The sequence below is a fragment of the Theobroma cacao genome, chromosome 9 (genome assembly GCF_053813885.1).
Source record: "Theobroma cacao isolate CCN51 chromosome 9, ASM5381388v1, whole genome shotgun sequence".
NCBI classification, from domain to species: Eukaryota; Viridiplantae; Streptophyta; class Magnoliopsida; order Malvales; family Malvaceae; genus Theobroma; species Theobroma cacao.
Window position 1 is genome coordinate 34814969 of NC_142647.1, and position 72089 is coordinate 34887057.

The window sequence follows — 72089 nt, forward strand, 5'->3', positions numbered from 1 at the left end:
AAGAACCCTAGCTGAAAATTTTGAGAAAAATCAAGAGAAATCAAGAAATCAAGCATTAAAAAGGTAAATTTCATTGATTTTCCTTGTGATTTTCACTACCCATGCATTTTTTTCTCATTTCCATGCAAAATTAGAAAGTGGGTATGGACACCCATGCTGGCCAAACCTCCATGGATGAGTTTTGAGCTTGAGTTTTGGTTGATTTTAATTGAATTAAGTGATTTTAGTTAGGTTATATTGAAATATAGCAAAAATAAGCTAGAGAAATAATTTTCTCCCATTGAAACCCATTATGCCGAATTTTTTAGGGGAATATTGGCTACTGATCTTGATGTTTATTTGAGGAATTATGATGAATAATGATGAATTATGAGCCTAGAAAAATAATGGGAATTTTCGGAGCAAAAATATGAATTTTTACCCACTAGGGGTATTTTCGTAATTTGCTATCAGGATTGGTAATTTGCACCACACTGAGGGACATTAAGTCAATTTGGGTGCAATTGAGGTATAGAAACTGAAAAAAATTAATTTGGAGTTTAAACGGACACGTATATCGATTTATCGAGTAAAATACCAAAATAGGCTAACATCGCGTTTAGGCAAAATTTAGACATTTTGCACTTCATATCATGCATTAGTAGTATAAATTAGTTTATTTTGGTTTAGTACTAAAGTAGTAAACCTCTTAATTTTGCAATTTGTCAAGGTGGCGAATCCTTTGGCAAGGGCAAAGAAATCGCACCCGAGGAGTAATAGTTGGAGTACCCGAATTTAGTTTTCGAAAACTGTGAGTAAACTTATTATCGTCTTAATTATCTAGAGTAGTTTTATACAATTGTGTGATATATGGAAAATGGGTTTAAATGGTAAATTGCTATGTTTTAAGAGAAATTGTGATTTTATAAAATGATTTTATAAATTTTCTAGAAAATCGAATACTGATTTTGAAAATAGAGTAATTGGAGACTGCCTGCTTGTGTTGTAAATTTATGGTTTTAAATTGAATGGCTTATGACAATAAATGAGCATGAATGGCTAAACCGATTTTGGTGTTAGAATTATTTGTACTGTGTATTTAGCCTTGAGAGGCTAGGTTGCGATAAATTGCCATGTCATGCAGAAAAAGATTTTATAAATCAGGTGATAGATAAAAGATTAGCTACTGCAGTGGTGGGGGGGTTCCGTGGGCCAGCTTATTAGAGGGGCATGGTAAACTCCTTTATATTCTCACCTCGGTCGTAGAGGAGCATAGGGTATCTCCTGAGATGGGCTTTTTGAGTGCACTTCACGCGGACCATCGCGTGAGAGTGAGACTCAGCCAACGCCAAGGAACGACTATGTTTCAAAATAAAAATATGATTTATGCGAAATATGAATTTTTAACAGTCTTGGCGGACTCGGTTGGATACCCCTGATCCAAGTGTCCTCGAGTACAGAATTTGGAATGAGCCAAGTTTTGAGTAATTCACGAGCCATATTGATTATTTGGTTGAAATGAATATTCGTGATGTGAAAAATTTGCTGAAGTTAATTATTTTTAATTGTCTCTATTTACTCGCCTTTAGATAGTTTAGATGGTGTCTATTTACTCACTGAGATTTTATAATCTCACCACCCTCAATTCTCCACATTTCAGGTTCGGGATAGCCGATAGATGGCTGATTGCATCAAGGACTTCAGTTAGCCTTGCATTGTCAAAATTATAGGTTCACAAACTTGCATCTTATCGGTTAGTTGAGAGCCCACGTGTCATTGTAAAAGTAATTTTATACTTTCGTTATCTGATTTAAAATATGTATGAACATATTTAGCTTTTACACCATGTTTTTGGTGAGTTTCGGTATTATCGAAGAAAAATGACGAAAATGCCCCTGTGAGCCAGAAAATAATATTTTATTGTTTTGATTTGGAAACGACTTATGATTTTTTGAAATGCAAGATTTAATAACTGTCGCTCATCGAGGAGATGCGGAAGCTGATGCTAAGCCTTGCGGGATTCCGATCGGTATTCGGGGTAATGAGTGCCTATCGAAACGTCGCGGTGGTTGTCACGGACCCGATGGGAGTTTCGGGTCGTGACAGAAATAGTCTTTTTTTTTAGTGAATATTATTTTTTTGACGAATAAGAGTGACAAAGGATTGAATCTCAATGGATCTTGGCAGCAAGGCCACTTAACCACTTACAATACCCCGAATTTAACATATTTTAATTATATCAATATCATATTTAACATGTCATTTATTTTTATGATTATCCTATAACAGCAAGAAAGGAAGGCATAAGTATAGTAGGAAAGAAAGGAGCAGATCCATTACATATATATATTCATATCTCAGCAAACTCAACCGTTTTCTTACCGTCATGCGCCTTACGGAAGAAATGTCTGACATAATCCGAGTACAAAACTTGCTTGTAAATCGGCTTCTCACCATTTTCTAGCACTTGAGGCAACGGTCCAATGATATCACCGGGTCTTGGATTGACAAAAATGGGAACTGAAATTCTGTTTTTACTCCCACTGGCAATCACACGGTTCTCGACACTCCTGTACCGGCCATTGCTCGGTATCTGCAGTGCGTCTCCAACATTGATCACAAGGGATCCCTTAATGGGTGGAACATGGATCCAGTTGTCACCTTGGTTTCCTTTCACATAGAGACCACCAATTTCATCTTGGAGGAGGATTGAAAGGGAAGAGATGTCGGAATGACGTCCTACTCCCACGGTGAGTTCAGGATTAGGACAAATAGGATAGTAATTTAAATTAGTTCTTACTGAACCCATCAAGAGAGACTTTGTTGTTTCATCAATTTCTTTCACATTTAGTCCATTCATTAGAATTTGGAATAATTGTTAATGACAACTTCAGAGCTCTTCATGTATTCAAGCACTTGTTCCCTGAAAAAAGAATATAATATAGTATTTTCTTAACTAAAAGTAAATATATTTTTAAGCACGCACCTTTTTGCTATATTTACATGCAGAATAATATATAATTATTAAAACTAGTGTTTGAAGAGTTGAGAGTTGTTACCTGCAAACAGGTGGCCAAAACGCACAAGATTCCTCCTCGGATACAAGAAAGAGGCTAAGGAAATCTTTCCACTCGAGAGCCTTTTCTGCTTTAGGGCTAAAACTTGTGCCAAACCGGACGTTGCTGGAAGCCGAGTGTTCCTTGGAATACTTATTCTTTTCCTCGGCGGGTAGCCCAAAGAAGCGATGAGTTGTATCTTGGACATTCTCCAGCACCTGAATGGGCACAGCATGGTTCACGATCTGGAAGAATCCCCACTTCTCTGATGCATCACAAACAGGTTTTGCCACTTTGGGGTCTTCCCAGTTTGAAATATCGATGATGGGAATGGATTCCTCAAGAATGACTTGGGTGGCACTGGCCCACATCCTTTCCTCCAAAGGTTGGATGTAAGCCTTGGGGAGGGCTTTGAGACCCATTTCTGACAAACCCTTCACTCTGTTTCCTTGATTTATGACAAAATCAGTTAGAGCTGGGAATCAGTGTTGAATTGTTGATCAGCAATTGTTGGAGCCATTGGTAACAGTATCAGTACTTTCTGATAGCCAAGAGAGAGTTGGCTTTCAAAGAAAGTTTAATGAGGTTGAGGTTGAACTTGGTGGTGAAGTACTCTTCATGCCGTTAATGGGTATTTATAAGAGTGCATTGCTGGAGGATTGGCACACCCAAAGGACTTTTCAAATGGGATGTTTATTGTGCGTATCTCAATTCTCACCAACCAACTTAGCAAATGTCATGCCTTTTAGGCCGTGCTACCTCGGAGCCAGGCCTAATTAGGAAAGGAAATTAATGACGTACTACATCAGGCACTAGTACTATGGAGGACGATCAACATTGAATACATGCTAAAGAAAAGATTGTTGTTGCATCATTTAAAGAAAAGTTTGGGTTGAATAAGGTAGATGTTTTACCCCTCCATTGATCATGCAATGAGAATGGTTTGACTTAATTTCAAGTAATGAGGTAATATTTTTGATGATATTTATTATAGAGGAAATTGTGAGAAATAACCTTTCTCATAAGCTCAATTCAAAAATATCATTTTTTATAATTTTAATTATTTTTAGTCAATTTTTGACATGACTTGACAATAATACCCTTTAACAATTTCAAACAAATTAAAATGGTTTCAGTTTTCTCTCTCCCGCTATTCAGATAAAAATTTCAAAATTAAATCTTGATTTCTCTCTCTGTTTAAATATGTCTATCTCGCCATTCAATTCATAGAGATGACATCAAGCTCTTTCTTATTTTGTATTTTTTTTTTTTGGATGGTGGATCTTGGGGTTTTTATGGGCAATGAACAGCGATTTTGCTCTTTGCAGGCAACGATTTTGCTCAGGGAGAAAGAACAGCTAAAGCATGTTTGATGGGCTTTATGGTGGTTCACAGTTTTGTTGTGGTTGGGATTGGGATGATTGTTAAGCGTGTTTGCTAGGGATTCTGATTTTTTTTAAGAGATTTTGAGTTGAAATTGTTCAAGGAATATTTTGTAAAGAAGGTATATTTTGTTTTTGTATAAGGGCAATGAGCAAGGCCTCCTGATAGGGATATATTTTCTCTTACTTTTGAGGGTTATGGAGTTTTGTAACCTATCTTTTATGAAATGCACAATTTCATGGCTTAGGAAAAAAGAAAAGTATGTGTTTTAGGTTCTTGAGTTTATTGGTTTATTCATTGAACCCCAAAATAGAGTTTACTAGTTTTTAGGTATTGTGTGACTTAATCACTGTGTGACTAGTTTTTAGGCATTACGTGATTGGTTTCTGATAAGGCATTGCGTGACTAGTTTTTAGACATTGTGTGATTGATTTTTAAGCAATGCCTAAGTCAGCAATGCCTTATTAACAAGTCACGCAATGCCTATCAACTAGTCACGCAATGCCTTATCAGAAACTAGTCACGTAATACCTTATCAAAAACTAGTCACGTAATTTTCAAAAATCACCAAAACTACTGAATTCCATTTAACAAGATCAACAACTTCAAACAATACACCATATTCCATTTAACAGCATAATTAATGAATATGAATGCTCAAAATGTTCAAAAGTTTTTCTTCATATATCAAAAATCACTATAAAATGCTTAAAAATGCTCAAAACGCTCCCAGATTTTCTTCGTATATCAAAAACTACTCCAAAATGCTCAAAATGCTTAAACATTTTTCTTTCTAGTAAGGAACACTGTCACGACCCGAAACCTCCCTCGAGCCCATGACAACTGCTGTGACGTCTCGATTGACACTCATTATCCAGAATGCCAATCGAAACCCCGCAAGGCTAACGAATTAGTTTCTTGCCTTTCCTGTGAGCAATCGTTGTTAAATATCGAGTTTTAAGAAAATATAAACTATTTTAGATCGAAAACAATAAAAATAAAATTTTCTCCACATAGGGGTATTTTGGTCATTTTTACCAAAAAATTTTGAAACCTGATAAAGATACAACGTATGGTAGAAAAATATCCACGATCGATTAAAAAAAATTTTTTGTAATCTAAATCATTCATTTAGAGTGAAAAGTTGGCTAATTAAACTAAATAAAAATATTTGATAATATATTTCATTTTCTTATAAAACAATTTTTATAGAACTATACATAAATAATTTTTGTAGCGTGAGAATAAAATAAATTCATACATACAATAATTTACAAAGTTATAATATACAATAATAATTACACTGACAAGTGGCCCATAAATACACCCAGTATTGGTGATAGTAACCTACTGTCTATGGGATAGAGGGGTCAACTGGAATCCTCGACAAAATCGGATATCTACAAGCTACCATAGGCCTGAAATGTTTGAAAAGGAGGTGGGTGAGATTTTGCAATCCCAATGAGTAAACAGACATTATCATAAATATCTAAAGGCGAGTAAAATTGAGGCAAGTTTAAACAACAAATCACAAACCATTTCATAAGGTTTTCAATTTCTTTCTTAAACCATAAAACATTTGTAATTTACCAAAACAGTTGTCAAGGCTTATAACCTTTATTAAAAACATGGCTCAAGCCAAAATCTAGTCCTCGGGGATACCTTGGCCGAGGCATCTAACCGAGTCCGCCAAGGTTGTTAAGATATTTATATGTTAGACACATTCTAGTTTGAAAACAAGCCGTTCCTTGGCGTTGGCCAAGTTACACATTCACGTGGGGGTTCGACGTGAAGTGAACTCTAACACTACCTAGGGAGTTACCCTCCTCGCCTCTACAACCGGAGTAACTATGAAACCGGGTTTACCGTACCCCTCTAATAGGTAGTCCACGGAAACCCGTCACTGCAGTGACTAAACCCACCAATTTTAATAAAATTTTGATAGTATAACGTGGCTTTTATTTATTTATCCAGCCTGCATAGTAAAAGACAGCTTACATTCTATTCCCAATGCAATTATAAACTATAGCCACATATACTCATATATCATAAGCCATTCATAAGAAAATATATTTTTCAAGACCATTGGTAGCCTCCAATTACTCAATTGCATAATCAACACAATATATTTTTATTTGTCACATCTATTTCTAAAACATCAAAAATCCCGTTTTAATCTCATTTTCATTTCATAAAATACATAAAGAGTATTTAAAAATAAACTCTAGATAATTTACAATAATAATAGGTTTATTCACTGTTTGTACAGATGAAATGCTTCCTAAGTGCCCCGATCACTGTTGGTCAGGTACGACTTCCTTGCCTTTACCGGAAGGCTCTCCTCCTAGAAACATTGCAAAATTTACCCAATTCACCACATTGATGCTAAATCACTATATAATTGACTTAAATCTTATACTAATGCATGGTATGAAATGCAATAGCCTAAAACGGCTTAAACGCGGTATTAACCTATTTTTGGCATTTTACCCGATAAATTGCTAACGCGCTCCATTTTAGCTCTAAATCGTCCCATTCTCACTCCAACATTTCTAACCATTAAATATCAGCCAATAACCTTTTAAAATCACCAAAATCAGTTCACTTTCCTCCTTGAAAAATTCGGCCAAAAATGGGACATTAACTCGGTAAATTTTCTACTTTTTTTTTCTATCACATTTAACCATTTTTCATCATTTTCTCTTCATTTCTCTTAGAATAAAAATCAGATCATCATCATTGTACCTCTTTGCAGATTCGGCCAAGGGTGGGTATTGTGAAAATTTAATGCTTTCTTGCCCAATTTAATTTCTAAACACATTTAACTAACTAAAACTATCAATTTAACTAAAAATTAAAACCTAAAAATTTCAATTTCTCCCCCCTTGAAATTCGTCCAGCCCTTGATGTCACTTTTAGATCTCTCTCCTCAAGCATGCTAAATGGAAACAAAGGCATAGGAAAGGTAGAAATCAAGCTAAAGTCGAAAAATCTTACCGTTAGACTCGTAAACGGGCAAAAAACGCGAATTCCCCTTTGAATTTTCTTGTTTCTCTTTGGTTTTTCTCTTTTCTTCCTTTCCTCTCTATTTTCTCTCTTGTTCTTTCCTTATGGCCGGCCAGCACTTAGTATGGGGTTTAAATGGGCTGATTTTCCATTAAAATAATATTAAACAATTAAAAAGTGCCATGTGTCACTTTCCCATTGGTCCATTTTTAAAATTTTGTCTTTTAAACTTCAATTTTTCACCACTTAACATACCATAGTTGTTCATACCAAAAATAAATAAATCCTATGATTTTGACAAGTTTTGGGTGGTGAAAATTACGGTTTTTACCTAGAGATTACAAAATTACCGTTTTACCTCTATGTTTCGAAAATTACCGGAATTGAAATTTTTCACTTCCTATCATTAAATTATACTCCAAATAGTTAATCTTGGTCAAAAATTTCACTCCATGATCAAATTATTATCTTAGGTGGCAAAATGACAATTTTTGCCCCAGAACATCAAAATTTTCAATTTTACCCCTAATGAACCCTCAAACTCCGAACAATCATTTTTAGTCATTCCTGGACTATAAAATATTAAATTTCATCCTATAATTCCTATTTGAACTAGTTCGAGGTTAAATCAACTCAAGTGTACCGTTAGGTACGATACCAAGTTTCGTCTATTCTTAGGTGCTTTCCTAGCATAATAACATGCTACTCAGTGCATGTATGTCATGACATGTGTTTATAGGGTCGGGTTTTACAAATACTCTATGTGAAGGAAGTCAGAGAGTTTGATTTGATTCATTCCTCATTCCCAAAGGCACTAGAGTGTTTGATTTTGTTCTTTCCAAGCTCGACGACACCACAGCAACAATGTCAGTTATCAGTGAAAAGGTCAGTCAATCTAAAAATAAAACTTTCTTCTCATTAATTTTTTGGTGGGTTTGTGGGATATGTTCGTGTTTTTTTAATCTTTTTCAATTGTTATGTTTAAACTGTTTTCTTCCCGATTTTATAGTTGTACCAAAGTTTTGAACTACAACAGATATGGCATGTAATCGGTTAACTGCTTTTTAGGGTTTTTAACGTGTCACGACATTGGTTATTTTAGCGCAGTTCATGTAACGAGTCAGTAATTACACTGATTGACATGTCACATGCCATGGGTATTTTAGGCTAGCTCGTGTAAGGAGACAGTAATTATAGTGATTGACGTGTTTATGTTGGCGTGTAACAAAATTTGACTTGATATGCATGGCGTGTAACAACATTTTACTTGATATGCATGGAGTGTAACAACATTTAACTTGATACGTATGGCGTGTTACAACATTTTACGTTATATATATGGCATGTAACAATATTTTACGTTATATGCATGGCGTGTAACAACATTTTACTTGATATGCATGGCGTGTAACAACATTGTACTTGATATGCATGGCGTGTAACAATTTTTGACTTGATACAAATAGCGTGTAACAACATTTTACATTATATGCATGGCGTGTAACAAAATTTTATGTTATGTGCATGGCGTGTAACAACATTTTACTTGATATGCACAGTGTGTAACAACATTTTACTTGATATGCACAACGTGTAACAACATTTATTTCTTTTTTTAGTATACCTTGTTGCACATTATGGGTTAACTAACTCATGCATGTGTGCCATGTTTTGCAGATGCAGTCCAAACAGTATGAGGATCATGACAATTTGCTTATTGTGCCATGAGAGAAATGGGGGTTCAATGTCTCTATTAATACCCACTGTAAATGGTCGCAACTGCATTACATCAACAAGACTCTTCAAAAGAAAGGGGAGTATGATGCAGTGAAGCGTACATGCTTCGGAATGTTGCTGGACGTATATCCACAAGGCTACTTTGCATTGGTCCCCTATATAACATCATGATTCATCAAATCACTATGATAGATTCAATAGAGCATGAGCTATGGTTTGCCATTGGCAAAAGCAAGGCGCGCATATCAAAGCAGGAGTTTTGCCTTATCATTGGACTGAAGTTTGGTTGAATGCTTGATGTGTTCACACGACCGTATGAGGTTGTTACTGATTGAATTCATGCGAGATAATGGAACGGGCAGCAGAGTGTTAAGCTGCAGGCATTGCTTGATATGTTCCGCGGAGGCAACTTTCAGCGACCAGAAGACGCGACCAAGATGGCACTCGTCTTGATTGCGAATAACATTTTATTTGGTTAAGGCTACCGTAGACAGGTAGCACCTTGGCTCTTGTCATTGGTGGAGGACATCGACACTTGGAATGTGTTCCCATGGGGTCATTACGTTTGGAGGCTAACCTTGGACTACCTTTTGAAGGGATTCGAAGTGCTTGCCTCAAACTTGCAGAAGGATAGTTTACGGTACAACATTTATGGATTCGCTGGGTGATACAAGTGCTGTCACATAACATTTTTCATCTTCCTTTTGACATAATAATTTATGGTTACACTCATTTATCATTTACGGTTTGATAATGGTTACATTTGATTTGCAGTTCTGGGCAATGGAGGCAATTCTGGCCTTGCGAAAGATAGTTGCCCCTCTACTCCGAAGGACAACGTCTGCCCACTTATGTGCAAATGGCAATGCAATCAGAAGCCAAAAGATTTTACAAGGCAGTTAAGATGTTGAAGTTATCTCAACATGTGAGTGAACAACTATTAATTTTTACTGTGAATTTGTATAATAATTTTCCCTAAAATTTAATCACAATCCCTGTTTTATAGTTATGGGCAATTGAGACCTTGGAGCTCACCCCGGATGAGGCCAAGCGGGAGTATTTTGTGGACATCAATGTCCTGTTATCTGAGGGCCACCAATACATGCCAATAGGACACATGGAGGATCGAGTACATTGGGGCTTAGGTGCGAAGGAGAAGAGGAGAAACTTGAAGCAGAAAAGAGCCACTGGTGCCATGAAACAAAGGTGTACCACCGCTGCTAGAGTCAATGAGCTGTCAAGCCCCGAGTTAATAGAAGAAGGGGACGATCATGGTAATGGAAGTGAAGAGCCGGTAAGGACAGTTCTAACGATTTGTGTTCAACAATTCCATATGTGATTATCGAATAATATATTTGTGTTTGCAGTTGGACCATGCGACAGCTCCACAACCACCGAGAGGTCTTTCACAGACTCACAGTGCTAACAAACCATTGGTAAGATTGGTTCTAACAGTTTGTGTTCAACAATTCCATATGTGATTATCAAATAACATATCTGTGTTTGTAGTTGGACCACGTAATGACAACTTTTCAACCACCGAAAGGTCATCCTCAAACGTACAATGCTAACGAGCCCATGATAAGATCGATTCTAACGGTTTATGTTCAATAATTCCATATGTGATTATCGAATCTGTGTTTTTAGTTGGACCATGCGACGATAGCTCCTCAACCACCGAGAGGTTCTCCTCAGATGCATAATGCTAACAACCCGTCAGTAAGATCGATTCTAATGATTTGTGTTTAACATTTTCACATATATTTATAGAATAACACAGTAATTTCTATTGTTACAGTTGAGGGAGGCGATGATAGCTCCTCAACCAATGATCGGTCCTACTCAACCCCACAATGGTAACAAGCTGTTGATAAGGATATTAAAGTTCTAACGATTAATGTTCAACAATTCCATATATGATTATTGAATAACACAGTAATATATGTTATTGTAGTTGACCTATTCGAGAAGATTCAATGATGGGGTAGTCACGAAGCGTCAACTGTGATGGATCATGTGTCACGACCCGGAACCTCCCTCAGGCCCATGATAATCGCCGCAACGTCCTTGATTGACACTCATTATCCGGAATGCCAACCGGAACCCCGCAAGGCTTACATATCAGTTTCTTTCCTTTCCTGTGAGCAATCATTGTTAAGTATTGAGTTTTTAGAGAATATACACTATTTTAGATAAAAAACAATCAAAATAAAATTTTCGCCACACAGGGGTATTTTTGTCATTTTTTTCTCAAAAATTTTGAAACTGGCTAAAACGTAATATACAAGTACAAAACACATAATTCATATTCAAAATGAGTTTAAAAGTCTAAAATCTTCATTTAAAACGAAATTACGGTTATTTGAATATAATAAAAAAATAAAAGAAATATTAAGGAAAATATTCTATTTTCTTATAAAACAATATTTATAGAGTTATACGTGAATAATTTTTATAGCGTAAAAGCTAAATAAATTTATACATACTGAAATACAGTAAGCCAAAATATTTATTTTATTTACAATAACAAGAGGGCCCCCGAATAAACAAAAGTAAAGAGGACTGTGAACCTACGATTTGGAAAATGCAGATCCAATGGTAGTCCTCGATGAGATCAGCTATCTACAGTCTATACTGAACCTGAAATGGGTGGAAAGGAGTTGGGTGAGATTTTGCAATCCCAATGAGTAAACAGACATTATCATAAATATCTAAAGGCGAGTAAAATGGAGGCAAGTTTAAACAACAAATTTCAACCCATTTCATAATGTTTTCAATTTATTTCTTAAACCATAAAATATTTGTAATTTACTAAAACAATTGTTAAGGCTTATGTCTTTTATTAAAATAAGGCTCAAGTCAAAACTAATCCTCGGGGATACCTTGGCCGAGGCATCTAACCGAGTCCGCCAAGGGTGTTAAAATATTCACACGTGAAACACATTTTTATTTTTAAAAACCAGCCGTTCCTTGGCGTTGGCCGAGTTACACATTCACGTGGGAGTTCGACGTGAAGTGAGCTCTAATACTACCCCAGGAGTTACCCTCCTCGCCTCTACAACCGGAGTAACTATATAACTGGGTTTACCGTGCCCCTCTAACAGGCAGTCCACGGAAACCCGTCACTGCAGTGACTAACCCACCAATTTTAATAAAATTTCGACAGTATAACGTGGCTTTTATTTATTTATCCAGCCTGCATAGTAAAACAACTTACATAAATTTCCCAATGCATTCACAAAATATAGCCACATATACTCATTTCTCATAAGCCATTCCTAGGAAAATATATATTTTTCAAGTCAATTTGTAGCCTCCAATTACTCAATTTCATAATCAATACAATATATTTTTATTTGTCACATTTATTCCTAAAACATCAAAAATCTCGTTTTAATCTCGTTCTCATTTCATAAAATACATAAAGGGCATTTAAAATAAACTATAGATAATTTACAATAATAATAAGTTTACTCACCGTTTGTACAAACTAAAAGCTTTCTAAGCGCCCCGATCACTACTCGTCGGGTACGACTTCTTTGCCTTTTCCGGAAGGCACTCCTCCTAGACACATTACAAAAATTTACACAATTCATCACATTGATGCTAAATCACTATATAATTAACTTAAATCCTATTCTAATGCATGGTATGAAATGTAATAGCCTAAAACGGCTTAAACGCGGTATTAACCTATTTTTGGCACTTTGCTCGATAAATTGCTAACGCGCTCCATTTTAGCTCTAAATCATCCCATTCTCTCTCCAACAGTTCTAACCATTAAATATCAGCCAATAACCTTCTAAAAACAACAAAATCAGCTCACTCCCTTCCTTGGAAAATTCGGCCAAAAATGGGACATTAAGTCGGTTAATTTTCTACTTTGTTTTTCTATCACGCTTAATCGTTTTTCATCATTTTCTCTTCATTTTCCTTAGAATAAAATCAATTCATCATCATTGTACAGCATTGAGCATCCAGCCAAGAGTGGGTATTGTGAAAATTTATTGATTTCTTGCCCAATTTAATTTCTAAACACATTTAACTAACTAAAACTATCAATTTAACTAAAAATCAAAACCTAAAAATTTCAATTTCTCTCCCCTAGAATTTCGTCCAGCCCTTGATATCACTTTTTGATCTCTCTCCTCAAGCATGCTAAATGGAAATAAAGGCATAGGAAAGGTAGAAATCAAGCTAAAATCAAAAAATCTTACCATTAGACGCGTAAACGGTCGAAAACCGTGAATTTCCCTTTGAATTTTCTTGTTTCTCTTTGATTTTTCTTTTTTTCTTCCTTTCTTCTCTATTTCCTCTCTTGTTCTTCTTTATGGCCAGCCAGCACTTAAAATTTGGGTTTAAATGGGCTGACTTTTCATTAAAATAATATTATATCATTAAAAAATGCCACATGTCACTTTCCCATTGGCCCATTTTTAAAATTTCATCCATTTGTTTCTAAAATTTCACCATACACTTGTCTCATATATTCATAGCTTAGATAAAATTCTCAGACTCATCCAAAGTCTCGGTGGAGTAATTTTTGAAATTTACACTTTTGCCCCCGTAAAAGTCAAAAATACATTTTTGCCCCAAAAATTGAAAAATTGCCCATAGACATATTTTTCATCCCTTATACTCATAGCATTCTCCAATTTGTCAAATTTGATCTAAATTCTCTCAAAATCTCAAATTTTGTCCGTGGGTGGCAACATTACGATTTTACCCCTACACTCCAAAAATCACCAGAATTAAACTTTTTCGCTTCCTATTATTAAATTATACTCCAAATAGTTAATCTTGGTCAAAAATTTTACTCCATGATCAAATTATTATCTTAGGTGGCAAAACGACGATTTTGCCCTAGAATATCAAAATTTCTAATTTTACCTCAAATGAACCCTCGAACTCCGAACAATCATTTTTAGTCATTCCTGGACTATAAAATATTAAATTTCATCCTATAATTCCTATTTGAACTAGTTCGAGGTTAAATCAATTTAAGTGTACCGTTAGGTACAATATCGGGTTTCGTCTATTCTTAGGTGTTTTTCTAGCGTAATAACATGCTACTCAATGCATGTATGTCATGACATGTATTTATAGGGTCGGGTTGTACAATTCTACCCCCCTTAAAATAAAATTTTGACCTCAAAATTTCACTTACCAGATTCGACGAATAGATGCTGGTATTGGTTCCTCATCTGATGCTCTACTTCCCATGTCATTTCCTCCATTCGAGCACTTTTCCACAACACTTTGACCATTGAAATATTCTTGTTTCTCAGTACTCGATCCTTTCGATCCAAGATACTCACAGGTTGTACCTCGAACTTCAAATCGTCATGCAACTCGATCGGAGGTGCTTCGAGGACGTGAGAGGGATCTGGTACATATTTCTTAAGCATGGAGACATGGCAAACGTTGTGGATCCGATCTAACTCCGGAGGTAATTATAATCGATAAGCCACTGGTCCAATCCTTTCAATGATTCGGAATGGTCCAATATATCTCGGGTTGAGCTTTCCCCTCTTCGCAAATCGAATCACACCTTTCATTATCCAATAAAACACCATAATTTATCATGATAGTATAATCAATAAGATTTAATACTTCAAAGTATTCAAATTATTACCTTTTCAAGGAGAAACCTTAAGAAAAACTTTATCATCGATCTTAAACTCCAAGTCTTTTCTCCGTTTATCTGCATAGCTCTTCTGCCTATCCTGGGCTACCTTTAGCCTCTCTCGTATAACCTTGATCTTGTCATTAGTTAGCTCGATCAATTCCACACTCACTAACTTTCTTTCACCCACTTCATCCCAACAAAGTAAAGTACGACATTTCCTTCCATATAAAGCTTCGTATGGTGCCATACTAATGCTAGACTGAAAGCTATTGTTGTAAGCAAATTCCACCAATGGCAAATGTCTGTCCCAACTCCCAATAAAGTCAATGACACAAGCCCGTAACATATCCTCCAAGGTCTGGATAGTCCTCTCTGACTGACCATCCGTTTGTGGGTGAAAAGCAGTGCTAAATTTCAATTTGGTTCCGAGAGCTTCTTGAAATTTTGGCCAGAATCGAGAAGTGAATCGAGGATCTCGGTCTGACACTATGGAAACGGGAACTCCATGTAGCCTCACAATCTCATCTATATAGAGCTGAGCTAGCTTCTCAATAGAGTATGTACTATGGACAGCTAAAAAGTGAGCGGACTTAGTCAACCGATCTACGATCACCCAGATCGCATCCTTTCCCCTCTGTGTCCGCGGCAATCCCAAAACAAAATCCATAGTTACATGCTCCCATTTCCACTCAGGAACAGGTAAAGACTGAAGTGTACCTGCTGGCCTCTGATGCTCCGCCTTAACTTGCCGACATACGAGACACTTTGCTACGAATTCTGCTACGTCTCGCTTCATACCCGGCCACCAATAATTCTCCCTGATAGTCCTATACATCTTGGTGCTTCCGGGATGTAATGCATAGGCAGATGAATGGGCTTCTTCCATGATCGCTTGTCTCAACTGGTTTCCCTCAGGAACACAAACTCGATCTCTAAACATCAAGACGTTATCCTCTCCAAATCTGAACTCACTGACTCCCCCATCGGTCAGTTTTTGAATTTCTTTTCTTAACTCATCATCAGACCTCTGAATGTCCTTGATCTGATTAAGTAACGAAGGTCGCACAATGAAGTTTGCCAATAAGGATCCATCCTCACAATTTCTCAACTGGACCCCAAGAGATTTCATCTCTATTAATGCTGGAAAATAACAACTCTGAAGTGCTGCTAAAGACGATGAAGACTTACGACTTAAGGCATCAGCTACAACGTTCGCCTTTCCCGGATGATAGTCTATCACCAAGTCATAATCTTTTATCAAATCCAACCATCGCCTTTGCCTCAAATTAAGCTCCTTTTGGGTGAGCAAATATTTTAAACTCTTGTGATCCGTAAATATCCGACAATGCTCACCATACAAGTAATGCCTCCAGATTTTTAAAGCAAACACCACTGCTGCTAACTCTAAATCATGGGTAGGGTAATTTGCTTCATGCCTCTTTAGCTGTCTAGAAGCATAAGCCACAACTTTTTCATCCTGCATCAATACGCACCCCAACCCCAACTTTGAGGCATCACTATATACTAAAAATCCCTTACCATTAACAGGAAGTGTTAAAACGGGAGTGGAGGTTAACCGGTTCTTTAGCTCCTGAAATCGATTCTCACAAACATCATCCCACACAAACTTAACTCCCTTACGAGTTAGACGGGTCAAAGGAGCTGCTATTAAGGAAAACCCCTGAACAAACCTCCGATAATAACCAGCTAATCCGAGGAAACTACGAATCTCCGTCACTGTCTTAGGTTGCTCCCATTGTAAAATTGCCTCTACTTTCTTAGGATCAACATATATTCCAGTTCTCGATACTACGTGTCCCAAGAATACCACTTCCTGTAACCAAAACTCACACTTCGAAAACTTTGCATACAACTGTCTTTCCCTCAAAGTTTGTAATACTATACGCAAGTGGGCAACGTGCTCATCATTATCTCTCGAGTAAACCAGTATGTCATCAATGAACACAATAACAAACTTGTCCAAGTAAGGGTGGAACACCCTATTCATGAGATACATAAAAGCTGCCGGTGTGTTAGTTAACCCGAAAGGCATGACCAAGAACTCATAATGACCGTACCGAGTCCTGAACGTTGTCTTGGGTACATCCTGTTCTTTAATCCTCAACTGATGATACCTAGACCTTAGATCAACCTTGGAAAACACTGTAGCTCCCTATAATTGATCGAAAAGATCATCAATCCTCAGTAACGGATACTTTTTCTTAATGGTCATTCTGTTAAGCTGTCGGTAATCGATACATAACCAAAGTGTACCGTCTTTCTTTTTCACAAATAAAATCGGTGCTCCCCACGGAGATATACTAGGGCGTATAAAACCCTTGTCCACCAACTCTTGCAATTGTACTTTCAACTCCTTTAACTCTGCCAGAGCCATTCTATACGGAGGGACAGAAATAGGTGCGGTACCCGAAAGCAAATCAATAGGGAACTCAAGCTCTCGATCAGGAGGCAGTCCAGGTAAATCATCAGGAAACTCACTTACTATCGGGACATCCTCTAACTTAGGTTCCCCTTTTGAAGTATCAATCACGTATGCCAAATAAGTCGAATACCCTTTCTGCACTAATTTTGAAGCTTTGATGGCCGAGATTACACAGGACGGTAATACTCGGCGTTTCCCTACAAACACAATCTTTGCTCCCTCCGAATTTCGAAGAACAACTTCCTTTCGAAAACAATCCACGTTCGCTCGATGTGCAGTTAACCAGTCCATACCCAATATTAGATCAAAATCCAGGATCCCTAGAGGAATTAAGTCACCCCTAAATTCTTCCTCGCCTACCCTTACCCCACAGTCTCTATAACAACTGTTTCTAACTAGCTTTTCTCCTAAAGGGGTGTGAATTACAATTTCTTCCTCTAATGGTGACAAGTTTCTATCAGTAATTGATGCACATGTGGTGCTCACATAAGACCTATCTGAGCCAGAATCTATCAAAACATAAGCATCTTTATCAAATAAAGACATAGTACCTATCACTGCTCCAGGTTGGACCTGTGCCTCATCTTCCGTCACAGCGAAAACTCTTGTTGAGGTACGAGTCTGTGGTCTCGAAGGTGGATGTGCCGGGGTATTACTTTCCACACCGGACCGTATGGCCACTCCCTGTCTCGGTGGCAACCCAGAAGAATCTCTCCTCTGTATATCAGTGCGAGCTAGTGAAGATGATGCAACTACCGTGGCTCGTCCTAACCGTGGGCAATTACTCCTAATATGACCCGTCTGTCCACATTGGAAACATCTTGTTGGCTCTCTACATAGCCCACTATGATAATTCCCACAATTTCTGCATTTGTCAAAACCTCCGAAACTCTTCCCAGAACCAGTCATAGTAGATCTGCTAAACCTCAAAGGTCTCTGTTGTGATGGTGGAAATGGAGGTCGAGGAGATGTCACGGAAATAGAAGTAGTACTCCCTGAAATCGCTAAGTCCTTGCCTCTTTTTACTGGCTGACTAGAAGACATACTAGGATTCCTCCTTTTTGCAAACTCAGTCCGAATCCTCCTATTCTCAATCGCGAGCTTCTCAGCTCGTAAAGCCATCTGTACCACCTCCTTATGCGGCTCCCTACCAGTCACTGTCATCCGCTCTCTAATCTCATTACGGAGCCCTTCCTCGAAATAACTGGCCTAATCTTGCTCAGATTTCACCAGATCCGGCACATATAACATTAACTCGTTAAAACGAGTCTCGTACTCCTTTACAGTTAGATTCCCCTGTTTCAAACTCAAAAATTCTCTCTTCTTTTCTCTTTGATGAAAATAAGTGAAATACTGACCATCAAATTCCTTGAGAAAATCGAGCCACGTCTGAGGAGTAGTGGAACGGGACTTCACTGAATTCCACCAAGTACGAGCCCTCTTATCTAATAATCTCGTAGCCACCATCAGCTTCATGTCGTCGTCTAATCTCATATCAGAGAGAGTCTCTAAAACCTGATTAATCTAGTCCTTTGCCACAATGGCATCCAACTCACCCGTGAAAGACACACAACCGAGCTGTCTAGCCTCCTTTAGCTTCTTAGAAATGGATACATCTTGTACCGGTGGTGGAACTAAAGGAGTAACTGGTGGTACTATAGGTGGAACTTGACCAGTCGGAGCTCCACCAGCCATTGCGGTAAAGAAAGCTGCCAATGCCTGTGCTACCTCAGTAGGCATGGTGGGAATACCCGTAGGTGGCGGAGGAGGTGGAGGATGTGGAGGACTATCGGCCTGCTCAGTAGTAGGTGCTGCCCGAATGGTAGACGTAGCCGATTCTTCCCCTACTGCATCTAGCTGACGACGTTGGGAACGACCTTTTCCCCTCCCAACCGATCTAGTGAGAGGTGGGCGTCCGAGTCGAGGAGGCATAATAATCTATAAGAGAAAACGAGTAAGCTTAGGGAACCTTAGGCTCTATATGAAAATGCATGCATTCTATTCAACCTAACTTAACTTAATCCGGGGCCACACTGATATTGTAATTTTTTTAAAACCACTTTAAAACTAAAAACTCTTATCTTTAAAACCAAAAGCTCCTATCTTTAAAACCAAAAGGTCTGATACCAATAGAATTGTCACGACCCGGAACCACCCTCAGGCCCATGACAATCGCCGCAACGTCCCTGATTGACACTCATTATCTGGAATGCCAACCGGAACCCCGCAAGGCTTACATATCAGTTTCTTTCCTTTCCTGTGAGCAATCGTTGTTAAATATCGAGTTTTTAGAGAATATACACTATTTTAGATCAAAAACAATGAAAATAAAATTTTCGCCATATAGGGGTATTTTGGTCATTTTTTTCTCAAAAATTTCGAAACTGGCTGAAACGTAATATACAAGTACAAAACACATAATTCATATTCAAAATGAGTTTAAAAGTCTAAAATCTTCATTTAAAACGAAATTACGGTTATTTGAATATAATAAGAAAATAAAAGAAATATTAAGGAAAATATTCTATTTTCTTATAAAACAATATTTATAGAGTTACACGTGAATAATTTTTATAGCGTAAAAGCTAAATAAATTTATACATACCGAAATACAGTAAGTCAAAATATTTAATTTAATTTACAATAACAAGAGGGCCCCCGAATAAACAAAAGTAAAGAGGACTGTGAACCTACGGTTTGGAAAATGCAGATCCAATGGTAGTCATCGATGAGATCAGCTATCTACAGTCTATACTGAACCTGAAATGGGTGGAAAGGAGTTGGGTGAGATTTTGCAATCCCAATGAGTAAACAGACATTATCATAAATATCTAAAGGCGAGTAAAATGGAGGCAAGTTTAAACAACAAATTTCAACCCATTTCATAATGTTTTCAATTTATTTCTTAAACCATAAAATATTTGTAATTTACTAAAACAATTGTTAAGGCTTATGTCTTTTATTAAAACAAGGCTCAAGCCAAAACTAATCCTCGGGGATACCTTGGCCGAGGCATCTAACCGAGTCCGCCAAGGGTGTTAAAATATTCACACGTGAAACACATTTTTATTTTTAAAAACCAACCGTTCCTTGGCGTTGGCCGAGTTACACATTCACGTGGGGGTTCGACGTGAAGTGAGCTCTAATACTACCCCAGGAGTTACCCTCCTCACCTCTACAACCGGAGTAACTATATAACTGGGTTTACCGTGCCCCTCTAATAGGCAGTCCATGGAAAACCATCACTGCAGTGACTAACCCACCAATTTTAATAAAATTTCGACAGTATAACGTGGCTTTTATTTATTTATCCAGCCTGCATAGTAAAACAACTTACATAAATTTCCCAATGCATTCACAAAATATAGCCACATATACTTATTTCTCATAAGCCATTCCTAGGAAAATATATATTTTTCAAGTCAATTTGTAGCCTCCAATTACTCAATTTCATAATCAATACAATATATTTTTATTTGTCACATTTATTCCTAAAACATCAAAAATCCCGTTTTAATCTCGTTCTCATTTCATAAAATACATAAAGGGCATTTAAAATAAACTCTAGATAATTTACAATAATAATAAGTTTACTCACCGTTTGTACAAACTAAAAGCTTTCTAAGCGCCCCGATCACTACTCGTCGGGTACGACTTCTTTGCCTTTTCCGGAAGGCTCTTCTCCTAGACACATTACAAAAATTTACACAATTCATCACATTGATGCTAAATCACTATATAATTAACTTAAATCCTATACTAATGCATGGTATGAAATGCAATAGCCTAAAACGGCTTAAACGCGGTATTAACCTATTTTTGGCACTTTGCTCGATAAATTACTAACGCGCTCCATTTTAGCTCTAAATCATCCCATTCTCTCTCTAACATTTCTAACCATTAAATATCAGCCAATAACCTTCTAAAAACAACAAAATCAGCTCACTCCCTTCCTTGGAAAATTTGGCCAAAAATGGGACATTAAGTCGGTTAATTTTCTACTTTGTTTTTCTATCACGTTTAATCGTTTTTCATCATTTTCTCTTCATTTTCCTTAGAATAAAATCAATTCATCATCATTGTACAGCATTGAGCATCCAGTCAAGAGTGGGTATTGTGAAAATTTAATGATTTCTTGCCCAATTTAATTTCTAAACACATTTAACTAACTAAAACTATCAATTTAACTAAAAATCAAAACCTAAAAATTTCAATTTCTCTCCCCTAGAATTTCGTCCAGCCCTTGATATCACTTTTTGATCTCTCTCCTCAAGCATGCTAAATGGAAATAAAGGCATAGGAAAGGTAGAAATCAAGCTAAAATCAAAAAACTTATCGTTAGACGCGTAAACAGTCGAAAATCGTAAATTTCCCTTTGAATTTTCTTGTTTCTCTTTGATTTTTCTTTTTTTCTTCCTTTCCTCTCTATTTCCTCTCTTGTTCTTCCTTATGGCCGGCCAGCACTTAAAATTTGGGTTTAAATGGGTTGACTTTTCATTAAAATAATATTATATCATTAAAAAATACCACATGTCACTTTCCCATTGGCCCATTTTTAAAATTTCATCCATTTGTTTCTAAATTTTCACCATACACTTGTCTCATATATTCATAGCTTAGATAAAATTCTCAGACTCATCCAAAGTCTCGGTGGAGTAATTTTTGAAATTTACACTTTTGCCCCCGTAAAAGTCAAAAATTTGTCATAGACATATTTTTCATCCCTTATACTCATAGAATTCTCCAATTTGTCAAATTTGATCTAAATTCTCCCAAAATCTCAAATTTTGTCCGTGGGTGGTAACATTACGATTTTGCCCCTACACTCCAAAAATCACCAGAATTAAACTTTTTCACTTCCTATCATTAAATTATACTCCAAATAGTTAATCTTGGTCAAAAATTTTACTCCATGATCAAATTATTATCTTAGGTGGCAAAATGACGATTTTGCCCTTGAATATCAAAATTTCTAATTTTACCCCAAATGAACCCTCGAACTCCGAACAATCATTTTTAGTCATTCCTGGACTATAAAATATTAAATTTCATCCTACAATTCCTATTTGAACTAGTTCAAGGTTAAATCAATTTAAGTGTACCGTTAGGTACAATAGCGGGTTTCGTCTATTCTTAGGTGCTTTTCTAGCATAATAACATGTTACTCAATGCATGTATGTCATGACATGTATTTATAGGGTCGGGTTTTACATCATGCGTCAGCATAAAAAAGACATGATGGAGTTGAAGGCTTCAATTTATCATTGACTCTGGCAATGCAAACGTTTGAGGACCGTATCATTGCTCAGATTCTAGACGGCCTAAAATCACAAGCATGTTATTCTATCTTCGCTCATATATTGGTCGTTTACGTTTAGTAGGTGTAGTTCTATTTTTTGTTCTAGGTTTATGGTTTGTGGCATTATATGAGCTAATGAATTTTCCCATTTGTCTCATTTTGTAGGGTGGTCCTTCATCTCACGATGCTAGTGAGTACCACGATGATGTTGATAATGGGCAGCATGATGAACCTGGTGTTCATATTCACAATGACGTTGTTGGTGCTGACGGAGACCTTGTTCTTGAGGCTGATTTGAATGATGCTGTGGCATGGGATATGACCATTCAATTAGATGATGCTGAAGGAGACCTTGTTCCTTAGGCTAATTTGGTTATCGATGCATCTGCGGAAAGAGAGAGGGACCTTCATTTAGTTGTGGCTGAAGGAGAGCATCTTCCTCAAGCCGATGCATTAGTCGAGGTAATAGCAGGAGGGGATGGGAACCTTGCATCACTTAAGGCTGAAGGGAACCATCTTCCTCATAGCACTCTTGAAGCTAGCGGGTCAAGATTGTCATAACCAAAGTTGTCTGATGTCCATCATCTTGTAGTAGAAATTTCAGACCCAACTGAGCAGGCACGGTTAAAATGGCAAGCAAATACATGGCAAGCCTGTACGTCGACCCCTCATTGAGCCGTTAAGATCTAAAGAACTCAATGGTGGAAGCGTACGAAGCTTTCAAGAACGACGAGTGTGCGAGGTAAGCTCATAAATAACATTACAAATATTGTTTTTTAATGAAACATTAATCCACCAACACTTTTGAAATTCATTATGTTACATATGCGGCGTAACATTGGGATCTTAGGGAATCAAGGGGCTGACTTCTTCACAACATTAGAGGATCCCAAAGAGGAAATGACAAGTGAACAAATAGACGCATGCCTCAGCGTACTGTGTAAGCGGATGACAGGGCCAAAGTCCAAGCTATACAATACCCATGCATGCGTGGTTGACACGATATTCTTCGTAAGTTTATTTGAAAATTTTTCAATTTTGTAAATACTAAGTTTTTTATTGCACTAAATGTAAGCTAATGTATACATGTTTCACAAGACACCATCCATATGCTACACACTGCATTTTCAACTGAAGATGGCCGATCCATTATGGAAATTTCATATGTATTACGGGCGTACGTGGAGGGTGAGAGGCCAACATATGACAAAAAATGGGAAGATGTTGATTTCATCCTCACGCTTTGCAATGTGGGTGGGCAATGGGTGGTTGTGAAGATTGACTTAGTGATTGGACGATCAAGGTGGTGGACTTTGCAAGAACTTCAGATGCTAAGGATAACGGAGTGCGTGCAGCTCAGATGACACCCCTTACGACAATGATGCCAATCATCTACCACCAAGCTGGTTATTTCAACAAAACACATTGAAAGACATGAGATTTAACACCGATGTCAATGGAAATTCATTTGCCAAAAGCTAAAGTGCATCGGTAAAATGATAATGTCAACTGCGGCATGTTCATGATAGGGTACATTGACGATATTTTGCAATCAAAACAGATTAGAGTTAAGCAGAACATGATTGCAAATATACGTCGCCAATACGCTCTAGAAATTTTTTCCAACAGTTGTGAGAGCGAAACTTGAATATATCAGCCTTTGTTTGTACATTTTTTTGTGTATACAATTAATTTTATTAATTTTAATATTCATACATTTTATACATTAATTTCTTAATTCAAACATAGTGCCTATAAATCTCAACAGCTAATGTAAATTTAAATTAATATTGCAACCATGTGACATGTCACCCCATTGGGGCATGGCGTGTCACCCTTGAATACTACAACAAGTCAGCGTGTCACACCCTGTATCTACTTCCACTCAGCGTGTCACCCCACAATACTGCAACAAGTCAGTGTGTCGCGCCATAAATCTGCTTCCACTTAGCGTGTCACCACAATTGGGGTGTGGCGTGTCACCCCACAATACTGCAACAAGTCAGTGTGTCATGCCATAAATCTGCTTCCACTCAACGTGCCAACACAATTGGAGAGTGACGTGTCACCCCACAATATTGCAACAAGTCAGCGTGTTATGCCATAAATCTGTTTCCACTTAGTGTGTCACCAGAAGATGTCATTGACATCTACCAATTATAGCCTAATCTTAACCCCCACACCTTCTAATCAAAATTGCCACATTGCATTTCTTTTATTAGCTTAGCATTAATATATTTTTTTGTTCATTTCATCCTTATATTTCAATTTTTTTAAAATAAAACACTAAATAAACAAATTCCTTTTGCTTATTTGACTTTAGCTTAAGTAAAAAACTAAGTTAAATAACCAATTTCAAATTTGTTTACTATTATAAATATAAGAAGAAAGAAATTATTTAGTCATTTTATATTATTTTTGCAAAAATGATAAATTAATTTTTGTAAAAATGATAAATTAATTTATTAATTAATTTACATATTCTACATTCAAATAATCAAGTAAAAAATATTTATATATATTTTCAACACCCTAAATCTTTTACACTTAAATATATGGCTTATTAATACGTATATCCCATAAGTTATCAATAATAATAATAATCTATTCAAATAGTATAGGGACTTCGCAAGTCTATTCAGTATTCAAAACTACGGACAAAATGAAATGAATAATCAAATAATATATCTACAAAATTAATAAAAAAAATAAAGACTCAGCTATAGGAGGAAACTAACAAACACAAAATCCAAATATGGATTAATGTAAGATACTGCAAGAGCAAATTGTGACAAAAGTATTGCACATGGGTTACACATTTAGTTAGGCCAACAAGCTATCTTCATCCACAAAACACCCTACATTTTCAGACATTGTCCTTCGTATTGGATAGTTGTTGCGTGTACGACCAGTTTGTTTGCAACTTGAACATGTTTCAGTCAGTGCACTAGTGGAGGGGTCGATTGACTTGGAGATGGTGTCGAATTTGTGGATGGAACTACAAATAGGGATGGGCAATTCTGTTTGTTATGCCCGTACCTCTTGCATTGCGAACATCTCCATGCTCGACTATCTCCATCAGCCAATGGAATCCTTCTCCTCTTAAGTCTTCCTGCTTAGCCTCGCCAAGGTGTTGGCAAGATGATAATTTGTTTCACATGATGGGGGATATCCCACTCACTAGGATGCCTTATCGAGTGAATGGCTTCACGTTTGCATTTACTAAAAAATACAATGAACTTAATGTTCAAGCACAATGTAAATACTATGTCAATTAGGGTTCAAATAAGAAATAAAGATATTTTGACCTTATTGCTGCAATGACATGGCTGCATGGTAGTAACTCTGTTTGGAACTCACAACATGAACACGTCTTCCTGGATAGGTTTACAAGTTCATCCATCTTCCCGTCTTTAACTTCGAACTCCACTCGATTGATAGGTTTAACCATAAAGCGATGTGCATCATTGAACCATTTGCTCAACTACCTGGCAACCCAAAGGTTGAGGGGCATGGTCACCTTGACGGCCTTCTTGTACCGGTCATGGAACCAATGCTGAAACATGTCTCTGATGAACTCAATCAAAACAATGATTGGCAGTTTTCTTGCATGCTTCAAGTATGAGTTAACACATTTTGCAATGTTGGATGTCATCATTTGGTATCGCCTTGTCAGTGAACATGCACGTGCTCATCTCTTAGGGCCTATTCTCATAAGGTCAACGTGGGCTCCCGCGTGAATCTGCTTGAGCTAGTTCATATATCTATTGAAATCGAAAACCTTATAGCAATCTTGAGCAAGGGTGAAAATCATAGAAACGTCGTCACGATTGAACTTGTTTTTAAAGTTTTTCTTCAAGAGGTAACCGCATAAACCGTTGTGCACTTCTGGGTATGCATTTTAGATTGCTTTCTTAATGCCGAGATGCTGATCAAAAATGAACATAGTGTTTTTAGGACAACCAACCGCATCACGCAGCTTTATAAGAAACCACATCCACGAGTCTTTGTCCTCAACATGGCCGATGCCAAATGTAATTAGATATACGCACTCGTTCGCATCTTTGTATACAGTGACAAACAGAACACCCTTGAACCTGCCTTTTCGATGTGTTGCATCAATTGCAACCGTAGCACGCATTACATCCCTAAACCCCCGAATACAAGTCCTGTATGACCAGAAATAATATTTGAATCTTTTTGCCTCATCAGTAGCCACTACAGTGACTGTGTCGAGATTTTCTTGTTCCAACATATAAAAATATGAGGCTAATAGTTAAAATGACTCCTCCGGGGGACCGAAAATAAGCCTCTCCGTATACTCCTTCACTTGCCAAGCCTTACCATACAAGCATTCCAATCCCCACTGAACCCTCATCTCACCAATTATGTCCTTAGGTCTCAATGCTACTCCATTAGCCTGAAGCTTGTGTGACATAAGTTCACCAATTATCTTCGCACTTGCAGTTGCAAATCACCCTTGCAAACCATCAACAATACATTTGTGTATTTTATGGAACATCTGAACTTGCCAATATTCTCCTCCTTCAAGTAACTTTGTTGCATGCACACTGAACTTGCATGCCTTGTCCTTGCAACCAACCTCAAAACGACCTTCACATGACCTTTTTACTCTTATCCTAAACTGCTCTTTTAAAGCCAACATGTTCAAAGCTCGTTTCAACTTGGCTTTCGAGAAAAATATTCTTCCTTTGTATAAGCGATCATCGGCACATGTTGACTCCTCAATTGTAATTGTTTGGAAGGAAAACCTTTCTACACCTGGAATTATCCACGTACGAGATATCCTTGCATTTTCCTTTTCTTGATAATTGTCATGGAGCAATGTATCAGGAGAACAAATCCCATTCTCATCAGCGATGGGGTTATTGTGTATGGGTTCATCACACTGAACATCTCCTACATCAACACCTCCAACAGGTTCCGTTTCACCTTTAACATTATTGCAAATTGGAATGTCACTGTCATAAAGCCTGTCATCGTCTGAACTCTCATCATGCCATTCATCAGGCTCATCACCTAAATTGTAATCAAATCTATCTTCACCAGCAGGGAACAAATCCTCATTTTCCTCATCAAATGCAGTATTATCCTCGAGCGTTGCAGTGTCACCCTCCAACGTCGCAGTGGTGTCTTTAAGTGTCGCATTCTCATTTGAAAATGCCATTACACCCTGTACATTTTCACCCGATTATTGCATTTGTTGGACAGAAGTAACTAATTGGTTCGATGCACATCCTGATTAGAATTGTGCAACCAACTGTTCTGTGAATGTCGTGTGTCTACCTAGCTACACAAACTCTTGTGCATACGTCAATTGCCATTATTATGGGTTACAGACCGAATGTTGTGGTATATGTGAAGCATTGTAAATCTCATTTTGATTAAGCTGATTACCACGTTGTTCAACTTCTTCACGTGACATAACATTTGTTTGGTGTCCCTTAATGCTAACATACATAGTTGGAACATTCCTTTGTTCTAGCAGAATTAATGCAACATCCTCATTGTCCTTGATAATTAGCCGTGATAGCTCTCCGGGTGCACTAATCAATGCATGTAACTCAATCTTGTCAATTTTTGAGTTTACACCAACAACATCTTCAACCAGCTTCATCAAGCCAACAAACGATAAATCACTCCTAACCTCCTGCATTCGTGACTCACCACCCTTGTAATTGCCATCCACCCACTAACCACCGTGTCTTATCACAAGTCGCACAATTGGAACCCCACTGAAATTTTGAAAACAAAATAAATTTGTCAATCATTTTACACATTACATGACATGCCATGTTCTAGACTTTATAAGTCATGTTGTTACATGCCATGCATATAACGTAAGATGTTGTTACACGCCATGCGTATCAAGTCAAATGTTGTTACACGCCATGTATATCAAGTAAAATGTTGTTACATGCCATGCATATCAAGTCAAATCTTGTTACACGCCAACACTTACACACCAATCACTATAATTACTGTCTCCTTACAAGAAATGGCCTAAAATACCCATGGCATGTGACACCCCAATCAACGTAATTACTGACTCATTGCCCGAACTGCCCTAAAATAACCAATGTCATGACACGCTAAATAACGCTAACACATGTTATAGATGCATGGCGTGTAACAACTTTGGGCAATGTTTCTAATCCATGTTCTAATTTATACAAAAAGTTTCAGAAATTTATGTGTTGCAGCAATAAACCCAATAACATACCTTAATGCCATCTTTGCTATAGGGTCTGTTTATCGATGACAATATGGCAAATGTCAAGAGATAGACTATAGCCCGATGATGATGGTGCTCAACAGAGAGTTGACAAAGCTCATATAGTTCAGAGAGTTGAGAGAGCTGATAACGATAGTGCTCAACAGAGAGTTGATAGAGTTGATACAGTTCAGAGAGCTGAGAGAGAAAGATGAGCGAGCTCAAACAGTTGAGCATTTATTTCTATTTTCTCTCTAGCGGGAGGGAGATATCAGGAGTTTAATTTGCCACGATGTTTTTAAAGGCATTTTGGTCTACTCATGCTGTTTTTGGCTAGAAACAAATAACTTTATATGGGTGGTTATTTCTGAAATCACCTTATGAGGAGGCATATTTCTCATAATTTCCTCATACATAATAATTCTTTACATGCAATATTTAATGAATCAGTTAACTTTACATTGGAATTTTGTATTCATTGATGTCGATTTATTCATTTATTTCATTTAAAGCATTAAATTAAAATTTATTTTATTTTTGAAAGAAACAACTTTATTTCTTTCCTAACTAATTCAATGTTTTTATTAATTTATATATATATATATATATATGTCACAAAAGACAAGAGATATTTTGCTTTGAACATAAAAGCCAAGAGTCAATAGATTCAATTGCAAGTCTTGAGATCTCTACCCACTTTCTCCTTGGGAGGTATTTAGTCTCACACTGGAAAGGAGAAATTTCGATTCTCACGAGACAATAAACTATTTTTGTACAATTCTACTTCTACCCACCGAAATCTGCCTAAATTATATGCTTGGATAATTCCACGGCTTTGTTTATAGCAATGGCATAAATTATTTTAAACCATATATATTGACTTGAACAACATAGTAAAAAATATAAAGGTGAATGTAAATAATAAATATTTTAATAAAAAATAGGTAAACAGTAGTAGTACTTTTGATTTTTCTCATAAACGTAACATCTCACATGCTAATATATCATATTTAAAAGTTAAAAACAAACATATTAAATATTGTTATTTATGTTATTTTTATTTAATCTAAGAAATTAATATTTGAGTGTTGCATAAGTTGAATTGTTTTTCAAATGCTATTAAATTTTTTTGTTTATATATAAATTTAATTTATCAATAATAATATCATATCCCCTTATTAGACACAACTGACATGGATATAAAATTTGTATATAATTATGGCATTTTTTACTTAATTTATGCCACATATCTCATATTTTTAAAATTTATATTTGTTAGCCTTGAGTTATATCGTGTTTTGATTTGACAAAAATCATATGTTTTGTTGAACTTAATGTCAAGTATTTAAAACTATCTCAAATACATTTCTAATCCCCTAAAGTTTCAAAATTGTTTGAAAAGCCATGCATCCTTAGAAAACATCTTACAAGCTTTCAAACAATGCATTTCAGCTAAGAAATCAAGTGCAAACATGCCTTGAAATGTTTATTTGAATATAGGTATAAGGTAATCAGAAAGTAGGTAGAGAGAAGCATTAGAAGCTAAAGGAACTTCAAAACACAAGTTAAGAGTTCATCATGGCGAAGCTCAAGTTGATTTGAAGGTTGAAAGAGTGCAAAACTTGAAGATCATAAAACCCTAGTTGACTAGAGAGGAAGCAAAGTTGACCTTGTTCCAAAAAGATCAAGAAAATCAAGATGAAGAACAATCATAGTCGACTACAGAGGAAGTATAGTCGACTACAGAGGAAGTATACTCGACCTTGTTCTAGAAAGATCAAGAAAATCAAGCTAAAGAATAACCATATTTGACTACATAAAAGATATAGTCAACCTTGATAAGTCAAAAGCCATAAATAGTTAACTTTAAGAAGCCATAGTCAACTATAAGAAAGGCATAGTCGACCATAGAAGGGTAGATTTGAAGAATACACGCTCTCTGGATGTGGATCGACTAGAGAACATGCATGCTTGACTATGGAAACCCTAATTAAGAAATTTGAAGAACATAGTTGACCTTAACAGCATTGTAGTCGACCCTCAAGCTTCAGTAACAACCAAATTTGATTCAAACTTGTGTATAACGGCTCCAAATCATGATCTACCTATAAATAGATGTATTTGAGCCATTTTGAAGCAAGAAACGACTTGAGATAAAGTTTCAAACCTTAGAGAGACTACCCACAATCTCATATTCACTCTTTAGTATCCTTTAGTCTTCCGTCAAGCTTTCAAAGTTGAAATTTATTTCAATCAAGCTGAAATTTCTTCTTTTACTACAAACAAGCTTAAAATCTCAACATCCAACCTTTGTAAAGGCATTTTCTTCTTGAAATTTGTACATCAATGTGAAGGTTCTAGCTTAAAAACATGTCTCATTCAAATTGTTCATCATATGAGGTATTTGAGATTAACAATTTTCAACATTTGAATTTTGCCAATTTCAAATTTTCGGGTAACCATTTAATTCTATATAGATGGAAACTTGTTTCATATATGGTAAGTATTACTAATCAAAATTAGTAATTTATCCATTCCTAATCTTCTTAGGATTAAAATTAAATTTTTATTACAAATTACAAATTAAAACATTTTTAATTTGTGCGCCTAAACATTTTACTTACAAATTACAAATTAAAACATTTTTAATTTGTGCTCCTAAACATTTTACACAACCTATTATTAATCTAAATTAATTAAAGATTGAATGTCTATTATTACCTAATCTTATTAGGAAATAACTTAGACAATTTAATCTTTAAATTTAATGTCAAATTAGAATTATCTTCTTGTAAGAAGTCAATTCAAAACAAAATTTGTTTATAAATATTTAGACTCTCATTACTCCTAGGAATCTAATTCCTAAATTAATGTAGTCTTAAATTATTTAAATTTTGACACCCTTAAATTAAGGAATCACATTCCATAATTTATGAAATAAACTATCAATCTTTACAGAACATATTCCATAAATATTTAATTGGCTAATGAAGAAATTTTAACTTCCATAATTTTAGAAATCACATTTCTTTATTTGTCGAGGTTAATGCATCATCTTTGACATCCTTAATTTTAGGAATCATATTCCTTAAATTAAATATTTCAAAAAATCAGCATAATTGTGGAACCAATTTCATAACTTATCCTCCGCCAATTAAATAATTTAATTGATCATTTATTGGTGTAAAATTTGGACAAATTCTATGTCTTAACCAAGACAGTGTCCTGCTGCAGACAGTAGCAGACATGTCCTAATTACGTGGCATTAGGGTGGTGTATCTTTAGGAATTTAATTCCAATAAAATTTATCATGATAGATAACTCATGGAACTGTTCCAGAATAAATTTTCAGGATTTTATGATGTGATTTAGCCATTCAAAAAATTCAAAAACCGTGACCTTTATCTGTAGGAGGCGGAATTGGTTTTTGAGAACTTTTGAAATTCTTTGTGACTAAAACTTAGGAATTTAATTCCTAATAAAATTTATCTTCATATATACTCATGGAACTATTCCAGAATAAATTTTCAGGATTTTAGGAGGTGATTGGCCCATTCAAAAAATTCAAAAACCGAGACCTTTATCTGCAGGAGGCAGAATTGGTTTTTGAGAACTTTTGAAATTCTTTGGGACAAAAACTTAGGAATTTAATTCCAAATAAAATTTATCCTGATAGATAATTTATGGAACAATTCCATAGTAATTTTCCAGGATTTTAGGAAATGATTTTGGCTGTTAAAAAAAAAATCAAAACCATGGCTTGCTGCAGCTGAGGCAGCAACAGTTTTGACTCCACCAACTCAGTTTTATGAAGGCTTAATTCTAGGGATTTAAATCCTTAAAATTCTTGGAAACAATTAGATAATTTATGGAACCTTTCCATAAAAAAATCCTCAGCCAATTGGTGCAACTAATTGCAAAAATTTAGGCCTTTATTGGTTGCCAAGTCAAACAAAACCATGACTGTCACTGTTGCAAACAGCAGCTGTTTTAGCCATGTTTTGGTAACTTTACCTCCACCATTAGCCACACATAATCACCCAACTTAGAACATTTCCAATGTGTATTGATCTCTTAATTTTTCTGCATTTTATGAAGCACTTAAGCCTCACTTTTATGGCTGAAAATGGACCAATACCATGGCTGGACAGAATTGAATTCTACCATTTAAATCACACCATAGTGTCATGAGATCGAATTTTTATTTGCTAAATTAATTTGTGCATCTCATGCACATGTTAATTTGCAATATTTTGACATTAAAATGAGATTAATATTATGACAAATAAATTTTCAAATTTACAATTAAAATCTATCTAGAAATCGAAATAACTAGAACCAATTGTAAAATTTTAAAACTTACTAATTTGTGTAGAACAAAACCCGAACATCTCATATTCCTTTTCAACAAGGCATTAACAACAATAGACATTAAAATGTGTTAAAATTAAACTAAGGAAGGCTTTGATACCACTGATGGGTTTGGCTATAGATGGCATGCTCAAAATACGCAGCGGAAAGAAAATTAAAACTTTATAACTAAACAACAAAAACATGCCTCCACCCATGGATCACCTTGGTGATATTTAACACATAAAAGCACAAAATAAATTATTATTTAAAAAGTTACCTTGCCAAGTAATTTCGTAATCACAATGGTACTTTCCAAAGCAATCCCACGAACACCACAAGGAGCAAAAACCCTAGCCAATCAAGTGTTTGGCCTCTAATGGTAGTACACACGATTGCACTTGAACCTTCAACAAAGGAGGAAGTTTTTAACTATACTTTGTGCTAGCAAAGAGGACAACAATTGTCATTTTCTTCTTGTTCACAATCTTAGTCGAACCTCTCTTGAAAATCTCTTTCACACAAAAGGAGTGGTGGCAATGAAAGAAAACGTTTTTCTTTTTCTGACAAAAACTACGTTTTCTTCAATTGTGAAAAACTCTTATATGAAAAATAGTTAAAAGATGACTTATATAGTTAGGTTAAAATAACTTCAATTTTGCAATTAAGTCCTCAATATTATAACACATTTTAATATTGGGCTCATTACTTAATTAAACTCTTTTAATTAAGTCCTTGAAAATTAAAATCAAAATTAATTTCTTTTATATTTTGCAATCAAGGCCTTATAATTATAACTATTTATAATTATGCCAAAAACTTAATTAAACTCTTTTAATTAAGTTTATAGAAGTTAATTACCTAGCATGTGATTTAAGTCTAACTTAAATTGTCACTCTCCCAATTTAATTCAAATACAATCATTGTGTGTGACCCATTAGGTTCCCAACATGTTGGCAATGGAATTGATTAATGACTTAATTGATTAATATAAATTTCAATCAATTAATTTATATTTAATTCCATAGACCAAAATTGGCATCTAGCAATGCATCATGGCCACCCAATTGTTGAGAGAGTCAAAGGTTCTTTGATAACTTTTCAGTGTACAGTCCATCGGTGTAATTCATTCCTTCATCATATATCCCAAAGATGATAAGAGCTTGGTACAGTGTCTACTCTTATTGACCTTCATATTTGTTCCTACAATTATAGCATTAGTTTTATAGAGCGTTATGAAACCTTTTTCATAATCTCCATGTCGCTTGGGCCAAAGACTTCAATAAGCTAATGTTAATCAAGAACCGATATGATATGTCTTCTAAAGCACTTGAGGTGATGATTCCTATCTTGACCACTCATTTGCCTTCACATGCTTCATACTATACCCAAAAGCATCCTGTTTTGGCATCATTGGTTAGGCACCCGTAGGGATGAAATCAAAGCATAGCACTCCACACGTAAGATAACCTGGTGTCTCAAGTCTAGGGAGTATTTACACAATTAACACATGAGAAGTGTTGCATAGACACTAGAGTGTATTACCAAATGCACTTCCCATGGCGGGTAATGTTCAGTGAACTTGCTCTCCTAAGCAAGCACCTATATTCCAATTCCAAGTATCTCTATACTTCAATCTATGAGATCGATTACTTACTTCCAAAATAAGGAACATATAGTATACCAGTCTCTAAGCATCATTGATGCCCAGTCTCAATGATACATTGACCAAAAACATTTTGAGAATATGCTTTGATGCATAGGAATCTCATAACTACAACCCACTACAGTTTCCTTGCAAGGCATATTAATCTCATGGACTTCATCCAATTAGACATATAACTCATTATAATTAATGTCTTATTGATGAAAGAAAATCTCTAATCATTCAACATGAATGATATTGTTGCATGATTGGAATCAAGCCTCAACCAATCCCAATTGGCTATAAGGCTCATCCTAACATAAGGGTTATCACTTGATCCCGTGAAAAAGCAAGAATCCCATGTGAATTGTGTAAGGGTTATTGCTTCCCATTAAAAAACAAGAATTCTTATTAGTGGATTGAAATTTCTTTGTTACGAAGGGAGTGGATGTAGGTATCAAAAAGTTGAAGCACTATAAATTGTTTGTCTCTCTTTAGTTTTTGCATTATTATTTTGTTGTTTATACTTGCCTTAGAAAATAGGTTTATATTGATTTATTACTTTTCTTTAAGAATAGTATTCTTGCTTGAGTCATTATATTTGTACTTAGATATTTATTGTTAGATATTTGCTTCTAGTGTTAGAAAATATTTTTGGGTAAAAAGGGTTTGTTTTTTATAGATATATTTTTTAAAGTAATTCTTATAAATACCAATTCACCCTTTCTTGGTATATTGTTATTGAGACTTCTACACTAGTAATTGATATTAGAGCTTGGTCTCAAATTTTGTAGATCTAACTATCTTTGAGAGATCCTTTATAAAAGCTCAAATCGACAAAATGGAGGTGATGGCAACCGTGCTTGGTGAGGGCAATCAATCTAAAGTCCGCCCCTCTTTGTAGGTATTAACTATGCTTATTAGAAGAAACACATGGAAATGTTTATACAATCAATGGACTTATATGTTTGGAATGTAATACTAGATGGTCTACATGTTCCAAGTAAGGAGGTAAATGGCAACATAGTCATTAAGACTAGGCAAGAGTGGAACGATAAAGATACAAAATTAATTCAAATAAATTTTAAGGCTTACAATACTTTTCTTTGTGCCTCAGGTATTAGTGAGCTTAATAAAGTATCTATGTGTGAAAATGTTAAAGAAATTTTGGATTCCGTAGAGACCACTTCTGAGGGCACCAACCAAGTCAAGAAATCCAAGATTGGATTGCTTACACATGACTTTGGTGGCACTGACACACATCCTTTCCTCCAAAGGTTGGATGTAAGCCTTGGGGATGGCTTTGAGACCCATTTCTGACAAACCCTTCACTCTATTTCCTTGATTTATGACAAAATCAGTTAGAGCTGAGGAATTAGTGTTGAATTGTTGATCAGCAATTGTTGGAGCCATTGGTGACAGTATCAGTACTCTCTGACTGCCAAGATAGACTTGGCTTTCAAAGAAAGTTCAATGAGGTTGAGGTTGAGGTTGGTGGTGAAGTACTCTTCATGCCGTTAATGGGTATTTATAAGATTGCATCGGTGGAGAATTGGCACACCCAAAGGCCTTTTCAAATGTGATGTCTATTGTACGTATCTCAATTCTCACCAACCAACTTAGCAAATGTCAAACCCTACTTTGTAAAATAATTATAATGTCACTCACATGCTCGATAGAATGTTTGTATATTTAGGAAGTTCGAGAAATCGTTAAAAGACGATATTGCCCCTAATGGTATCATTAAGTCGATTAAGCCTCGAACTAGTTCAAATAGGAATTTTAAGGTGCAATTAAGAGTTTCACAGTTCAGGGATGACTCAAAATGGTAATTAGGAGTTCGAGGATCAATTCGGAGTCAAATCGAAATTTTCACTATCTAGGGGTAAAATTATAATTTTCCACCCGCGGATAAAATTTGAGATTTTGAGAGAATTTAGATCACATTTGACAAATTGGAGAATGGTATGATTATAAGGGATGAAAAATATGTCTATGGACAATTTTTCAGTTTTTGGGGTAAAAATGTAATTTTTCACTTTACGAGGGCAAAAGTGTAATTTTTAAAAATTTGCTCCACCAAAACTTTGGAAAAGTCTAGAAATTTCATGGAAGACATGGATAACTGAAGAGGATTGAGTGGTAGAAAAAGAAAGTCAAAAAGATGGCTAGAAAAAAATAAAATAATAAAATATTCAAAAGGTAAATAAAATAATAATATTTTATTGAGCCTATTAAAAGGCTTGAAAATTCCAGAATTCTTCATTGGGATGGTCAGCCAAAACCAGCAGGAGAGAGAGAGAAATAAGAACAAACCCTAGAGTGAGAAAATTCAAAGAAAAAGTGTGATTTTTCAAGGAATCAAGTGTTTAAAGGTATGATTTTTCAAGCTTAGCTTAAGATTTATCATTTCCATGCATTTCCCATCATTTTCCATGGTTGAATCATGTGATTTGAGGATGAATTCAATTCTGAAAAAAATGGGTTAGGAGAGAGAAACTTGTTAGATTAATTTGATTCTAAGTTATGTTAGTGTTTTAAGTTAGTTTAGCATATTTAGGAACAAAACAACAAGAAAAGAATTTATTTTCCTCCATTACCATTATTGGCTGAATTTTCTAGGGGAATATTGGCTGCTAATCTTGATGTTTATTTGAGAAATTATGATGAATAATGATAAATTATGAGCCTAGAAAAATAATGAGAATTTTCGGAGCAAAAATATGAATTTTTACCCACTAGGGGTATTTTCGTAATTTGCTATCGAGACTGATAATTTGCACCACACTGAGGAACATCAAGTCAATTTGGGTGCAATTGAGGTATAGAAACTGAAAAAAATTAATTTGAGATTAAATTGGACGCGATAGTAATTTAATCGGGTAATAGGTCGAATTAGGTCAGCACCGCATTTAAGCGGTAGTCGGATAAGTTGCATGTCATATCATGCATATATACCGAGCCTGAATTGATTTTATAATGGTCAAGCATTGATGTGGTGAATTATGTGTTGTACATTGTGGATAGGTGGTGAGCAAATTACACTGGTAAAAGTACAGAAATTGTGCTTGAAGACTGGGATTAGGAGTACATCGACTCCTAGAACTGTGAGTGGACAATTTATCGTCTTAAATATCTAGAGTAATTATACTTGTTTGATGCTTTTATTGAATGGTGAGCTTAAATTATAAAATATTATGTTTTCCAATTAAAATGTTTTTTAATAAAAATGAAATTTATACTGGTTTTGAAATTATATATTGTTTTGGGAAAATTGAGTATATGGAGACTGTGTTGAAATTTATGATTTTATATGTTATTGAAATTGTGGCTTATGACACTATGGTAGCATGATGGCTAAATTTTTGGGGTTGGCATGAAATATATGAATAGTTTTGGATTGGTCTCGGTAGACTGGATTACATTTTATTCGCCATATTATTCTACTGGAATTTTTATGGGTTTGGTGGTATATTAAACAGTCACTACAGAGGTGGGGGTTTCCTTGGACTACCTATGAGAGGGGCACGGTAACCCAATTATATATTTACCTCCAGGGGAGATGTTGGGTGAAGTATCTCCTAAGGTATGATTTGAGTGCACCTCACGTTCGGGCCACCACGTGAGAGTGAGACTCAGCCAACGCCAAGAAACGGCTGTGTGTCAGATGTGAAAACATGTTTATGGGTATGGGTCATTGAACAGCCTTGGCAGTCTCAGTGGGATACCTTGACGAAGGTACCAGCGAGAATGATTCTGGTAGGGGCCAAGTTTAAGAAATTCATAAGCCGGGAAATTTTGATGAAAATAAATTGTTTGGTATATATTGAAACGAAATTTGCGTTATGAACATTATTGAGATATAACGTTTTTATATTGTCTCAATCTACTCGGCTTTAGATGCTTTTGATGGTAATTGTTTACTCACTGGGATTATTTAATCTCACCCCTCTTCCTATCCATTTTTCAAGCTCATGACAGTTTGTTGATAGTTGATTAAGACGAGAATTAATCTCGGAGTTGCATCATAGGAAGTAAGGGTTCGTAGCTCTACACCTTCTTGGTTAGTTGGAGGCTCACGTGTCACTGTAAACGAAATTTCATACTTTAATTATCTTTATTATTATATGAATAAATTTATTTTACTCTTACGCTACAAAAGTTATTTTAGGAAGACTTTGAAAATATTGTGTTTTAAGAAAATAGAATATTTTATTTAATGTTTTTATTATATTCAAATAGCTATAATTTTACTTTAAACGTGTAAAGCCCGACCTTATAAAATACTATTCATGACATACATGTGATGATAGCATGATTGCATGCTAGGAGAGTCTCGAAAAATTTACAAAAGTCGGTATTGTACCTAGAGGTACAACAAAGTTTATTTAATCATCGAACTAGATCAAATAGGAATTTTAAGGTGAGATTAAGAGTTTCACAGTTCATGGATGACTTAAAATGGTAATTTGGAGTTTGAGGATCAATTTGGAGTCAAATCGGAATTTTCACTATCTAGGGGTAAAATGGTCATTTGCCACTTAGGGACAAAATGGGAATTTTAGAAAAGATTTTTTGGCCCATTTTGACTTATTGGAGTATAATTTGACTTATTGGAGTATGATTTGAGGTTTAGAAGTGAAAAATTTTAATTTCGGTATAATTTGGAGTATAGGGGTAAAATGATAATTTTGCCACATCATGGGCAAAATTGTAATTTTCCACCACCAGGATATTTTTTCTAGCACATGGTCTTCCTTTATCTTCATCTTTGACCCTTGACTAAACATGTGGTGGAGATAAAATGTTTCAATTTTTAAAATTTTAAAAATGGACCAATTAAAAAATGCCATCTGTCAAGCTTAGGATATTTTATTATTTAACTTAAAAATCAGCACAAATCAGCCCATTATTCTCCAAATATTCGGCCAAGCAAGGAAGAGAGGGAAAGAAAGGAAAAACAAAACCTAGGTGAGGAATTTCAAGAGAAAAAGTGTGGAAAATCAAGGAAAACAAGTGAAAAAGGTAGGACTTTTCAACTTAAGCTTGAAATCTATTTTCTTTAAGCATTTCTCTTCATTTTCCATGCTCAAATTGCATGTTTTTATGATGAATTGTTGGCTGATCAAAATGGGTTAGGAGAGAGAAAGTTGTTCGATTTATTTGATTTTAATTTATGTTAGTGTTTTTAGTTAGTTTAGCATATTTAGAAACAAAATAATAAGAAAAGAATTTATTTTCTCCCACAACCATTAATGGCTGAATTTACCATGTAGTGAGTGAGGATGAGTTTGATTTTTATTCTAGTAGAATTGGTTAAGAAATGATGAATTATGAGCCTAGAAAAATAATGAGAATTTTCGGAGCAAAAATATGAATTTTACCCACTAGGGGTATTTTCGTAATTTGCTATTGGGACTGATAATTTGTCACGACCCGGAACCTCCCTCAAGCCCATGACAATCGTCGCGACGTCCCGATTGACACTCATTATCCGGAATGTCAACCGAAACCCTACAAGGCTTACATATCAGTTTCTTTCTTTTCCTGTGAGCAATCATTGTTAAATATCGAGTTTTTAGAGAATATATACTATTTTAGATAAAAAACAATCAAAATAAAATTTTCGCCACACAGGGGTATTTTGGTCATTTTTTTCATAAAAATTTCGAAACTGGCTAAAACGTAATATACAAGTACAAAACACATAATTCATATTCAAAATGAGTTTAAAAGTCTAAAACTTTCATTTAAAACGAAATTACGGTTATTTGAATATAATAAGAAAATAAAAGCAATATTAAGGAAAATATTTTATTTTCTTATAAAATAATATTTATAGAGTTATACGTGAATAATTTTTTATAGCGTAAAAGCTAAATAAATTTATACAAACTGAAATACAGTAAGCCAAAAAATTTAATTTAATTTACAATAACAAGAGGGCCCCCGAATAAACAAAAGTAAAGAGGACTGTGAACCTACGGTTTGGAAAATGCAGATCCAATGGTAGTCCTCGATGAGATCAGCTATCTACAGTCTATACTGAACCTGAAATGGGTGGAAAGGAGGGTGGTGAGATAATAAAATCCCAATGAGTAAACAGACATTATCATAAATATCTAAAGGCGAGTAAAATGGAGGCAAGTTTAAACAACAAATTTCAACCCATTTCATAATGTTTCCAATTTATTTCATAAACCATAAAATATTTGTAATTTACCAAAACAATTGTTAAGGCTTATGTCTTTTATTAAAACAAGGCTCAAGCCAAAACTAATCCTCGGGGATACCTTGGTCGAGGCATCTAACCGAGTCCGCCAAGGGTGTTAAAATATTCACACGTGAAACACATTTTTATTCTTAAAACCAGCCGTTCCTTGGCGTTGGCCGAGTTACACATTCACGTAGGGGTTCGACGTGAAGTGAGCTCTAATACTACCCCGGGAGTTACCCTCATCGCCTCTACAACCGGAGTAACTATATAACTGGGTTTACCGTGCCCCTTTAATAGGCAGTCCATGGAAACCCGTCACTGCAGTGACTAACCCACCAATTTTAATAAAATTTCGACAGTATAACGTGGCTTTTATTTATTTATCCAGCCTGCATAGTAAAAACAACTTATATAAATTTCCCAATGCACTCACAAAATATAGCCACATATACTCATTTCTCATAAGCCATTCCTAGGAAAATATATATATTTTTCAAGTCAATTTGCAGCCTCCAATTACTCAATTTCATAATCAATACAATATATTTTTATTTGTCACATTTATTCCTAAAACATCAAAAATCTCATTTTAATCTCGTTCTCATTTCATAAAATACATAAAGGGCATTTAAAAATAAACTCTAGATAATTTACAATAATAATAAGTTTACTCACAATTTGTACAAACTAAAAGCTTTCTAAGCGCCCCGATCACTACTCGTCGGGTACGACTTCTTTGCCTTTTCCGAAAGGCTCTCCTCCTAAACACATTACAAAAATTTACACAATTCATCATATTGATGCTAAATCACTATATAATTAACTTAAATCCTATACTAATGCATGGTATGAAAATGCAATAGCCTAAAACTGCTTAAATGCGGTATTAACCTATTTTTGGCACTTTGCCCGATAAATTGCTAACGCGCTCCATTTTAGCTCTAAATCATCCCATTCTCTCTCCAACATTTCTAACCATTAAATATAAGCCAATAACCTTCTAAAAACAACAAAATCAGCTCACTCCCTTCCTTGAAAAATTCGGCCAAAAATGGGACATTAACTCGGTTAATTTTCTACTTTGTTTTTCTATCACGTTTAATCATTTTTCATCATTTTCTCTTCATTTCCCTTAGAATAAATTCAATTCATCATCATTGTACAGCATTGAGCATCCAGCCAAGAGTGGGTATTGTGAAAATTTAATGATTTCTTGCCCAATTTAATTTCTAAACACATTTAACTAACTAAAACTATCAATTTAACTAAAAATCAAAACCTAAAAATTTCAATTTCTCTCCCCTAGAATTTTGTCCAGGCCTTGATATCACTTTTTGATCTCTCTCCTCAAGCATGCTAAATGGAAATAAAGGCATAGGAAAGGTAGAAATCAAGCTAATATTGAAAAATCTTACCGTTAGACACGTAAACGGTCGAAAACCACGAATTTCCCTTTGAATTTTCTTGTTTCTCTTTGGTTTTTCTTTTTTTCTTCCTTTCCTCTCTATTTCCTCTCTTGTTCTTCCTTATGGCTGGCCAGCACTTAAAATGGGGTTTAAATGGGCTGACTTTTCATTAAAATAATATTATTTTATTTTAAAAAATGCCACGTGTCACTTTCCCATTGGCCCATTTTTAAAATTTCATCCATTTGTTTCCAAATTTTCACCATACACTTGTCCCACATATCCATAGCTTAGATAAAATTCTCAGACTTATCCAAGGTCTCGGTGGAGTAATTTTTTGAAATTTACACTTTTGCCCCCGTAAAAGTGAAAAATTACATTTTTGCCCAAAAAATTGAAAAATTTCCCATATACATATTTTTCATCCCTTATACTCATACCATTCTCCAATTTGTCAAATTTGATCTAAATTCTCTCAAAATCTCAAATTTTGTCCGTGGGTGGCAAAATTACGATTTTGCCCCTACACTCTAGAAATCACCATAATTAAACTTTTTCACTTCCTATCATTAAATTATACTCCAAATAGTTAATCTTGGTCAAAAATTTCACTCCATGATCAAATTATTATCTTAGGTGGCAAAATGATGATTTTACCCTTGAATATCAAAATTTCCAATTTTACCCCAAATGAACCCTCGAACTCCGAACAATCATTTTTAGTCATTCCTGGACTATAAAATACTAAATTTCATCCTACAATTCCTATTTGAACTAGTTCGAGGTTAAATCAACTCAAGTGTACCGTTAGGTACGATATCGAGTTTCGTCTTTTCTTATGTGCTTTCCTAGCATAATAACATGCTACTCAGTGCATGTATGTCATGACATGTATTTATAGGGTCAGGTTTTACAATTCTACCTCCCTTAAAATAAAATTTTGACCTCAAAATTTCACTTACCAGATACGACAAATAGATGCGGGTATTGGTTCCTCATCTGATGCTCTACTTCCCATGTCATTTCCTCCATTCGAGCATTTTTCCACAACACTTTGACCATTGAAATACTCTTGTTTCTCAGTACTCGATCTTTTCGATCCAAGATACTCACAGGTTGTACCTCGAACTTCAAATCATCATGCAACTCGATCGGAGGTGCTTCGAGGACGTGAGAGGGATCTGGTACATATTTCTTAAGCATGGAGACATGGAAAACGTTGTGGATCCGATCTAACTCTGGAGGTAATTCTAACCGATAAGCCACTGGTCCAATCCTTTCAATGATTCGGAATGGTCCAATATATCTCGGGTTGAGCTTTCCCTTCTTCGCAAATCGAATCACACCTTTCATTATCCAATAAAACACCATAATTTATCATGATAGTATAATCAATAAGATTTAATACTTCAAAGTATTCAAATTATTACCTTTCCAAGGAGAAACCTTAATAAAGACTTTATCATCGATCTCAAACTCCAAGTCTTTTCTCCATTTATCTGCATAGCTCTTCTGCCTATCCTGGGCTACCTTTAGCCTCTCGTATAACCTTGATCTTGTCATTAGTTAGTTCGATCAATTCCACACTCACTAACTTCCTTTCACCCACTTCATCCCAACAAAGTGGAGTACGACATTTTCTTCCATATAAAGCTTCGTACAGTGCCATACCAATGCTAGACTGAAAGCTATTGTTGTAAGCAAATTCCACCAATGGCAAATGTCTGTCCCAACTCCCAATAAAGTCAATGACACAAGCCCATAACATATCCTCCAAGGTCTGGATAGTCCTCTCTGACTGACCATCCGTCTGTGGGTGAAAAGTAGTGCTAAATTTCAATTTGGTTCCGAGAGCTTCTTGAAATTTCAGTCAGAATCTAGAAGTGAATCGAGAATCTCGGTCTAACACTATAGAAACGGGAACTCCATGTAGCCTCACAATCTCATCTATATAGAGCTGAGCCAGCTTCTCAATAGAGTATGTACTATGGACAGCTAAAAAGTGAGCGGACTTAGTCAACCGATCTACGATCACCCAGATCGCATCCTTTCCCCTCTGTGTCTGCGGCAATCCCAAAACAAAATCCATAGTTACATGCTCCCATTTCCACTCAGGAATAGGTAAAGACTGAAGTGTACCTGTTGGCCTCTGATGCTCCGCCTTAACTTGTTGACATACGAGTAACTTTGCTACGAATTCTGCTACGTCTCGCTTCATACCCGACCACCAATAATTCTCCCTGATAGTCCTATACATCTTGGTGCTTCCGAGATGTAATGCATAGGCAGATGAATGGGCTTCTTCCATGATCGCCTGTCTCAACTGGTTTCCCTCAGGAACACAAACTCGATCTTTAAACATCAAGACGTTATCCTCTCCAAATCTGAACTCACTAACTCCCCCATCAGTCAGTTTTTGAATTTCTTTTCTTAACTCATCATCAGACCTCTGAATGTCCTTGATCTGATTAACTAACGAAGGTCGCACAATGAAGTTTGCCAATAAGGATCCATCCTCACCATTTCTCAACTGGACCCCAAGAGATTTCATCTCTATTAATGCTGGAAAATAACAACTCTGAAGTGCTACTAAAGACGATGAAGACTTACGACTTAAGGCATCAGCTACAACGTTCGCCTTTCCTAGATGATAGTCTATCACCAAGTCATAATCTTTTATCAACCCCAACCATCACCTTTGCCTCAAATTAAGCTCCTTTTGGGTGAGCAAATATTTTAAACTCTTGTGATTCATAAATATCCGACAATGCTCATCATACAAATAATGCCTCCAGATTTTTAAAGCAAACACCACTGCTGCTAACTCTAAATCATGGGTAGGGTAATTTGCTTCATGCCTCTTTAGCTGTCTAGAAGCATAAGCCACAACTTTTTCATCCTGCATCAATACGCACCCCAACCCCAACTTTGAGGCATCACTATATACTACAAATCCCTTACCATTAACAGGAAGTGTTAAAACGGGAGCGGAGGTTAACCGGTTCTTTAGCTCCTGAAATCGATTCTCACAAACATCATCCCACACAAACTTAACTTCCTTACGAGTTAGACGGGTCAAAGGAGCTGCTATTAAGGAAAACCCCTGAACAAACCTCCGATAATAACCGGCTAATCCGAGGAAACTACGAATCTCCGTCACTATCTTAGGTTGCTCCCATTGTAAAATTGCCTCTACTTTCTTAGGATCAACATATATTCAAGTTCTCGATACTACGTGTCCCAGGAATACCACTTCCTGTAACCAAAACTCACACTTCGAAAACTTTGCATACAACTGTCTTTCCCGCAAAGTTTGTAATACTATACGCAAGTGGGCAGCGTGCTCATCATTATCTCTCGAGTAAACCAGTATGTCATCAATGAACACAATAACAAACTTGTCCAAGTAAGGGTGGAACACCCTATTCATGAGATCCATAAAAGCTGCCGGTGCGTTAGTTAACTCGAAAGGCATGACCAAGAACTCATAATGACCGTACCGAGTCCTGAACGCTGTCTTGGGTACATCATGTTCTTTAATCCTCAACTGATGATATCCAGACCTTAGATCAACCTTGGAAAACACTGTAGCTCCTTGTAATTGATCGAAAAGATCATCAATCCTCGGTAACGGATACTTGTTCTTAATGGTCATTCTGTTAAGCTGTCGGTAATCGATACATAACCGAAGTGTACCGTCTTTCTTTTTCACAAATAAAACTGGTGCTCCCCACGGAGATATACTAGGGCGTATAAAACCCTTGTCCACCAACTCTTGCAATTGTATTTTCAACTCCTTCAACTCTGCCGGAGCCATTCTATATGGAGGGATAGAAATAGGTGCGGTACCTGAAAGTAAATCAATAGGGAATTCAAGCTCTCGATCAGGAGGCAGTCCCGGTAAATCATCAGGAAATACATCAGGAAACTCACTTACTATCGGGACATCCTCTAACTTAGGTTCCCCCTTTGAAGTATCAATTATGTATGCCAAATAAGTCGGATACCCTTTCTGCACTAATTTTGAAGCTTTGATGGCTGAGATTACACAGGACGGTAATACTCGGCGTTTCCCTACAAACACAATCTCTGCTCCCTCCGAATTTCAAAGAACAACTTCCTTTCGAAAACAATCCACGTTCGCTCGATGTGTAGTTAACCAGTCCATACCCAATATTAGATCAAAATCCAGGATCTCTAGAGGAATTAAGTCACCCCTAAATTCTTCCTCGCCTACCCTTACCCCACAGTCTCTATAACAACTGTTTCTAACTAGCTTTTCTCCTAAAGGGGTGTGAATTACAATTTCTTCCTCTAATGGTGACAGGTTTTTATCAGCAATTGATGCAAATGTGGTGCTCACATAAGACCTATCTGAGCCAGAATCTATCAAAACATAAGCATCTTTATCAAATAAAGACATAGTACTTGTCACTGCTCCAAGTCGGACCTGTGCCTCATCTTCCGCCACAGCGAAAACTCTTGTCGAGGTACGAGTTTGTGGTCTCGAAGGTGGATGTGTCGAGGTATTACTCTCCACACCGGATCGTATGGCCACTCCTTGTCTCGGTGGTAAACCAAAAGAATCTCTCCTCTGCATATCAGTGTGAGTTGGTGAAGATGATGCAACTACCGTGGCTCGTCCTAACCGTGGGCAATTACTCCTAATATGACCCGTCTGTCCACATTGGAAACATCTTGTTGGCCCTCTACATAGCCCACTATGATAATTCCCACAATTTTTGCATCGGTCAGAACCTCCGAAACTCTTCCCAGAACCAGTCATAGCAGATCTGCTAAACCTCGAAGGTCTCTGTTGTGATGGTGGAAATGGAGGTCGAGGAGATGTCACGAAAACAGAAGTAGTACTCCCTGAAATCGCTGAGTCCTTGCCTCTTTTTACTGACTGACTAGAAGACATACCGGGATTCCTCCTTTTTGCAAACTCAGTCCGAATCCTATTATTCTCAGTCGCGAGCTTCTCAGCCCGTAAAGCCATCTGTACCACCTCCTTATGCGGCTCCTTATCAGTCACTGTCATCCGCTCTCTAATCTCATTACGGAGCCCTTCCTCGAAATAACTGGCCTGATCCTGCTCAGATTTCACCAGATCCGGCACATATAACATCAACTTGTTAAAACGAGTCTCGTACTCCTCTACAGTTAGATTCCCCTGTTTCAAACTAAGAAATTCTCTTTTTTTTTCTTTCTGATGAAAATAAGTGAAATACTGACCATCGAATTCCCTGAGAAAATCGGACCACGTCTGAGGAGTAGTGGAGCGGGACTTCACTGAATTCCACCAAGTACGAGCCCTCTTCTCTAATAATCTCGTAGCCACCATCAGCTTCATGTCGTCGTCTAATCTTATATCAGAGAGAGTCTCTGAAACCTGATTAATCCAGTCCTTTGCCACAGTGGCATCCAACTCACCCGTGAAAGACACACAACCAAGTTGTCTAGCCTCCTTTAGCTTCTTGGAAATGGATACATCTTGTACCGGTGGTAGAACTAAAGGAGTAACTGGTGGTACTATAGGTGGAACTTGACCAGTCGGAGCTCCACCAACCATTGCGATAAAGAAAGTTGCCAATGCCTGTGCTGCCGCAGTAGGCATGGTGGGAATACCCGTAGGTGGCGAAGGGGGTGGAGGATGTGGAGGACTATCGGCCTGCTCAGCAGTAGGTGCTGCCCGAATGGTAGACGCAGCCGATTCTTCCCCTACTACATCTAGCTGATGACGTTGGGAACGACCTTTTCCTTTCCCAACCGATCTAGTGAGAGGTGGGCGTCCGCGTCGAGGAGGCATAATAATCTATAAGAGAAAACGAGCAAGCTTAGGAAACCTTAGGCTCTATATGAAAATGCATGCATTCTATTCAACCTAACCTAACTTAATATGGGGCCACACTGATACTGTAATTTTTTAAAACCACTTTAAAACCAAAAACTCTGATACCAATTGTCACGACCCGGTACTCCCCTCGAGCCCGTGACAACCGCCGCGGTGTTCCGGTAGACACTTATTGCCCGAAATATCAACCCGAAACCCCGCAAGGCTTTACTATCAGTTTCTTTGTTCCCTTGTGAGCAACCATTGTCAAATATTGTGTTCTAAAAGATTTTAAGCTGTTTCCAACTTTAAACAAATAAAATATTAATTTTTCGTCTCACAGGGGTATTTTGGTCATTTTTCTCAAAAATTTCGAAATTGGCTAAAACGTAATATACAAGTACAAAACACATAATTCATATTCAAAATGAGTTTAAAAGTCTAAAATCTTCATTTAAAACGAAATTATGGTTATTTGAATATAATAAGAGAATAAAAGAAATATTAAGTAAAATATCCTATTTTCTTATAAAACAATATTTATAGAGTTATACGTGAATAATTTTTATAGCGTAAAAGCTAAATAAGTTTATACATACTTAAATACAGTAAGCCAAAATATTTAATTTAATTTACAATAACAAGAGTCCCCTCGAATAAACAAAAGTAAAGAGGACTGTGAACCTACGGTTTGGAAAATGCAGATCCCACTGTAGTCCTCGATGAGATCAGCTATCTACAGTCTATACTGAACCTAAAATGGGTGGAAAGGAGGGTGGTGAGATTATAAAATCCCAATGAGTAAACAGACATCATCATAAACATCTAGAGTTGAGTACATGGAGACAATAAAGTAAATCATCATAAACTGGGTTATAGCATTAGAACACATTTTGTTCAAAACACGTAAAGAGGCTTATGAATCTCATAAAAATCTAGGCTTGTGCCATAAATCCATTCTCGGGGACACCTTGGCCGAGGCATCCTACCGAGACCGCCAAGGCTATTAAAATTCACATTTCACATAAATCATGTTTTTGTTTTGAAAACATAGCCGTTCCTTGGCGTTGGCTGAGTTCCCCCTCACGTGGTGGTTTAGCGTGAAGTGAACCCTAAACTTTACCCCAGGAGATACCCTACGCGCCTCTCCGTTCGAGGTAAGAATATAATGGGGTTTACCGTGCCCCTCTAAAAGGCTGGTCCACAGAAACCCCCTACTGCAGTGATTAATTAATATATAATCCACCATATAATAAAACTCAATAACATGATATGGCAATTTTGTAATTCGTAGTTTTTCAAAATAACCAAACAATTCGCATTTCAATACAATTGCCAACTAGCCAATCATGCTCGATTTATCATAAGCCAGTTAATTTAAACAATCAAATTGCCACAATTAACAGTCTCCGTGTACTCTATTTTTCAAAATCACTATTAATTTCAAAACAATTTATAATTTAATTTCATTGAAACTCATTTATTCATAAAACATGAAAATTTATCTTTTTAAATTCCTTTTTCCATAAAATTCTTGAAAGCATTTAAAAACCACCCTAGATAATTAAAATGACAGTAAGTTTACTCACAATGTCTAGAATGCAGACTTTCGAAGCACTCTGTCTACTGGTCCTCGGATGCAATTTCCTTGCCTTTATCGAAGGACTCACCACCTTGACACAGTACAAAATCGAGAGTTTCACCAAGTTGGTACTAAATCAAAATTAAACTAATTTAGACTACCAATGCATGATATGGAATGCAAAAATGCACCGGTAACTATCTAAACCCGGTATTGGCCTAATTCGTTTTATCACCCGATTAAATTCCTAACTGGTCCGTTTAAACTCCAATTTAATTCTTTTCAGTTTCTATACCTCAATTGCACCCAAATTAACTTAATGTCTCTCAGTGTGGTGCAAATTATCAGTCCCAACAGTAAATTACGAAAATACCCCTAGTGGGTAAAAATTCGTATTTTTGCTCCGAAAATTCCCATTATTTTTCTAGGCTCATAATTCATTATTCCTTAACCAATTCACCTAGAATAAAATCAAACTCATCCTCACTCACTACATGGTAAATTCAGCCATTAATGGTTGGGGGAGAAAATAAATTCTTTTCTTGTTGTTTTGTTTCTAAATATGCTAAACTAACTAAAAACACTAACATAAATTAAAATCAAATAAATCCAACAACTTTCTCTCTCCTAACCCATTTTTTCAGAATTTAATTCATCATGAAAACATGTAATTTAATCATGGAAAATAAAGAGAAATGCTTGGGAATAAGAAAACTCAAGCTTAATAGAAAAAACTCACCTTTTTCACTTAATTTCCTTGAAAATTCACACTTTTTCTTTGATTTTCTCTCTCTAGGGTTTTGTTTTTGTTTTCTCTCTCTTCTTGCTGGTTTGGCCGGCCATGGGGTGGAAGATGGGCTGATTTTGTGCCTTTTAAAAAGGAAAATAATAAATTAATAAAGGCATGACACATGGCATCATGTCATTGGCCCATTTTTAAAATTTTAAAAATTTAAACATTTTATCTCCACCACATGTTTAGTCAAGGGTCAAAGATGAAGAAAAAGGAAGACCATGTGCTGGAAAAATATCCTGGTGGTGGAAAATTACAATTTTGCCCCTGAGGTGGCAAAATTACCATTTTACCCCTATACTCCAAATTATACCGAAATTAAAATTTTTCACTTCTAAACCTCAAATCATACTTCAATAAGTCAAATTATACTCTAATAAGTCAAATGGGGTCAAAAAAATCTTTTCTAAAATTCCCATTTTGTCCCCAGGTGGCAAATGACCATTTTGCCCCTAGTTAGTGAAAATTCCGATTTCACTCCAAATTGATCCTCAAACTCCAAATTACCATTTTAAGTCATCCATGAACTGTGAAACTCTTAATCTCACCTTAAAATTCCTATTTGATCTAGTTCGAGGATTAAATAAACTTTGTTGTACCTCTAGGTACAATACCGACTTTTGTAAATTTTTCGGGACTCTCTTAGCATGCAATCATGCTATCATCACATGTATGTCATGAATAGTATTTTATAAGGTCGGGCTTTACAGCACTACCCCCCTTAAAATAAAATTTTGACCTCAAAATTTCACTTACCTGATTCGAATAAAAGATGTGGATATTGGTTTCTCATCTGGCTCTCGACTTCCCACGTCATCTCCTCCATTCGAGCATTCTTCCACAATACTTTCACCATTGGAATGCTCTTGTTCCTTAGCACTCGATCCTTTCGATCTAGAATACGTACAGGCTGCACCTCGAACTTCAAATCCTCATGCAACTCAATGGGAGGTGTCTCTAAAATGTGAGAGGGATCGGGAACATACTTTTTCAACATCGAGACATGGAAGACATTATGAATTCGATCTAACTCTGGGGGTAATTCAAGTCTGTAAGCCACTGGCCCAATCCTTTCAATGATACGAAAAGGTCCAATGTATCTTGGATTGAGCTTTCCCCTCTTCGCGAATCAAATCACACCTTTCATCATCCAATAAATACCACAAATTATCACAATAGTATAATCAAATAAGATTTAATACTTGGAAATTTCAAATTATTACCTTTCCAAGGAGAAACCTTAAGAAAAACTTTATCGTCCACTTCAAACTCCAAATCTTTCCTTCGTTTATCCGAATAATTCTTCTGCCTATCTTGAGCTGTCTTTAATCGCTCTCGGATAACTTTGACCTTATCGTTTGTCAAATCAATCAATTCCACATTCACCAATTTCCTCTCACCTACTTCATCCCAACAGAGCGGAGTTCGGCATTTCCTTCCATACAAAGCCTCGTATGGTGCCATCCCAATACTAGACTGAAAACTGTTATTATAAGCAAACTCCACCAATGGCAAGTGTCTGTCCCAACTCCCGATAAAGTCAATGACACAAGCCCGTAACATATCCTCCAAGGTCTGAATTGTTCTCTCAGATTGACCATCTGTCTGTGGATGAAAGGCAGTACTAAATCTCAATTTAGTTCCAAGAGCTTCCTGAAATTTCGGCCAAAATCGAGAAGTAAATCGAGGGTCTCGATCTGACACAATAGAAACTGGGACTCCGTGTAATCTCACAATCTCATCTATATAAAGTCTTGCCAGCCTCTCAATAGAATACGTGCTATGGATAGCCAAGAAATGGGCGGACTTAGTCAATCTATCCACAATCACCCAAATAGCATCCTTCCCACTTTGTGTCCGCGGCAAACCCAATACAAAGTCCATAGTCACATGTTCCCACTTCCATTCAGGAATCGGTAAAGGTTGAAGAGTACCTGACAGTTTTTGATGCTCCGCCTTGATCTGTTGGCATGTGAGACATTTCGCTACAAACTCTGCTATGTCTCGTTTCATACCCGGCCACCAATAACTTTCTTTAATAGTCTGATACATCTTGGTGCTTCCGGGATGTAAAGCGTAGGCGGAAGAATGAGCTTCCTCCAAAATAGCTCGTCTCAACTGATCATCCTTAGGAACACAAATTCGGTCTCTAAGCATGAAAGTACCATCATCGCTGAGTCTAAACTCACTAGCTTCTCCATCTTGCAGCTTTTGAACTTCCTGTTTCAACCAATCATCAGATTTCTGCAATTCTCTTATCTGATTCAACAATGAAGGTCTCACGACGAAACTAGCAAGTAGGGTTCCATCCTCACCATTATTCAACTGGATCCCTAGAGATTTCATCTCAAGTAACATCGGAAAATAAGAACTTTGAAGTGTTGCTAACGACGATGAGGATTTACGACTTAAGGCATCCGCTACAACATTTGCTTTTTCCGGATGATAATCAATCACTAAGTCATAATCCTTAATCAACTCCAACCATCGTCTTTGTCTCAAGTTAAGCTCTTTCTGGGTGAGCAAATACTTCAAACTTTTATGATCAGAAAAAATCCGACAACGCTCACCATATAAATAATGTCTCCAAATCTTCAATGCGAATACTACTGCTGCTAACTCCAAGTCATGAGTAGGGTAATTCGTCTCGTGCTTCTTCAACTGTCGGGAAGCATAAGCTATTACTTTCTCATCCTGCATCAACACACACCCTAATCCCAACTTAGATGCATCGCTGTATACCACAAATTCTTTTCGACTAACAAGAAGTGTTAAAACGGGAGCGGAGGTTAACCGGTTCTTTAGCTCCTGAAATCGATTCTCACAAACATCATCTCACTCATACTTAACTCCTTTACGAGTCAAACGAGTCAGAGGAGCTGCTATCAAAGAAAATCCCTGAACAAATCTCCGGTAATAACCGGCTAAGCCAAGGAAACTACGAATCTCAGTTACCGTTCTCGGTTGCTCCCATTGCAAGATTGCCTCAATCTTCTTGGGATCGACATAAATTCCAGCTCCGGACACCACATGTCCCAAGAAAATCACTTCCTTCAACTAGAATTCACATTTAGAGAACTTGGCATAGAGTTGTCTCTCGCGCAAAGTTTGCAACACAATGCGCAAATGGGCAGCATGTTCATCATCATTCTTCGAATAAACCAAGATGTCATCGATGAATACTATCACAAACTTATCCAAGTATGGATGGAACACCCTGTTCATAAGATCCATAAAAACTGCCGGGGCATTAGTCAAACCAAACGGCATCACCAGAAACTCATAATGCCCATAACGCGTCCTGAAGGCAGTCTTAGGTACATCTTGCTCCTTAATCCTCAACTGATAGTACCCAGATCTCAAATCAATCTTAGAGAATACCATAGCACCTCGTAATTGATCAAAAAGATCATCTATCCGGGGTAAAGGGTATTTATTCTTGATGGTCACTCGGTTCAGCTGACGGTAATCAATACACAATCGAAGAGTGCCATCTTTCTTCTTTACAAATAGGACTGGTGCTCCCCAAGGAGAAATGCTAGGGCGAATGAAACCTTTATCCACCAAATCTTGCAACTGGGCTTTCAGTTCCTTCAACTCTGCTGGAGCCATTCTATATGGAGGAATAGAAATAGGTGCGGCACCCGGAAGTAAATCAATAGGGAACTCAAGCTCTCGATTAGGAGGTATTCCCGGTAAATCATCAGGAAATACATCAGGAAACTCACTTACTATTGGGACATCCTCTAACTTAGGTTCCCCCTTTGAAGTATCGATCACGTATGCCAAATAAGTCGGATACCCTTTTTGCACTAATTTTGAAGCTTTGATGGCCGAGATTGCACAAGATGGTAATACTCGACGTTCCCCTACAAACACAATCTCTGCTCCCTCCGAATTCCGAAGAACAACTTTTTTTTGAAAACAATCCACGTTCGCCCGATGTGTAGTGAACCAGTCCATACCTAATATTAAATCAAAATCCAAGATCTCTAGAGGAATTAAGTCACCCCTAAATTCTTCCTCACCTACCCTTACCCCACAGTCTCTATAACAAGTATTTCTAATCAACTGTTCTCCTAGAGGGGTATGCACTACAATTTCTTCCTCTAATGGTGACAGGTTTCTATCAGTAATTGATGCAAATGTCGTACTCACATAAGATCTATCTAAGCCAGAATCTATGAAAACATAAGCATCTTTATCAAATAAAGACATAGTACCTGTCACTGCTCCAAGTCGGACTCGTGCCTCATCTTCTGTCACAGCAAAAACTCTTGTCGCGGTACGAGTCTGTGGTCTCGAAGGTGGATGTGACGGGGTATTACTCTCCACACCAGACCGTATGGCTACTCCCTGTCTCGGTGGTAACCCAGAAGAATCTCTCCTTTGTATATCTGTGCGAGCTGGTGGAGATGATGCAGCTACAGTGGCTCGTCCTAACTGTGGGCAATTACTCCTAATGTGACCCGTCTGTCCACATTGGAAACATCTTGTTGGCCCTCTACATAGCCCACTATGATAATTCCCACAATTTCTGCATCTGTCAGAACCTCTGAGACTCTTCCCAGAACCAGTCATAGCAGATCTGCTAAACCTCGATGGTCTCTGCTGTGATGGTGGAAATGGAGGTCGAGGAGATGTCACGAAAACAGAAGTAGTGCTCCCTGAAGTCGCTGAGTCCTTGCCTCTTTTTACTGGCTGACTAGAAGACATACCAGGATTCCTCCTTTTTGCAAACTCAGTCCGAATCCTTCTATTCTCAGTCGCGAGCTTCTCAGCCCGTAAAGCCATCTGTACCACCTCCTTATGTGGCTCCCTACCAATCACTGTCATTCGCTCTCTGATCTCATTACGGAGCCCTTCCTCGAAATAGCTGGCCTGATCCTGCTCAGATTTCACCAGATCCGGCACATATAACATCAACTCGTTAAAACGAGTCTCGTACTCCTCTACAGTTAGATTTCCCTGTTTCAAACTCAGAAATTCTCTCTTCTTTTCTTTTTGATGGAAATAAGTGAAATACTGACCATCGAATTCCCTGAGAAAATCGGACCATGTCTGAGGAGTAGCGGAACGGGACTTCACCGAATTCCACCAAGTACGAGCCCTCTTCTCTAATAATCTCGTGGCCACCATCAGCTTCATGTCATCATCTAATCCCATATCAGAAAGAGTCTCGGACACCTGATTAATCTAGTCCTTTGCCACAGTGGCATCCAACTCACCAGTGAAAGATACACAACCCAATTGCCTAGCCTCCTTCAGCTTCTTGGAAATGGATACATCCTGTATTGGTGGTGGAACTAAAGGAGTAGTTGGAGGCACTACAGGTGGAACTTGACCAGTCTGAGCTTGACCAGCTATTGCTGCAAAGAAAGCTGCCAATGCCTGTGCTGCCTCAGTAGGCATGGCGGGAATACCAGTAGGCGGCTGAGGAGATGGAGGATGTGGAGGACTATCGGCCTGCTCAGCAGCAGGTGCTGCCCGAATGGTAGATGCAGCTGATTCCTCCTCTACTGTATCTGGCTGATGACGTTGGGAACGACCTCTTCCCCTCCCAACCGATCTAGTGAGAGGTGGGCGTCCTCGTCGAGGAGGCATTATAATCTATAAAAAAAATACGAGCAAGTTTAGGTAACCTTAGGCTCTATATGCAAATGCATGCATTCTATTCAACCTAACCTAACTTAACTTAATCCGGGGCATAACTGATATTGTAAATATTTAAAACAACTTTAAAACTAAAAACTTTGATCTTGAAAACCAAAAGCTCTGATACCAATCGAATTCGACTCAACCCCTCAGGGAATAATGGCATCCAATGGTACCTATCAGAGCACTCGGTAAAAGGTGCACTTCACTCCGGCTACCACTTAGGGAATTGCGGAGCAGTCCCTTCCCTCCTCTTCCAAGCTCCTGGACGGAGAGTCATACTTCGCCATAGATCATATGCGAGAGTTCCCAGGAATAGGGTTATCTTTCCCTTTGCTCTGATACCAATCGAATTGTCACGACCCGGTACTCCCCTCGAGCCCGTGACAACCGCCGCGGTGTTCCGGTAGACACTTATTGTCCGAAATATCAACCCGAAACCCCGCAAGGCTTTACTATCAGTTTCTTTGTTCCCTTGTGAGCAACCATTGTCAAATATTGTGTTCTAAAAGATTTTAAGCTGTTTCCAACTTTAAACAAATAAAATATTAATTTTTCATCTCACAGGGGTATTTTGGTCATTTTTCTCAAAAATTTCAAAATTGGCTAAAACGTAATATACAAGTACAAAACACATAATTCATATTCAAAATGAGTTTAAAAGTCTAAAATCTTCATTTAAAACGAAATTATGGTTATTTGAATATAATAAGAGAATAAAAGAAATATTAAGTAAAATATCCTATTTTCTTATAAAACAATATTTATAGAGTTATACGTGAATAATTTTTATAGCGTAAAAGCTAAATAAGTTTATACATACTTAAATACAGTAAGCCAAAATATTTAATTTAATTTACAATAACAAGAGTGCCCCCGAATAAACAAAAGTAAAGAGGACTGTGAACCTACGGTTTGGAAAATGCAGATCCCACTGTAGTCCTCGATGAGATCAGCTATCTACAGTCTATACTGAACCTGAAATGGGTGGAAAGGAGGGTGGTGAGATTATAAAATCCCAATGAGTAAACAGACATCATCATAAACATCTAGAGTTGAGTACATGGAGACAATAAAGTAAATCATCATAAACTGGGTTATAGCATTAGAACACATTTTGTTCAAAACACGTAAAGAGGCTTATGAATCTCATAAAAATCTAGGCTTGTGCCATAAATCCATTCTCGGGGACACCTTGGCCGAGGCATCCTACCGAGACCGCCAAGGCTATTAAAATTCACATTTCACATAAATCATGTTTTTGTTTTGAAAACATAGCCGTTCCTTGGCGTTGGCTGAGTTCCCCCTCACGTGGTGGTTTAGCGTGAAGTGAACCCTAAACTTTACCCCAGGAGATATCCTACGCGCCTCTCCGTTCGAGGTAAGAATATAATGGGGTTTACCGTGCCCCTCTAAAAGGCTGGTCCACAGAAACCCCCTACTGCAGTGATTAATTAATATATAATCCACCATATAATAAAACTCAATAACATGATATGGCAATTTTGTAATTCGTAGTTTTTCAAAATAACCAAACAATTCGCATTTCAATACAATTGCCATTTAGCCAATCATGCTCGATTTATCATAAGCCAGTTAATTTAAACAATCAAATTGCCACAATTAACAGTCTCCGTGTACTCTATTTTTCAAAATCACTATTAATTTCAAAACAATTTATAATTTAATTTCATTGAAACTCATTTATTCATAAAACATGAAAATTTATCTTTTTAAATTCCTTTTTCCATAGAATTCATGAAAGCATTTAAAAACCACCCTAGATAATTAAAATGACAGTAAGTTTACTCACAAATGTCTAGAATGCAGACTTTCGAAGCACTCTATCTACTGGTCCTCGGATGCAATTTCCTTGCCTTTATCGGAGGACTCACCACCTTGACACAGTACAAAATCGAGAGTTTCACCAAGTTGGTACTAAATCAAAATTAAACTAATTTAGACTACCAATGCATGATATGGAATGCAAAAATGCACTGGTAACTATCTAAACCCGGTATTGGCCTAATTCGTCTTATCACCCGATTAAATTCCTAACGGGTCCGTTTAAACTCCAATTTAATTCTTTTCAGTTTCTATACCTCAATTGCACCCAAATTAACTTAATGTCTCTCAGTGTGGTGCAAATTATCAGTCCCAACAGTAATTTACGAAAATACCCCTAATGGGTAAAAATTCTTATTTTTGCTCCGAAAATTCCCATTATTTTTCTAGGCTCATAATTCATTATTCCTTAACCAATTCACCTAGAATAAAATCAAACTCATCCTCACTCACTACATGGTAAATTCAGCCATTAATGGTTGGGGGAGAAAATAAATTCTTTTCTTGTTGTTTTGTTTCTAAATATGCTAAACTAACTAAAAACACTAACATAAATTAAAATCAAATAAATCCAACAACTTTCTCTCTCCTAACCCATTTTTTCAGAATTTAATTCATCATGAAAACATGTAATTTAATCATGGAAAATAAAGAGAAATGCTTGGGAATAAGAAAACTCAAGCTTAATAGAAAAAACTCACCTTTTTCACTTAATTTCCTTGAAAATTCACACTTTTTCTTTGATTTTCTCTCTCTAGGGTTTTGTTTTTGTTTTCTCTCTCTTCTTGCTGGTTTGGCCGGCCATGGGGTGGAAGATGGGCTGATTTTGTGCCTTTTAAAAAGGAAAATAATAAATTAATAAAGGCATGACACATGGCATCATGTCATTGGCCCGTTTTTAAAATTTTAAAAATTTAAACATTTTATCTCCACCACATGTTTAGTCAAGGGTCAAAGATGAAGACAAAGGAAGACCATGTGCTGGAAAAATATCCTGGTGGTGGAAAATTACAATTTTGCCCCTGAGGTGGCAAAATTACCATTTTACCCCTATACTCCAAATTATACCGAAATTAAAATTTTTCACTTCTAAACCTCAAATCATACTTCAATAAGTCAAATTATACTCTAATAAGTCAAATGGGGTCAAAAAAATCTTTTCTAAAATTCCCATTTTGTCCCCAAGTGGCAAATGACCATTTTGCCCCTAGTTAGTGAAAATTCCGATTTGACTCCAAATTGATCCTCAAACTCCAAATTACAATTTTAAGTCATCCATGAACTGTGAAACTCTTAATCTCACCTTAAAATTCCTATTTGATCTAGTTCGAGGATTAAATAAACTTTGTTGTACCTCTAGGTACAATACCGACTTTTGTAAATTTTTCGGGACTCTCCTAGCATGCAATCATGCTATCATCACATGTATGTCATGAATAGTATTTTATAAGGTCGGGCTTTACACACAGTGAGTAACCTTACCATCATTTTAATTATCTAAAGTATGTTTTTATTCGGTTTTGGTGAATTTTATGAAAATGAGTTCAAATGGTAAATTTTTATGTTTTGTAAACAAAATGAGTTTAAATGAAAATATTTTATAAATTGTCTTGAAACGAAATAACGATTTTGAAAATAGAGTAATTGGAGACCACTGATATGTTGTAAATTTAAAATTGAATTAATGGCTTATGTTATTGTATTGGCATGACTGGTTGGGCTGTGTTTTTTATGAATTGTATGAATTGCTTTATTTTACCCTTGCAGGCTGGGTAGTAATATATTAGCCCTGTCATGCTGTCAAAATTTTATTGTATGGTGGGTTTGACCTGCTATAGTGGGCTGGGTTCTGTGGACTAGCCTATTAGAGGGGCACGAAATCCTGTTATATTTTTACCTCGGTTGGAGAGGCGAGTAGGGTAACTCCCGAGGTATAACTTTAAAGTTCACTTCACGCCAAACCACCACGTGAAGGGGAACTCGGCCAACGCCAAGGAACGACTATGTTTTCAAAATAAAAACATGACTTTCAATAGCCTTGGCGGACTTAGTTGGGATAGCCCTCGGCCAAGGTATCCCAGATAACTGAGTATGATAATAATTTTTGGCATGAGCCAAGCTTTTTAAGAAATTCATAACCCATACTGATTACTTGCTTTAAATAAATTGATTTCATTTGGTTGAAATAAGTTGAAAGCTGATAAATTACAGTTTGATGAAATGTTTAATAGTCTCATTTTACTTGACTTTAGATATTTTGAGTGATATTTGTTTACTCACTGGGATTTTATAATCTCACCACCCTCATTTCCACCCATTTCAGGCTCAGAATAGATTGTAGATAACTGATATCGGCGAGGATTACAGTTGAACTTGCCACATCCAAAGACTGTAGGTTCATTTCTTTTGATACTTTTGGTCATTTGTGGGCCCACGTGTCACTGTAAATTAAATTCTATACTTTGGTTATTTGTATTACGGTATGTAAGAATTTATTTTGCTTTTACGCTAGAAAAATTATTTATGCAGTGTTCTTAAAATATCGTTTTATGTGAAAATTGAATATTTTATTTAATATTTTTATTTTATTATAACAGTCATAATTCCATTTTAAACGAATGTTTTAGACATCTAAAATTATTTTTGATTATGAAATATGTGTTTTCCACTTACATACTATATTTTTAGATGATTTTGAGATTTTTGGGATAAATGACCAAAATACCCTTGTGAGACGAAAATTATTATTTTATTTGTTTAAGTTGGAAACAGTTTAAAATCTTTTAGAATGTGGTATTTGAAAACAGTTACCCACAGGGGAAATGAGAAGCTGATATTAAAGCCTTGCAGGGTTTCGGTTGACATTCCGAGTAATAAATGTCGATCGAGACGTTGCGGCGGTTGTCACGGGCTCGATGGGAGTTCCGGGTCGTGACATACTTTGTGCTATCAAAGATGAGAACAATTGTCATTTCTTCCTTTTCACAATCTTAGCCGAACTTCTCTAAAAAATTGCTTCATAAGCAATTTTCTTTTTCACACAAAGAGAGTGGTGGCAAAGAGAGAAAACGCTTTTCTTTTTTTGACAAAAACTAGGATTTCTTCAATTGTGAAAAACTCTTATATGAAAAATAGTTAAAAGATGACTTATATAGTTAGGTCAAAATACCTTCAATTTTGCAATTAAGCCCTCAATATTATAACGCATTATAATATTGGGCCCATTACTTAATTAAATTCTTTTAATTAAGTCCTTGGAAATTAAAATCAAAATTAATTTTCTTTATATTTTGCAATCAAGGCCTTATAATTATAACTATTTATAATTATGCCAAAAACTTAATTAATGTCACGACCCGAAACTCCCATCGAGCCCGTGACAACCGCCGCGACGTCTCGATCGACATTCATTACCCCGAATGTCAACCGGAACCCCGCAAGGCTTTAATATCAACTTCTCATTTCCCCTGTGGGTAACTGTTTCCAAATACCACATTCTAAAAGATTTTAAACTATTTTCAACTTAAACAAATAAAATAATAATTTTCGTCTCACAGGGGTATTTTTGTCATTTATCCCAAAAATCTCAAAATCATCTAAAAATATAGTGTGTAAGTGGAAAACACATATTTCATAGTCAAAAATAATTTTGGATGTCTAAAACATTCGTTTAAAATGGAATTATGACTGTCATAATAAAATAAAAATATTAAATAAAATATTCAATTTTCACATAAAATGATATTTTAAGAACATTGCATAAATAATTTTTATAGCGTAAAAGCAAAATAAATTCTTACATACCGTAATACAGATAACCAAAGTATAGAATTTAATTTACAGAGACACGTGGGCCCACGAATGACCAAAAGTATCAAAAGAAATGAACCTACAGTCTTTGGATGTGGCAAGTTCAACTGTAATCCTCGCCGATATCAGTTATCTACAATCTATTCTGAGCCTGAAATGGGTGGAAATGAGGGTGGTGAGATTATAAAATCTCAGTGAGTAAACAAACATCACTCAAAATATATAAAGTTGAGTAAAAGGAGACTATTAAAACATTTCATCAAATTGTAATTTATCATCTTTCAACTTATTTCAACCAAATGAAATCAATTTATTTAAAGCAAGTAATCAGTATGGCTTATGAATTTCTTAAAAAGCTTGGCTCATGCCAAAAATTATTATCATACTTAGTTATCTGGGATACCTTGGCCGAGGGCTATCCCAACTGAGTCTGCCAAGGCTATTAGAAAGTCATGTTTTTATTTTGAAAACATAGCCATTCCTTGGCGTTGGCCGAGTTCCCCTTCACGTGGTGGTTTGGCATGAAGTGAACTCTAAAAGTTATACCTCGGGAGTTACCCTACTCGCCTCTCCAACCGAGGTAAAAATATAACAGGATTTCGTGCCCCTCTAATAGGCTAGTCCACAGAACCCAGCCCACTACAGCAGGTCAAACCCACCATACAATAAAATTTTGACAGTATGATAGGGCTAATATATTACTACCCAACCTGCAAGAGTAAAATAAAGCAATTCATACAATTCATAAAAAACACAACCTAGCCAGTCATGCCAATACAATAACATAAGTCATTAATTCAATTTTAAATTTACAACATATCAGTGGTCTCTAATTACTCTATTTTCAAAATCGTTATTTCGTTTCAAGACAATTTATAAAATATTTTCATTTAAACTCATTTTGTTTACAAAACATAAAAATTTACCATTTGAACTCATTTTCATAAAATTCACCAAAACCGAATAAAAACATGCTTTAGATAATTAAAATGATGGTAAGGTTACTCACCGTGTCTAGAGTGGGGATTTTTGAAATATTCAGACTATTGGTCCTCGGGTGCAATTCCCTTGCCTTTATCGGAGGACTCACCACCTTGACACAATACAAAATCAAGAAATTCACCACATTGGTACTAAATTGAAATTAAACTAATTTAGACTACTAATGCTTGATATGGAATGCAAAAATGTCTAAATTTTTGCCTAAATGCGGTGTTAGCCTATTTCGGTCTTTTACCCGATAAATCGATATTCGCGTCCGTTTAAACTCCAAATTAATTTTTTTCAGTTTCTATACTTCAATTGCACCCAAATTGACTTAATGTCCCTCAGCGTGGTGCAAATTATCTGTCTCGATAGCAAATTACGAAAATACCCCTAGTGGGTAAAAATTTATATTTTTACTCCGAAAATTCCCATTATTTTTCTAGGCTCATAATTCATCATTATTCATCATAATTCCTCAAAAAAACATCAAGATCAGCAGCCAATATTCCCCCTAGAAAATTCAGCATAATGGGTTTCAATGGGAGAAAATTATATCTCTAGCTTATTTTTGCTATATTTCAATATAACTTAACTAAAATTACTTAATTCAATTAAAATCAACCAAAAATCAAGCTCAAAACTCATCCATGGAGGTTTGGCCAGCATGGGTGTCCATACCCACTTTCTAATTTTGCATGGAAATGAGAAAAAAATGCATGGGTAGTGAAAATCACAAGGAAAATCAATGAAATTTACCTTTTTAATGCTTGATTTCTAGATTTCTCTTGATTTTCCCCAAAATTTCAGGTAGGGTTCTTATTTGTTTTTTTTCCCCCTTTTCACCCCTGGTTTGGACAGCTGAAGAAGATGAGAATTCTGGAATGTTTACCTTTTTAAAGGCTAAAATAATATAATATTATTTTATTCATTTTTTTAATGTTTTATTAATTCCTTAAATTCTAGCCATCCATTTGTTTCCAAATTTTCACCATACACTTGTCCCACATATCCATAGCTTAGATAAAATTCTCAGACTTATCCAAAGTCTTGGTGGAGTAATTTTTGAAATTTACACTTTTACCCTCGTAAAAGTCAAAAATTACATTTTTGCCCCAAAAACTGAAAAATTGCCCATAGACATATTTTTCATCCCTTATACTCATACCATTCTCCAATTTATCAAATTTGATCTAAATTCTCTCAAAATCTCAAATTTTGTCCACGGGTGGTAAAATTACGATTTTACCCCTACACTCTAGAAATCACCTGAATTAAACTTTTTCACTGCCAAACCCTCAAATTATACTCCAATAAGTCAAATGAAGCCAAAAAAAAAAATTCTTTTCTTAAAATTCCGATTGTGTTCCTAGGTGGCAAATGACCATTTTGCCCCTAGATAGTAAAAATTTCGGTTTGACTCCAAATTGATCCTCGAACTCCAAATCACCATATTAAACCATTCTGGGACTTTAATATTCTTAATTTCATTTTAAATTCTCTATTTGATCTAGTTCGAGGCTTAAATTAACTTAATTGTACCATTTGGTACATTGTCGTCTTTTAACGATTTTTCTTTCGGGGCTTTCCAAGTATGCAAGCATATTGTCAATCATATGAATGACATGGAAAGTATTTTATAAGGTCGGGCTTGACAATTAAACTATGTTAATTAAGTTTATAGAAGTTAATTACCTAGCATATGATTTAAGTCTAACTTAAATCATCACTGTCACGACCCGGAACTCCCATTGAGCCCGTGATAACCGCTGCGACGTCCCGATAGGCACTCATTACCCCAAATGCCGATCGAAACCCCCGCAAGGCTTAGCATCAGCTTCTGCATCTCCCCAGTGAGCGTCAATTATTAAATCTCACATTTAAAAAAAAAATCATAAGTCATTTCCAAATCAAAACAATAAAATATTACTTTCTGGCTCACATGGGCATTTTTCGTCATTTTTTTCCAAAATAGCAAAACTCCCCAAAAACATGGTGTAAAAGCTAAATATATTCATACATATTTTAAATTAAATAACTGAAGAATAAAATTACTTTTACAGTGACACGTGGGCCCTCAACTGACTAAGAATATGTAGGGCTACGAACCCTTACTTTCTAAGATGCAACTCCGAGATTAATTTTCGTCTTAATCAACTATCAAAAAATTGTCTTGAACTTGAAAAATGTATAGGAAGAAGGGGTGAGATTATAAAATCCCAGTGAGTAGACAGACATCATCAAAATAATCTAAAGCCAAGTAATAGGAGACAATTAAAATAATTCATCCCAACCCATATAAATAATTGGATTTCATTCAATTACTCAACATGGCTTATGCACTTTTCAAAACTTGGCCCTTACCAAAAATCCATTCTCAGGGATACCCCACAGAGGCATCTTACCGAGACCGCCAAGGCTGTTTATTGTCACACACACAAACACATTTCACCTCTGACAACACAGTCGTTCCTTGGAGTTGGCTGAGTCTCACTCTCACGTGGTGGCCCGAACGTGAGGTGCACTCAAATCCTACCTCGGGAGTTATCCTACGCGCCTCTCCAATCGAGGTAAGCTCAATAATTGGGAACCGTGCCCCTCTAATTAGGCTAGCCCACTGAACCCCCGTCACTGCAGTGCCCACTTTATAATCCACCAACCAATAAAATCACAATAGTATGACATGGCTCACTTAACACATTCAAGGCAAATCAAAGCAATTCACATATTCTTTAAATCATAAAAATAACCAGTCATACCCACATTTATCATAAGCCATTTAATGTAAAATCATGGATAAACAACACAATCATAGTATAGGTCTCCAATTACTCTATATTTGAAATCATTATTAAATTTTCAAAATTTTATAAAATTATTTTATAAAATCCCATTTTCCCATAAAACACAATAATTTTTTAATTAAACCATTTTTTCATAAAATCACACAATTAAATAAATCTACTTTAGATAATTAAGACGATAGTAAGTTTACTCACTGTTCTAGGAGTCGATATACTCCTATTTTCAGTTCGTGGGTACAGTCCTTTACCCGTATCTAATGGCTCACCACCTAGCCATAATCCATGGCACATATTTCAATTAAATTGTGTCTAACAGTCATAAGCTATTTCAGGCTCGATATATATGCATGATATGAAATGAAAAATGCACAGGTAGCCATCTAGACCCGATATTGACCTAAGTCGATTTTTCATCCAATAAATTGGCCAATGCGTCCAATTTCACTCCAACTTGCTCCATTTCTTTTCCAATCCCTCAATTCACCAAGCACAACTAATTAACACACAATTAGGCAAAATTTATCTTCATTTTTCTTCTTGGAACTTTCGGCCAATAATGGTACACTAACTCTGTGATTTTTTCCTACTTAATTTTCTCTCCATAATTCATTAATTCCTACACCAAAAACTATTATTTCTTAATCAAATCACCTAGAATAACATCCCATTCTTCCTCTTTATTCACTTAGAGAATTCGGCTATTGATGGGCACCAAACCTTTGGTGGTTTTCTTCACTTGTTTTCATGCTACACATCATTAATCACCTAAAAACACTAACATACCTAAAAATCAAACCAATCCAAGATCATTCTCTCTCCATACCCATTTTGACCAGCCATAATTTCATCATGAAAACATGTAATTTAACCATGGAAATTAAGGAAAAATGCATGGGTAAGGTAAATCACTAGCAAAATCAAAGAAATTTTACCTTTGCTTGATCAAATCCTTGAATTCCAACACTTTCTCTTTGATTTTTCCCACCCATGGTTTGTTCTTCCTTGGTTTCTCTTCTCTTCTGGTTTGGCTGATCACTATGAGAGAAATGGGCTGATTTTTTACCTTTTTATAAAGAAATAATAAAATAATAAAAACATGACACATGGCATTTCCTTATTGGCTCAAATTTTAAATATTTGACTTTTAATTCTTTAATTCTCCACCACACATTTCTCATGTTTATCCATTTCCATGATGAATAAAATCCCTTGGTCTTGACAAGTGTCGGGGGTGAAAATTTACCGATTTGCCCTCGGGGTGGCAAAATTACCATTTCACCCTTATACACCAAATTATACCGGAATTAAAATTTTTCACTTCTAAACTTCAAATCATACTCCAATAAGTCAAATGGACCAAAAAAAATCTTTTCTAAAAATTCTCATTTTGTCCCCAAGTGGCAAATGATCATTTTGCCCCTAGATAGTGAAAATTCCGGTTTGACTCCAAATTGATCCTCGAACTCCGAATTACCATTTTGAGTCATCCCTGAACTGTGAAACTCTTAATTTCACCTTAAAATTTCTATTTGAACTAGTTCAAGGCTTAATCGACTTAATGATACTATTAGGGGCAATATCGTCTTTTAACAATTTCTCAAACTTCCTAAATATGTAACCATTCTATTGAGCATGTAAATGACGTCGTAATTATTTTATAGAACAGGGTTTGACAATCACTCTCCCAATTTCATTCAAATGCAATCATTATGTGTGACCCATTAGGTTCCTAAAATGTTGGCAATGGAATTGATTAATGACTTAAATGATTAATATAAATTTCAATCAATTAATTTATAATCAATTCTATAGACCAAGATTGGCATTTTGCAATGCATGATGGCCACCCAATTGTTAGGAGAGTCAAAGGATTCTTTGACAACCTTTCAGTGTGCAGTCGATCAGTGTAATTCATTCCTTTATCATATATCCCGAAGATGATAAGAGTTTGGTACAATGTTTACTCTTATTGACCTTCATATTTGTTCCTACAATTATAGCATTAGCTTTGTAGAGAGTTATGAAATCATTTTCATAATCTCCATGTCGCCTTGGCCAAGGACTTCAATAAGCTATTGTTAACTAAGAACTGATAAGATATGTCTTCTAAAACAATTAAGGTGATGATTCTTATCTTGACCACTCAGTTGCCTTCACATGCTTCATACTATACCCAAAAGTATCCTGTTTTGGCATCCTTGGTTAGGCACCCGTAAGGATAAAATCAAAGCATAGCACTCCACATATATGACAACTTGGTGTCTCAAGTCTAGGGAGTATTTACACGACTGACACATGAAAAGTGTTGTATAGACACTGGAGTGTGTTACCAAATGCACTTCTTATGGCAAGTCATATTCAGTGAACTTGCTCTCCTAAGCAAGCATCTATATTCTAGTTTCAAGTATCTTTATATTTCAATCTATGAGATCAATTGTTTATTTCCAAAGTAAGGAATAAAGAATATAATAGTCTCTAAGCATCATTGACGTCCAGTCTCAATGATACATTGACCAAGAACATTTTGAGATTATGCTTTGATGCATAAGGATCTCATAACAGCAACCCATTACATTTCCCTTGCAAGGCATATTAATCTCATGGACTTCATCCAATTAGACTTATAACTCATTATAATTGATGTCTTATTGATGAAGGAAAACCTCTAATCATTCAACATGAATGATATTGTTGCATGATTGGAATCAAGTCTTAACTAATTTCAATTAGATGCAGGGCTCATTCCAGCAATATCAATATAGATAACAAAAAAATTTTAACTAATTGGATTGATATTGTTATTTTTGAAAAGTATAAGGAATTAATTTAACAAATTATTATATAGTGATTAAATCTATTATTTGAATAAAATCTATACTAGTAATTGATCATTTCATAGACTCATATCGATATTACTATTAAATCATTAGTGAAATGTTACATTATCATCGTTATGTCTTCAGATTTAATACCACATCAACAATAAAATGTCAGGTCAACCCAACCAAACTCCATATCAAAATAGATAACAAAAAATTTTTAACTAAATGGACTGATATTGCCATTTTTGAAAAGTATAAGGATTTAATTTTAAAAATTATTATGCAGTGATTAAATCTATTATTTTAATAAAGTAAAGAAACTAATTGTATAATTTGACTAAATAATTAAGAAGGAGAGAAAACACAGTTTTTCTGTTTTCTTTGATTGCGCATGTGTCTTTTACACATTCCTTGAGCTTGCTGAATATACTAGGTTTGAACAAACAAAAGCAAACAACCAAATGGCAGTCTTTTTCAGAAAATGTCTTCAACTGTTGCCTTCCAAACAGTGTGGCCGTATGCAGCGCATGTGGGAGATGACTATTCTGCAACTGCTTCAGGTTAAGTTATACATGCAAGGAAAAATTCAAAGACATTATAAATCTATAATTTTACTAATTCGACATGTAAATATAATCTTTCGAGATTTTTTTTTAAAAAAAATTAATTCTAATTCTTTTTTTCAATAAAACTCTACTTTTAAGAGTCTTGATTACTTAATTTTGAATAAACAAAATTAATCTCTTTTCTTGAGTTGAAATAAGATCTTGAAAAATGATTTCTTGAAAAGTAAATTGACTTTTTTGAAATTTCTTTATTTTTTCAGAATTTGTCAATTCTTCAGAACTTGATTCTTGAGATTTTGAAAAAAAATTTAAGTTTTTAAAATCTTCTTCTTCTTCTTTTTTCTAAATTATGTGTTAATTTAATTAGAGATAAAGTATGATAACTCACAAATAGTTTTTTGATCGATCAAACTTTGAGTTTTTGAATTTTGATTGGTTGAAATTTAGTTTTATCTCTAAATTATCTTAATTATTTATAGATAAATTGGATGACTAATAAGTGAATCTTAATTGATCAAATTTAAGATTTATCTTTAAAATATCTTAATTTATTTAAAAATAAATTGGATGATTCATGAATGAATTTTAATTGGCCAAATTATGTTATTTTAAATGGCCAAATAATGTGTAATTGGATAAATTTTTCTCTTTGTAGCTCATACATATTAAAGTTTCATGAATTAAGTTAAGATGCCATGCTACTGATTTAAGAATAGAATCAAGACACAACATTACAACTCATGCATATTGATCCATGTTAAATAGAATGTGCATATCTCCTTGCAGTCTCAATTAGCTTCTTGCTTAGCATCTTCCATATAGCATAGTGTCACGACCTAAATTTTAAGCCATGACTGGCGCATGGGCCCAGTGGACGTAACCCACTAAGCCCAAGCAAGCCTCTTTACGTAATCCCGTTCACCATCCCTACAATTTTCCATCACCATTACTAGACCAACATTTATAATTTGCAATTAGACGTATTTTCATAATACAACATCGATACCAAAAATTTACATTTGTATGATCTCAAAATAAGGTTATTCATAGCCATCTCATAATGGCACCATCATTCCAAACTATACATGCATCTTTGGCAAGTGATTACTAGCAATTTACATTTAACGTACATGTACTCATATAAAAGACTTCGACGACCAGTGGAGTGACTTTGGCGAAGGTACTACTATCGAATGCCATGATACCTACCAAGAGTGAATGCAAGTAGACGCCTTAGTCTCGGTCCCAACTTTTTATGGATATGAAAACATGCAATTTAAAAGAGTGAGTATAAACTCAGTGAGTGAACATAAGAAGGGAACAAGCAACGATAAGGAATGTTTTAGAAAACATGATGCACTTACGATAAAACCATGCAATTTAGTCTAATTTTTGGTTAAAACTCCTCATTCCAAACTTTGAATGTTTAATCCCTTAATGTTACAAGATCCTTGCTAAACCATAAAGTTGAATAGAATGAAAATTTCACCAATGACCAAGCAAGACAAGCGAACAAAGGGTTTTCTCGTTACAATGAAAAGGTAGTCTTGGCTTGCATGTGCTTCGGTTTTTCAAGCATAACTCCCACTACAGAAGTCCAATTGACATGATTTTTAGGTCACTTGCAATCTAAGAGACTGGGCTACAACTTTGGTGTTTACCACTTTGCCCAATTCTGACTGAAAGGTGGTCAAAATCATTATCAAAGTGAAAGCACTACACTAGAATTTTGGAACTACTCGAGAGTTTCTCGTTGCAGCGAAAAACTTCAGCAAATTTCTCACTGCAATGAGAATACATTCTCTCTGCAGTGAGAATCAGGCCAGTGCAACCCCCTCCAACCCGAGAGTTTCTCGCTGCAGTGAAAAATAGAGCAACTTAGTTAAAAAAAGTCTTGTTACAATAAAAGCCATTTTCTTGCTAAAATGAAAAGTAATTTGGGAGCAATTAACAATGCCAACATACAACACAATCACAATTATTTTCATAAACTTTCTATAACATATATATATATATATATATATATATATATATTTGAATATACATACATCATCATGCATACCATCCCGCCCACACACACAAGGCAATATCATCATCATGTGCACTCCCTACTCGCACATTTCAATATCATCATCATGTGCACTCCTTACTCGAACATTTCAATATCATCATCACACGCACTCCTGCCCACATCATTATCGGCATGGGCTCTCCCACACCACACATGCACAGTCATACTTATTACACAATATTATCTATCAAGGCACAACACATATGTATGTATACCAAAGAAATAGAAGAGTACATGGACTCATCATAGTCACATTTCACAATGCAAAACATTTCATTAAAAGCTTGTTCCCGTATACATTTTAAAGAAAAAGATAATTAAAACCTTTCAAGTAATTCACTCAAACATTTACACATTTATCCCAAATGATTTTAATGCAAGTTCACTCACCAGTATTTGTTAAATCTTTACCCAACTCCAACTTCCTCTAATGGTCCAAATGGGGTGGTAGGGCTTCGTTGGAACCTATCATCACATTAGCATCACAATTAACTGAATTCAAATAACCATAATTCTAAAAGCTATCTCCTAAATCATGTTCTACTAGTTATCCCTAACTAGCTTCCAATTGCCATTAAGCGACTATTTACTTTCACTGTTCTAATTACACTAAAGATGAATAAATATCCTCAACTACAAAAAAATTTACAAATCTATCTACTAGCCATTTTCAATAACTTAAAAAAAATCAACTCTAATTCACTACTCACCTTGGTAGCTTTGTAATTGAGTTTCTTTCCAAAAATTTTCAAGCTATTATAGAAGCTCCCTCTTTCTCTCTCTAAAACACCTAACTAGTGAGAGGAAGTATGGAAGTAAGACTTTTCAAGGGTTTTAAAGTGAGAGAGTGAAAGAGCACAAAAGGTTCAATGAAAAGGTGCACAAAAGCATAAAAATTGAAACTAACTTGAGAGAAGTTATGGAGGTTTCAAAACAAGC

At 35.9% G+C, this 72089-nt stretch overlaps 1 long non-coding RNA gene and 1 pseudogene across 1 annotated transcript; both read right to left on the reverse strand.

Moving 5' to 3' along the window:
* Positions 1 to 2329: 2329 nt before the first annotated feature.
* On the reverse strand, positions 2330 to 32765 carry LOC18589595 (feruloyl CoA ortho-hydroxylase F6H1-3-like; annotated as a pseudogene).
* A 16103-nt stretch (positions 32766 to 48868) lies between these two features.
* Positions 48869 to 50731, reverse strand: LOC148760886 (uncharacterized). The gene is made up of 3 exons (XR_016028183.1): positions 50540 to 50731; positions 49808 to 49891; positions 48869 to 48972 (listed from the first exon to the last, which is right to left on the reverse strand). It is a non-coding gene; the product is annotated as an uncharacterized LOC148760886 (long non-coding RNA).
* Positions 50732 to 72089: the final 21358 nt, after the last annotated feature.